Source organism: Netta rufina (assembly GCF_964035555.1).
Source record: "Netta rufina genome assembly, chromosome: 26".
NCBI lineage: Eukaryota > Metazoa > Chordata > Aves > Anseriformes > Anatidae > Netta > Netta rufina.
In genome coordinates, this window is record NC_140150.1 from 3,995,666 (window position 1) to 4,063,421 (window position 67,756).

A 67,756-nucleotide genomic window follows, 5' to 3' on the forward strand; every position below is an offset into this window, starting at 1 on the left:
ATGTTTTGCCCACACCATACAGAGACCAGACCCTGGGTTGTATCAGAGGCACGGTCCATCAGCTCGCGGCCGTGCAGCTGAGGAGAGCTGGGCTTTCCCTGGCATCGCAGTCACAGCGTGATTCACAACCCCTCCGCGGTCCTCATCCTGCCTCTAAGTTTCGGAAGAAACCTGCTTTTGTGGGACCCAACCAGCTCTGCAGCTGTATTAATTTGCAAATGACATTTCGGTGGATGCAGTCACTGCCGACTACCAAAATAGCAGCTTATTTACTCCCCGCGTGCTTTGCTGACAAACAAGTTCTCAAGTCCCACGGAGCAGATACAGCTCCCAGAGCAAGAGCAGCTCCACGCTAACGCAGATAAATTGTCAGCTAAACTCCAAGTGCAGACTTCAGCGCTGATAAAGAAACCCCAGCAGGATTTCTGCGTTCCAGATGGCATCTTGATGCACTGCCAGATCCACGGAAGCCTTCATTTAGCACACTAACTGCATTTCTTTAAGCCATCACGCCGAATAAAAGGAAATTACAATGCTCATTTAAGGCAGATTTTAGAGCCAGCAGAACAGGTGAACGCGACTTTAGCAAACTGCTGTAGCTCCCAGTAATTACGTAGGTTTGCTCATTATATTCAACGAGCAAGTGTGGGATTCCTGAGGACTCCGTGCAGCTCCCAATATGTTTTTCCTTGTTTAGCTCAGCAGTTTTGTACCCCGATGCTGTTCCAGAAATAAATACAGGGCTGGGGTGATTCTAGAGGTGCCTGCAAAAGATGCAGCATGGTGAAAGATGGCTTGTGCTACAAGACAGAACCCATAACACCTCGTGTTATTCCAGAAGTAGCTCTAAGCAGCACTCTTCCTCAAGGCATAAACGAAGCAGGCAGCAAGTTGGGAGTTCTCACCCTAAAACACTGCTCGAAAGAGGTGTGACCAACCCCGGGCCCTTCAACTCATTCCAGACATTCCCGTGCCGTGAGGAGCGCAGCCACCAGGACGTCACCAGGAGGATGTTCATCAGCAGTGGCTCCGGCCAAAATCCTCCCACCCAGCCTGATCAGCGTCACGTCCCAGGAAGTTTTTATTTCTCGTGGTGAAAATGCCCACTTATCCCAACCAATTCCCTGGCCTAAAAGCGTGGAGTGACAGATCCTGGTTTACACGAAGCGAGGGCCTTCTTTAAAAGCAGCTATGACAGGTAATGCCACCTTCCTACACTCTCACCTATCCTGAGCTCCTCAAAATCGTTTTATTCTCAGTTCATTGCAAAACAAGAGAGTAAATGATTCACTGTGCGAACGTCCAACACCAGGCAGCAAAACACAGAAGTGTTTGGGCTCTCCTAATTAAAGAAGGATCAGGTGTTCGGCACCCTCAGGTCACTTCTGCTCACAAGGTGACACCTCGGATTTATTTCAGTGCAGAAACTTGGAAGTGCTTCAGGAAAAAAAAAAAAAAGGAAAAACCTTCAAAACCATGCAGTAATCATGGTTGAACAGTTGTGCTAACCAGTAAGGAAAGCAAATCTATGGTATTTGTTGTCACTTGGAGCAATAAAATGTTACCATCCCCGCTCACACCAAGCCAAGACCCAACGTGAATCACGAGGAATTGCACATTTTGGGTCAGTTTAAAAGCTCCAGCAGTACAGGAGCCCTTACACTCATGCAGTTCCTGGTTCAGACCTTACAGCCTGCTCCCAAATTACCACCACCTCTGTAACACCAATTCTGACGAAGCATTTAACGTTCTCAAAGCGAAATATACAGGCACGAGTTGGGCTTTGGCACAGTTTCATGACATCTCCCATCAGCTCCTTCAAATAAAAGCACAGCGCAGCGTTATCTTGCAAATATCTTTATTACAATTTACAGATTAGTTCTGAATAGTTTTGTTATGTACAGAAATATAACTTTAGGTATAAAAAACCCAACAAACTCGACACAAATCAATTAAAATCTGTATAAAGCCAATGCTGAAGGTTTTCTAACTTTCTCTAAATTATACAAAAATAAAATCTGATAATTACAGTTTTGATTTAAAGTTCAACAAGTATTATTTTTTTATGTTTCACTCCAAATGCACACGTACACATCCTGTAAGACACCTTTAAAGTATGGTATAGGGAAGATGGTGACAAAAAATAATGAGCTTGCTCATGAATTTAGTGTTAGAATAACTTCCTACCACCACTGGATACTCTGAAAGTATAAGGTTTGAGAGGAGGGAAAAAAAACAAACAAAAAACTTACCCGAGCAGGCACGTTTCTCTGAGAACCAGCAGTTTTAGAACAGAGTGCTTCATACACTGCAGGTTGAAAAAAATAATCTCAGATATCAGAAGGACTTTTGGAAGGAACAGTTTTCAGCCTAGCTTGTAGATAATTTGTCAGTTCTGTTCATTTCCAGCTGTAGCCTTTCCCAAGCCTCTGCACAAAGCTGCTCGGTGTTTGCAGGTGTTAATTCACATCACCCTGGAGGTTTTTATGAACACCCCTACACCAAGTTCGCCAGAGTAATGGAAGCAGCAGCAAGCTTTACAAGACCAAATAAACTAGGAGTGTCATGGAAAAAAGCTCTCGTATATTTTACCAGGAGCAAGGAACAGCATTTTTCCTTATCAGTCACGCTAGGACCATATGTCAACAAGTTTTCTCCAATTCTAACACATTAATCATCCCGCGTGCTTTTCCCTAAACAAAACAGCAGAACACCTGTTATCAAATACGATACAGGAAAATCAACTCCTAAAAACTGAAAGCTAATCCATAAGATTCAAGGGCAGGATTTACGATTTCACAACTAAAATAATCTTTTTTAGAAAAGAATGTGTTGGTTTTTTTTATTCCACAGGGATTAAAATAACATTGTTGCACGGCTTTCAATTAGCCAATCCATAAGGCTGCCCAAGTTTCAGCTGTATTTTATGTGACAACTCTGGTATAAATCATAGTTAACTCTCTTAATTTCGTAATTAACACTTCTAGCACGTGGCAGAGAAAGGTAATTTTTAAATCCAAAGAATAAAAACTTTTTCCATAAAGAGTAAACCCCACAGCTCTGAAATTTAAGACAATTAAAATCGCCAGAAGCACAGCAAGATGAAGCAAAAAATTCTGTAAAGCTCTGTGAAGCTCTTTTCTCCATGTATCCTTAACTCCTTTTGAATTCAAATTTGAATAATGAGACGACAAATCTCAAGTGTTTCTAGGTCTCCTCCTTACAAAAACGGAGGTACTCCTAGTCAGCTGAATGAACAAAATAGCAAATCATTTCCCCACACTATTTTTTGCAAACAGATACAAATTCTTTAGATCTGACTGGTATTTATTCCATTGCATGACCTCATTCCTGCTTGGGTTACAGCCATACATCATCTCCCAGGTCCACATGCATATCCAAACTGTGCTGCTCTTTTATTTTGACTGAAACAATTAAACATTTTAAGTTACGAACACAAATAAGGAGTGTTTTCCTTCCACCGAGGACCTCAACTTTCAGATGCCACACGTGAAATGTTATTTTGGTACCAAACGAACAAAAGTGCGGACGCAGAGAGGTATTAATACTGGCTTCTGGTAAAGAACACAGCACTCTGTAGTCTTAGATTTCCAGAAAGATAATTCTCCTTACACGCACCAATAAAAGAAATACAAAGCACACTCCACTTCAATCGGGAAGCAGAAGCAATTAGGGTGAAGTTGCTCTGAGATTACCTAAAGACCTAGGGCCTGGTTCCACACGTGCAGCTATCAATTCTGACCATCAGCCACAGCTCTGATATGTACCTTGAAGCTTCAATTATTGATCAGGACGAGGCCTTTCACTGCCCTGAAAGCAAAGCAGCTTGGTGCACGAGCAGCCAACACCCTTTGGAACAGTACTGGGCAAAGGTATTACTTAAATAAAGACAAACCAAAGGGCTTAGAGTGCACCAGAGTTCCCCTGAATCCCCCAGTGTGCTAGACTGAAATATTTAGACGTGAAAGCGTTACATCAACACTCAAACGATTAGACTACACGCAAAACTGGGACCTTAAAAAGGAAGCAAAAAAAAAAAGCCTCTGCTTCACGCAGTAAAGTTAACATGAGCTAACAAAATCGGAGACTTTTGTGTAGGTTAGAGAAAATGGAGAACCACAAACAAATAGCACATGCCTTTAGAAACTTTAAATCAAAACTGCAATAGCTAGGTTCTGAGCTCCATAAATATTTCCTTCAAAATATGTTTGCTTTTTCAAAGTGCAAAATTCCAACTGAATAGCCACCACTTCTCAACGTACGGCAGACAAGGCATTTTTGGAATGGATTTAACCTAAAGCAGTCCGTTTCTCAAATGGTACTGAAGAGGAATGCAATTACACCGCCCTCACCCTTGCTGATACTCGAAAGGTTCTGTTTGGATGTCAAAAACGGGATACACACAGGTATATTCGTTGGCTGAATATTAAACTGGGAAAAAGCGTTAGAATCCCACTTTTCTCCCCATTTCAAAAAAAAAAAGCACACGCAGCTGCCACTTCTTGAAGATCTTTGTGAGTGCTCTGGGTCACACCCAACTACCAGGTCCTTTTAAGGTGCTAGAAGGGCTCAACCCCCTTGGAGCAGGTTTCTCGGAGTCTATTCAGGACTCTCTGTCTATGCTCTGTGGTGAAGCAGTACCCTATGGCTTCTTCTGTTTCTTGGATACGTTTCTGGAACCTGCAGCCATCTCGGGCAAGCTCTTCCCAGGGTCCTTTCCGATCCTCCTCGCTGCTGACGTAATACTCGGTAACTTTTTCAAGGAAGGTTACCTGGAAAAGACAAGTCGTTAGCCAAATACACAAAAGGAGCGTAAACCTCACCTGCACATACAATTATTTAAAAATAAAAGTTGTCTGAAATAGCAGCAAACCCTCAGGTGGGCTACCAGCTCATGCTAGGCCTGCACCAGCTAGGCAGGAGCATATTTCACCTCTCAGGTTTAAAAGCAACCTCACGTGCAGCTGCTGACTTCTCCCTCCACCCAAAGCAGTCCCTGAACAGGGGCTGACAGCAGAGCACCCAACGCTCCCTGGGAGGTAACAGCCCCCCCAGCACCATTTTAACCTCTCACAGACGCAGTTTCAGCACGTTACTCCGGAGGATGTACCAGAACACTCATTTCAGAGCGGATGGTACCAACCAGTTTCTGATTAGTGCATCATATAAAAAGCCAGAGCCATTGTTCTGTGGAATGAGTAATCATGTGAGTCAACCTGAGTGCCTGATAAGGGATCTTACTACGCTGCATTTAAGGAACCAACACTCATCTCCGTGTGACTGGAACAAACTCATCTGCTCAGCGCTGGTATCAGTTGTAAGCTCACGGAAGGAAATGAAGTCAGTCGGGGCACTTCAAACTGAAGGCCAATTTTTTCCACTCTTCATTGAAAAGTGAAAAAACCTCACAGGGTCAGGGTCTAAAGTCAACAGCACTTAGCTGATTGCTAAATAAAGATACAAATCTCTTATCAAGAAATAAGTGAAAGAGAAACTAGTTCAGATGCCTGCAGAATTAGGCGTTGCTTTTTATTTAGCTATATAAAAGGCTTAAAACCAAAGGTCAAACTAGCTGTCGGAGTCCCTTGACTCTCAGGCTAGGACCCATTCTTGAAGGCAAGGCAACTGCTGTAGTTCTAGCAGCACACTCTAATTTGCAGCAGGAAGAGCAGGAAGGAATCTGTGGAGGTAGCAAACCCGTGCTGCTCTATTGCTGCACTTTATTCACAGAAACCCACACTTTCACACCCCGTTCGTGTCAGCATAATGAGAAGCGTAGGAGGAGATGGCTTTGTGTGGTACTGCCACCTTCTACCCCTCACAGAAAGCACGAAGGTGAGAGGCAGAGGAGGGGTGTCCTACAGGAATACCCACCAGAAGACACAGACCCCAAGGGACCGTGCTGAAAGCGAGCCCCAGAGGTCACCCAGCTGCAGTGCAGCCACCCCAAATTACTTGGAGCGGTCTGGGAAGCGTGGGCATCAGCCCCCACGTGCCCTGGGAACACATCTGATGTGTACGAACACATCCCACAAGCGACACGAACACTCCCAGGCTTTAGGGCTGTACAAACACGAACGCTGCTGCTGTTTGCATGATGCCACAGAGGAAACAGCCCAGTGCAGGGCAAAGGGCTGCGAGGTTTCCTGGGCAGGCACTGGTCACTGCTCAGCGACCTCTACCCCCCTTTTGCTGGCAGGCCTAACGAGGTACCTGCCCTCAGGCACCCGGCGCTGTTACATCAGCCTGTCCCTCAGCGAGTTTCCACCTTTCAGCCTTTTTACATCAGTCTGAGATACCCTTGGGCACAATTACTGGGTTTTGTACACGCACTGAAGTAAATATTGCATCTAGATCACCGGTCTTTCCCCATGTTGCTACATCACACAGACTCAGTAAATTAGTCTAAAAAAATTATTACCGCAGTCAAGAAGTGCTGTTAAGTGTACACATCTGCCACGCAACGAGATTTTAGGGCATGACAGCAGGAACTTACAGCCGGGCTCACCAGTGCGACAGCATTTCAGACACGTGCTGTCAGGTACAAAGGTCCTCTTGCAAAAGCTGTTCTCCATTTAGGTGGCAAAGCAGAGGTTTGTCCTGCGTTAACCACCTAAGTTTGTCACTGCCAGCTGCCCCAGCAAGAGCAGGTATGAAGTGAAATCCAAACCAGGCTCTCGAGGAGGCAAAATCTGTGCTGTAAGAACGGCACAGAAAGCAGGACACACCTTGTCTTTGTTGCTGTCTTGTTACACCAGGGCATTATCCCAGGACTTGGTATCACAGGCTGTTACTGACACAAAGGTATGAAGTGTCAGGCGAGACTCAGAGGAACGCCTCGTGTCTGAAAGGCAGCCGTGTCCATCTGTAGCACCACAAAACCTTGTAGAGGGCAAATTTATTCACCTGAATCCTAGCACCTCTAGCTTACACTCAAAAGCCGATAAAAAAGGATGTCATGGACCTAAAGACTGCTGAATTATAACTCTTAAACGGAATTAGGAGCATTAAAGCACTTCTTCTGAAAGTTTTAACAGCTTACAGCATGTGCTAACCCACAACTGAAGAGTCTCTCCTTCTCCCAAAGACTTTTGCTGCCTAGAACTCAAACAGCAGGCTTGCCACACTCCTAGGTACTTACCACACTTCAGTCTCAGTTACACTGTGCACACACAAGCCCTGAAATACTTTATCAACGTGATTCACAACAGAAAAGGCTGCTTTCCATGGGCAAAACTTAGATCGCAGGTCTCAGCTGCTCGCCTGATGATGGAAGACACGTTAGAACGCAAACACAAATGAAAACTATGTTTTAAAAAGAAACTTAACTTCCAGCCTAGAAACAAAGCGTAAAGAAATTCTGTGCCCAGTGTGACTGAATGACAAAGCCTCCCATCATGTATGAGGCACGCTGATTGCAGTCAAATAATTAGAGCATAAGCTCACAGGGTAGCATCTGCCACCGCCACGGCTGGAATCCTGGTGCAAATGACCTCCCCCACCCACATACCACTTAGCAGATCCCAAACAAAAACAAAATAATACCTTTTTCCGCGTGGTACTTCTACATTTCTCACCCAAAAGAATGCCATGCTGCACCAAGTCTGGGACCCCACAGTTATGTTTTTCCAGCTGTACCCGACAGACAGTTAAGTGACTACGCTCCGAAGTGCCCAAACTCGGCCCCTCTGTTCCTTTTGAGCCAGGCTTCCCTTTCTTCTCCGCTGTTTGGAAGGGTGCCTTGAAATTTAAAGGATTATAAGGATCGTCTGAGGTACAGAATGAGTTCCAAAGTTTCAAGTTTTCTGCCTCATCCGCGCTGCTGCACTCCCACTCGTCGTGCTCTTCCGAACTAAGGTGAGGAGAGCCTGAGGATGAGTCTGCCCATGAAGAATCCTCCTCCTCCTCCTCCTCGTCCTCCTCCTCTTCCACATCAGACCCTCCGTGCATGTCCTTCCCTGGGCTGCTGGAAGACGTCTGGATGGTGGCCGTGAAGTTCTGCGGGTTGTAAGGATCCAGGCTGAAGAAGGACTTCCAGAGGTGCAACCTTTCCCCGCTCTGGCTCCCGGCGTCTGAATCCGACAGCAGCCCTTCGCTGTCAAACCCATCATCACCATCATCATCCTCATCGTCATCCCAGTCCTCATCATCCTCCTCCTCATCATCCCCTGCGCTCTCCTCCCCGCTGGAGGTCCCCCCGAGGATATAATCTATCAACTTATTAGCGCAAGCCGGCCTGGCCGCGACCCGAATCTTTGTCTCGATTTCCTCGCCGCCCAAACCTTCCCCTTGGAGCTCCCCTTTCGGGCCGGGGGCACCTTTGGGCGCCTGCTGCTCCTCGTTTTTCCAGGGCTCCCCGGCTGCCCCCCGCTGCTGCTGCTCCTCCTCCAGGCTGTGGTAGCCGTGGTCGGGCTCGGGCACGCCGAGGAGGCGCTGCTGGAGGAGCCCGAGGCGCTCGCAGCGGAGCAGCCCCAGCTCGGCCAAGCCCCCGCCGCCCCTCCAGGCCTCCCCCAAGGGCTCAGCGCTCAGCGGCCGGCCCCAGGGGCTCTTGGAGGAGCCCAAAACGAAGGAAAAAAGCTCCCCGCTCCGCAACCCCCCCCACACCACCACCTCCTCCTCCTCCTCCGTGTCCCTTCTCCTCAGCCCGGCGGAGCAAAGGGAGAGGCTCCGGCGGCGGAGGAGCCGCGGTGGCCGGGCACAAGGCGCTGCTGAGGGCCGTGCCGGGCCGCAGGCGGTGCAGGAGGGAGGGCAGCGGCGAGAGGAGCTGTGAGGCGAGGCGCAGCCACGAGAAGGACGGGCTGGGCTGAGGCGGCCCCGGGGCGGCGGGGGCCGCGCTGCTGGGCACCGCCAGTTTGGGCCAAAACGGGGCGAAACCCAGCAGGGAAGCGGCTCGGGCTCGCCCCGGGATGGGGCTGCCCCGCTCTCGGCCGCTCGGCTCCATGAAGGAGGAAGGGGGAGGCTCCTCAGAGCGGCCCGGGGGCGGCGGAGGGCGGCTCCCCGCTGGGGCCCGGCGCCATCCCGGGCCGGGCCGGGGCCGGGGAGGCGGCGGCGGCCGCTACAAAATGGCGGCGGGGGCGCGAGCGGCGCGGCTCCGCGCTTCCCCCCCCCCCGCCGGGGGCGGAGGGCAGGAGCTGTCCGTCAAGGAGCGGCGCCGCAGGTGATTGGGTGGAGGCGAGGTCCCGCCCCCTGCCGTTGGGGGAGGGGTTAGGGGGAGGCACCGCCCGCCCGCTCCGCGCGGGGATTGCGTCAGCCGCTGGGCGGCACAGCGCCCCCTGGGGGAGGGAGGGGGGAGGGCAGGGAGGGGAGGGACAGAGGGGGACGGGGGACAGAGGGGGACACAGAGTGACACGGGGGGACATGGGGGGACACGGGGAAACAGGGACATGGACACATGGCTATGGGGACATGGGACATGGGGACATGGGGACACAGGCACGGACACAAGGGAACATGGGACACACTTGGCCATGGGGACACATGGAGATGGGGACATGGGACACAATGGCACAGGGACAAGAATGTGGGGACAGACACGGACACAGACACATGGCTATGGGGACACGGGCATGGGAATGTGGGATATGGGGACACAGACACAGGGGCACATGGACAGGGGGACACAGACACAAGGATATGGGGACATAGGGACATAAGACACAGGGACATGGAGACACACACAAGGACATGGGGACACAGGGACAGGCAGACACAGGGACACAGGACATGGATGCACAGACACAGCTATGGGGACACAGACATGGGGACGTGGGGCACAAGGACACGGGGACAGGAACATGGGGACACAGACACAGGACATGGAGACATGGCTAGAGACATGTGGACATGGCTACAGGGACAGGGGGACACGGATTTGGGGACATGGGACACAAGGACACATGGACAGGGACACGGGAACACAAACGCATGGGGACACAGCGACACAGACACAGGGCCATGGACATGAGGACACAGGGAGATGGCGACAGGGACAGAGACGTGGACACTGGCAATGGGGACACATGGGACACGGCAACAGGGACATGGACATGGCAGCACAGGGACCTGGGGACACAGGGACACGGAAATGCGCACATGAGGGGTCCTGTGGCCCAGTTGGCAGCAGCCAGGCCGGGTGTGGGGTGCGGGGAGCTGCCCCCGCCTGCTGCGAGGCCTGGGTGAGGAGCTGAGGTGGGGAGGCACCGACACCTTAATTAGGTTTAATTGGTGACTGATAGCCCCGTGCTGGGTTTGCCACGGGCACGCTTAGTCAGTCTGCGGGGTAATTATGGGAATAAAAATGATTCTGTGCTTGGCAGAAAGAGCTGGGCCGGTGCCACGGTGCGAGGGGTGGGATGGCAGCCCCGTCCCTGTCCCTGTCCCCATCCCCGTCCCCATCCAGCCCTGCAGGACCGCAGGGGGACGAGAGGCTCCCCCTGGTCCCCTGCACTTCATCGCCTTCATTTTAACACCATTTTCCACGGCCAGGAGGGTCCCAGCCATGGTGAGGTGCTGGCTGCAGGAGCCCTTATCCAAACCCCATATCCGTCTGTCCGTCCCCCCCCAGCACGCCCTCTCCCACTCGATACAGTATTTAAAACTTTTAATATAAAGGTAAGTTCATTATTCTCGATCCTGAGAAACATTTCGTCCGTTTACGGAGCTCTCGCTGTAAACAAAGCACCACAGGCACCAAGCCCACGACGCCCTGGAGCAGGCGTCCCGGGCTGCGGGGCCGGGCGAGGGGCCGAGGAGGTGGCTCCGTGCTCCCCGGGGGGCTGGCGGGGTCATCACCCCAATGGGACCCCCCCCCCATGGCACACCGCTCTCCTTTGGGAGCAAATCCCCCGGGATGGGAATGGCCCCGATGCCAGCAGGCAGCTCCTCGAGGAGATAAGGGGGGTAAGAAATGTCCCTGGGGGGTCACAAATGTCCCTGGGGGGACATCCGAGTCCAACCTTGACGATGCCACCGCCGCCACTGCCTCCTCCTCTCTGCCCCGGTGCCCGGCCGCGCGCTACTCGTTATTAAAAAAAAATTAAAATACAGATATCCCAAAGGAAGAAATAACCCCCCCACGAAGTGCCCCGACACTCCTCCCTTCCCACCCCCCCCGCGTTGCTCCCTTGACACAAGGTAAACTTAAAAAAGAAGACGGCTACAGCAGCTCCCGGCCACGCGAGCGCCCGGTCCCCACGGGCACGTCCCCGGGGGTGCCGGTGACACCGGTGCCAGGTCCCGGAGCTCAGAGGGTGCCGTGGCCGCGGGAGCCCAGGGCGAACCAGCCCATCTTCTCCTGCGCCAGGTCGAGGTCCCGCAGGCGGATGCCGACCTCCCCGAGGAGGATGTTCTCCCAAAAGCCTTCCTCGCTCAGCACGCTCAGCCGCAGCTCCCGCTGCTGCAGGTCCCCCCGGGGGACCCCGTCGTAGACCAGCTGGAGGAGGTTGGGGACACAAAGCAGGGCAGAACCTCAGCCACCGTCCCCGAAAGCCCCCCCAAGACCTTATCCCCGTCCCCCGTACCATCTCGTTGTAGGTGGGGTTGCAGGTTTTTCGGGCCACTTTGGTTTTCCTCTTGGTGGTTTTTTGGGGGTCGGGCAGCAGGTAGGTCTTGACGTAGGGGTCGGGGTCATTGCCGTCCTGGAGGGGCTGCTGCCGGGCACAGCACGGGGCGCGCCGTGAGCCCGGCCCCGCCAACAGACCCTGCCCCAGCGCCGCCGGGACGCCGCGCACCTACCAGCCCCCGGATGTGCATCACCATGATGAAGAGCTTGTTGTTCTTGTAGGAGATGGAGAGCTTCACCTCGCCGCCCACCTTCCCCAGGGGACGAGCCCACGTGGCGTCTGGAGAGGAGAAGGGACACGGGAGGAACGTGGGGGGGACACGGGAAGGACACAGGGGGGGTGTATGGTGCACCCCAGCCCACCTACCTGCTGGTTTTGGTGCCGGGCTGGTGCCAGCTGCCTTCTCATCCCTCGGCAGTGGGTGGAAGAAGGTGTAGATGAGGTCGCACTGCGGGGCAAAGAGGGGCCGGTACCGGTGACCACGTCCCCCAGCACCCAGGGTGCGCACACGGATGCTTTACGCACCGCATTCGCCCCCTTCCCTCCCAAATTCCTCTCCCCAGCACCCCCATCCCCACCTCCTGGGGTCCCCCTGCCCCTCACCTCGGCCACCTCGGGGGCGGCGTGGATGAGGTGCCAGATGTAGCCGTTGAGTTCCTCCTTCCTCCGCTCGGCCACCGCCTCTCCCCGCGACCGGCCGATGACGAACCTGCTGGGGAAGCTGCCGCGCGGCCACAGACCCTCAGCGACCCCGAGGGGGGCATCGGGAGCCCCCCCCCTCCCCGGGTGTAGGGTCTGAGGGGATACCTGGGCAGCAGCGAGGAGGGGAAGAGGAGGCGCAGCTTGTTGTGCAGCTCCTGGAACTCCTCGAAGGTGCGCTGCACGAACACCACCTCGCTCGGGCTCTCCCGCTGCACCTTCACCACGTAGGTCTGCGGGGAGAAGGGGCTGCGAGGTGGGATGGAGACACCAGGACGCCCCGTGCCCACGGGGTTTAGGGGCTCGGGGATGGGGAACGCTCCTCCGCCCGTCGCCTCGGGCTGTCCCCACTCACGTAGCCCTTGCTGGGGTTGAAGACCCTCTCATGGCGGCAGAGGAAGACGTCGCGGATCCGGCCGGCCGTCTTGATGGTGTGGGTGCGGGGGGCGAAGGAGAGCGTGGGGCGGGCGTCGGAGCCCGTGAACTTCATCTGCGCCAGGTTGTGGATGAAGAAGTTGAGCTTGGTGGCCACGCTGCCCAGGCTGGACTCGATCAACCTGCAACGAGGCCGCGGGCAGGATGGAGAGGCTGGGTCACGGAGCCCACGGGGGCCGTGCCTCCTTCCCGGGGGTCTCGCCATCACCCCCCCCCCCACACCCCGTCACCCACCCGTGTCCCGTACCTGGTGAAGTAGGTGGTGGCGTCGGCATCGGTGTCCTGCGGCCTCAGGGCATCGTAGACGTACTTGAGGTCCTCCAGGTCGGAGAGCTCGGGGATGCCGCAGGACAGCATCTGGGCAGCGAGGCGGGGGTGAGGGCGGGCGGGGGGACGGGGACGCGGCCCCTCCGAGCCACCCCATCCCCGTTTTGAGGGGCAGCGAGCAGGCCCCAGGCTCTCACCAGCCCCAGCAGGTTGAGGAAGAGGTGGGTGTGCTTGCGGATCAGGTTGTAAGCCTGGCAGCACAGGTCGACGAAGTCGTGGAAGCGGCTGGAGGGCTTGTCCCCGCCGTTGATGACGTACGCCATGTCCGAGGTGAAGACGAACGGGGCCCGGTCCCTGCGCCGGGGGAAAAAGGGGCAGAAAGTGAGCACGGGGGGGCATGAGGAGAGGGGCCGCACCCCCAAAACCCGGGCGGACCCCACAGCCGAAGAAGCATCGCGGCCCCACGTGCGCAATCCCAGCGAGGGGGGGGGGGGGGGGCGCTTCCCACACCTCTTGATGTTGCCGAACATCTGCGCGTGGCCCAGGAACCTGCCGAAATCGATGTGGAACATGTGGCCGGTGGTCTTGAGCATGATGTTGTCGTTGTGCCGGTCGCAGATCCCCAGCACGTAGGTGGCCACGCAGCAGCCGGCGCAGGAGTAGATGAAGTTCTCCACAGCCTGGAGAGGGGATGGAGAAAGGCCCGGTGGCCCCAAGGTAGGTTTTGGTGGCCCCCACGCTGGAAAGTGACGTGTCTTGTCCCCAAGGAGGGGGACACGAGGAGCGGGGACCCTGCCGGGCTCCTCCTCACCTTCTCGTACTCGTCCTCCTCGGGGTTGTGTTTCTGCAGCCAGTCTGCCAGCGGCCGGTCCTTGAAGGAGCCCGTCACGCCGTGCTCCACCTGGATTTTGCGGAGGGTCTCGGCGTTGGGGATCATCTCCACCATGCCTGGCGGCCGGGACAGCAGCGTGAGACCCGTCCTTCCCCCACAGAGGGGGGGGCACCGAGACCCCAGACCCATTTTGCCACCACCAACCCCGCTGCCCACATTCCACAGAGTTCCTACAAACGCCTGTAGGAACCAAACACGGTCCTACAGATGGGCTGTAGGATCAAACCCCATGGCTGCTGGCTCACAGCGACCCACGGTGGTTTCTCCCTGGGGAGCCCCAGGACCCCCCCGTGCCATTTCCAACCCCACAGCGTCACAACCCAGGGACCGATGCCCCTGGGGGATGCCCCAACACCCCGATACCTCGTCCTCGGCCCGTGGAGAAGCAGCGGAAGATGACCATGCGCATGTCCAGCCCCTCCTGCACCCAAATCTTGTTCATGATGCGGATCATCTGCAGCGTCAGCATGTCCTGCCGCAGGTCGTCGCCGCACTGCGAGCAAGGGGGAGCGTCAGGGGCTGGCTGCCCATGGTTTTGGGGTCGCGGTGCCCCCGCTTCGGCCACCCGACAAAAGGACGAGCTCACCTTGAAGATGACCCGGATATTTTCCCCCAGGGGGTCGACGTTCTGGAAGGAGAGCTTCAGGGGGACGGCGTTGGAGTTGAAATAGGAGCAGTCCTGCCGCCGGGGAAGGGAAGCAAAAACCCCATCAGAGCCGGCCGGGCCCTGCTTGGTGACGGCACCCCCGGCACCAGCACTCACCCGGGGCACGATCCCCTTCACCAGCAGGCTGGGGCTGAGCGGCAGCCGGCACGACCCGTTGGCCTTGAAGAACTGCTTCACCTCCTCCAGCCCCTCGCGGAGGATGCCCTGCGGGGGGGACACGAGGGGGCTGAGACCCCGCCGGACCCCGTAAACCCCCCGACCACCCCATAACTCACCTGGCGAGCAGACGGCGTGGCGTCTCGCACTTGCTGGGCCAGCCTGGCCAAGGTGTTGACCAGCAGGCACTGCCGGTCGAATTCCTCCCGCAGCCCCTTCCCGCAGCAGCACAGCAGAGCCGCCAGCAGGTACTGGTAGCGGATGCTGAACTGGGAATCCTTCAGGCCGTCCTTCAGCAGCCTGCCCGCGGCGCAGAAGCAGGGGGTCAGGCTCGCCACGGGTACCCCCCCAGATTCCTTCAGCCCCCCCCTGAACTCACCAGAAGAAGTAGTGGGTGATTTTCAGGTCGCAGATGGCCCGCTTCATGAGGAAGCGCACCAACGGGCTGTCCAGGTAGCACTCGTACTTTAGGGCCTGGATGAGGGGGAGAGGGGATGCTTTTGGGGTACAGCAGGACCAGCGCACGCCCCCTGCTGTGTTCTGGTCGTAGTGTGTGCCCCTCACTGCATCCCCACCCCGGCATGTGTAGTGCAGTGCATCCCCATCCCGGTACACACCCCATACAGCATCCCCATCCCGGTACACATCCCATACAACATCCCCATCTGGGACTCATCCAAAATAGCATCTCTGTCCCAGCACACACCCCACACAGCATCCCCCTCCCGGCACACACCTGCACCAGCTGGGGCAGGTAGTCCAGCAGCTCCGTGTCGGAGATGGAGTCGATCCACTGCACGGCCGTCCTCCTCACCTCCTGATCGGGGAACCTGCGGCCAGGGACAGCGTGTCCCCACGGGACCCCGCTCCCCCCACACCAAACTCCCAACCGCGCGCAGCGCCCCGTGCCCGTCTGACGGCGACTCACGTGGCGTGCAGGAGCCCCAGGGCGTCCTGGTGGCTCATGCAGCTCCACTGGCCCAGCAGGGCGTAGATGTCGGGCAGGCAGGCCCACTCCCAGCTGGGCGCGCTGGCCAGCAGCATGGGCAGCGCGCCGGGCGCCGCGTGGCAGTAGTAGCGCTTCTCCCACAGCCGCTTGCGGTCGGCGTCCGTCAACCTGCACGGGGATGGCACGGGGTTGGGGATAGGGTGCCCTGCCACCCCCGGCACGCACGGGGTTGGGGAGGCACTGATAAAGCCCTCGGGAGGAGGGGAAGGGGAGCAGGATGCTGCTGGCATCCTCTGTGAGATGGTGATCCAGGAGCGCCCATGCGTGGGGTGAGCGAGCACCCATGGGGTCCCCCCAAGTCACCCCGTTGGGGGTTTTATGAACAGGATTGGCCCTGCTGCTGGGTCTCGGTGGGGAGGGCACGTCCAGCACCAGTGCTGAGCTCCGGGGAGCCGGGCACAGCTGCCGACACCCGATCCTCCCCGTTTAGAGCCAGCAGGGGCCGGGCAGCTGTCTCCCTGCTGGGGGGACACCGCCGGAGAAGCCACACTCAGCCCCCATCCCTGGCTGCTTTCCTGGCAGGATCAGGCCCCCCAAACGCCCCCTGTGCATGCCAGTGCTGGGGGGAGCTCAGCAAAACCCCCCCACCCCGAGCAGGATGATGCTGAGCCCCCCCCCGCTCACCAGTAGAGCGATTTCTTCTGCATGGCCTCCCGCAGCCTGCGCTGATCCTCCTCGCCCAGGCTGCCGAATTCGTACCTGGGGCTGACCTCGGCCGCCAGCGGGCTCGTGAACTTCACGTCGAAGGCAGAGGTGGGGAAATCGATCTGGGATGGAGGCGGGAGGGTGAGCGGGGGCTCGGTTCCCCCCCCCCCAAACCCCCCGGCACCGTGCCATCGGCACCCACCTGCAGGATGACGCTGTCGGGCTGGTTGAAATTAGGGGCGCTCGACCTGGCCCTGGAGTTGTCCTGGGTCGCCGGCCACAAGCCCAAAAGCTTTCGCCCGCAGGTCAGGACCCTGGAGGAGTTAAAAAAAAAAAATAAATAAATAAGGTGGAGGGGGGGGGAGGCTGAGGGTGCCGCTTTGGGGGGGTAATGGGGGGGTGGCGCTGCACCCAAGGGTGCCCCACGCACTGCCTGAAGTTGAAGAGCGGGGTGGTGACCCAGCCCAGTGCCTCGGGGACCCGCCGCTGCTTGTTGGTGTCCGAGGAGCTCCCCGGGGGGGGCACGGGCACGGCGAAGAGCGTGACGCTGAGCAGCGTCTCCCGCGGCAGCCGGTTCACCTGGACGGGGAAGCAGATCCTGCAAGAGAGCAGGCGGAGGCTCAGTGCTGCCAGCGGCCCCCCCACTGCCTCAAGATGCCAAAAAAGAGCCCAAAACCCCCCCCACACTGCTGGCAGCGGGGGTGCCACGTGCCCCCGGCGCAGCACCGAGGCCCCACGTCATGGGCAAGCCCCCCCGGGGTCGGGGCCGGCCGGCTGCTTCTGCGCCCTGGGAAGGTGACCGAGGGATTGGGGGGGTCCCCCCCACACTGACCTCGTCCCGGCTGCTCCCTGGGGGTCCCTGGGGGTCCCCGGGGTTGAGGCTCCTCTCCGGGGCACCAGCTACATCCTGCCCGTGGGGTGGGCAGGAGGCAGGGAGGGGGGCGGCACGGCCCCGCTCGTGTCCTTCGGGGGCACAGGCACCTTCTAAAATTATCCCCGGCCCGTCCCCCCCCCCTCCTTCCCCGGGACCCGGTGGATGCCAGGGCTCGGCACGGCCTCCCCGCCTGCTGCCGGGGCTATTTTGGGAGCAGATCCCCTTTCCTGGGTGCAAACAAGCGGCGTGGCTGGCGCCGGGGAGGGGTGGGGGGCAGCGCTATTCCTGGGGATGACACAAGAGCTTCCGAAACCCGAAATACAGAGGGCACAGCGAGAAAGAGGAGGAGGAGGAGGAGGAGGAGGAGGAAGAAGCAGCGTGGACCACCCGTGCCCACCCTGCGGCCGGGGGGGGGCTGCCTTACTGCTGGTCCCATATGATGAGGTGGAAGAGGTACTTGTAGACGTGCGCCTTCCTGGTGTGCAGCGGGCTGCACAGCTCCTTGCCGCCGTGCGTGAGGGAGCAGGAGAGGTAGAAATCTTCGTAGCTGCAAGGGGGGCAGAAGGGCCGTGAGCGGGGGGGGGGGAGCCTTGCGGGTTGCTCGGGCTTCACCCCACCCCACGAAGGGGCAAACCCCATAGCAGCGGGGTGAGGAGGAGGAAGGCGATGCCCGGGGGTGCAATGAAGGCTCGGAGCCCTCCCCGCTGCCAGCCGTGCCCCAAGGCAGCCCCTGCACGGCTTTGAGCAGGGGAAGGGGGGTGCAAAGCCAGCACCCCCCCACCCTCCCGTCCCCATCCCCGTCCCCATATGCCACGGCGCATACCGGCACACGGGGGACTGCCGGGGAGGGTTTTTTTTTTTTTTGGGGGGGGGTCCTGCCATGTGGCAGGTGCCGAGCGACAATCCGGGGAGGGCTGCGGGGCGCAGGAGGTCAGGGGGATGCCGGCATTTCCCAGGCTACGGGCTTTGTTCGGAGCCAGTCAGCAGGGGGAATGCATTAAGGACGGGACAAAAGCGAGGGGTCCCCGGCGGGGTGGCTGCTGCCGCCGCCGCTGCCTCGCACGCCCTCCCCGCGGTGGGCTCCCGCCGCCCGCCGGGACCCCCGCCGTCCCCCCCCAGCATGGTGGCACCTAACAAAGGAGCCCCCGCGGCACCGGGGCCATCTGTCACCTCATGGAGCTCTCGGGAGGGATGCAGCAGCCCCGAGGCTTTGCGGGGTTGGGGTGGCAACCCCGTGCGCCCCCCACCCCGTGCGCCCCCAGGCTCGCGGTCCTGCATTTTGGGGAGGTTTTGGGGTGGGTTTGCTGTTACGTGGGGTATTTGGGACGCACTTTTTACAGCGGTTTAGGGGAGGGATGCCCTGCTAAAGGGTCACCGACACGGCGCCGAGCCCGTGGTGGGTTTATCTCCACCCCTACCTGGCAGCCCAGGTGATGGGGATGCGGTGGGTGGCGTAGACGGTGAAGGAGAGCGGGCAGGAGAGCAGGCAGGCCTCCTGCACCACGCCGTGCTCCCGGCTCCCCGGTGTGGCCGTCTGGAAATCGGCGTTGAAGGTGCTGCAGTAGAGCCCCACCAGGTCGAGGATGGCGGCCGTCAGGCTCTCCACGATCCTCTCTGCAGGGGAGGCAGGACAGGGCTGACGCGGGGCTGCCCCGCACCCTTGGGGTCCCCCGGGGATGTTGGGGGGACCCCGGGCACGTCCCCTCCTCTGGGGCGCAGGGGGGGATTTGAGGCTTCCCGATTTGTTGGGTTCATGGGGAGGAACAACGGGCACGGCCTCAAAAGCCTCGTTTCTTAAAAAAAAAAATGGTCTCAAACACATTTTTTTTTTGGCCGTAACACTCGAGGAGGAGGAGGAGGGGTTTGGGGATGAAAAGCACCGGGAACCCCAGCCCAGAAGGGGAGGAGGAGAATTGAAATACCTCGATTTTCCCTCTTGGCCAGGACATTTGGATCCTGTTGAGGAAAAAAAAAAAAAAGAAAAGAAAAGAAAAGAAAGAAAGAAAGAGAGAAAGGAAGGAAGGAACCACGAGGGCAATGGCAGGAGGAGCCCCGCGCGTGGCCGCGGCTGGGAGCAGCTCCGTGGGCCCGGCTGCTGCCACGGGCAGGGCAAGCAGCTGCCTGCGCCCAGCTATTGAGGAATTTTCCACGTGGTGCAGCGGGAAGGAAGGGAGGATGGTTTGGATGTGTTGTTTATTTTCTTTTTTTTTTTCCCCTCCCTTTGCGCCCCCCCTGCCCTTACCTTCTGGATTTTGGGCTGCATGCGGGAAGGGCAGGGGGGCATCTGGTTGAGGGCAGCCGTGATCTCCTGGGACTCGACGGCGGCCAGGGCATTGCAGATGGCCATGACCGACTGGATCACTCGCTCTGCCTTCAGAGGGAAGTCTCCCTGCGGGCAGGGGGAGGCTGAGCAGAGCCCCGGGCTCAGAGCCAGGGCAAAGCTCTGCCCTCGGGGAGCCGGCAGCAAGCGGGGCAGGGGATGGGGAGCGGCGTCTGCACCCTCTTGTGCCCCAAGAAAACACCAAGGAGGGGAATAAATGCTGTCCTGAGCCTCCACGGCAGCTCCCCAGCCCACCACGCAGCTGCCATGTGAAGGTTTTCCCTCCTTTCCCCTCCTCTGATGCAGACTTGGAGCCCCATCGTGATCATAAAAAAGTCTGCAGCAAATGTCTGCTGCGCTCCCCGGGAATACGGGAGCCCTTTTTTTTAGGGTGATGCTGTCCCCTCGGGTACAGGCAGCCCCTTGGGGTGCGGGGACGGGATGGGACAAGGTGGATCTGTGCAGGAACACGTGGAGATGCTCGGAGGAATGGAGAGGTCGGGGCTCCCCGGGGAGGAGAGGCTGCTTGGAGCCTCCAGCAGGAAAATCCGGCACCGTGGGCACGCGCCGGAGCCAGGCTGTGCCAAAACCAGCCTCCTTCCAGGGAGGGGACGGGAAGGGCAGGGCTGTCCCGGTGCCACCCAGTGCTCCCCCAAAGCCCCGCAGCCCCCTAAAGGCTCACCTCGGCCGCCAGGAAAGCATCCACCTCGTTGTGGAAGGTGTCGAAGAGGAGACTCAGCGCCTGCCTGCGGATGCGGAGAGCGGAGCTCAGCACCGACGGGGAGGGCGCCTGGCGCAGGGGGCTGCGCTCACCCCGCGCCCCCTTTACCTGCTGATGGTCTGCTTGATGGGCCTCTCCTGCAGGTGGATGTAGTGGTTGAGGGTGGAGGGGCTCTGGTCGTCGTTGGCCTGCAGGAGGAGAGAGGTGGAGGTGGGTGCCGCCCCTACAAACCCTCCTGCCCCTCTCCCCGCCGTGGGTCCCCTCTAAGCGGCTGGATACGGGGCTGGGGGCTCGAGCCCTGGAGGTTACACCCAGCTGAGAGCTGGCTTTGCCAAACCCTAAGCATCTCCCAGCCAAAGCATCTCCCCAGGGCAGGGTCCTGGGGCAGGCGGGGAGGGCGCTCCCCCCGCGGGCACCCACCGTGCGGGCCAGGTCGCTGCGCACAGCCTTCCTCCTCATCAGCTGCAGGCGGATGTCGATGTCAAATTTCCTGCAGTGCTGGATGTACTCGTGGCTCCCCAGCGCGTGCTTGCTGCAGGGGCACAGACAACGGGCTCAGCACGAGGCCCCTCTCCACCAGGTCCAGGCTGGGGGCTAAAATCCCCCCCCCTAAAGCAGCCCCGTGCTAAATCCCTGCGGCCAGGCCCAGTGCTGGCTGGGGTTTGGCTGTGCTTTTGCCTGCAAAACATTTCGCTGGGGTGCAAGTGCTTGCAAAGCCCGAAGAATAAATTTTTGGTTTTCCTCCTTCCCCTGCATCCTTCACAAAAGGCCCTGCTGGTGCAAAAAGGAGCGGGCACGGAGGAGCCCGGCAGCAGCAGGGGGAAAACCCGGCACCGGGGGGCTTCTGCAGTAGGGGAAAGCCCCCGACCAGAGCCTGCGGGGCTCACCACACTGCCCCAATTTCCTTGCCAGCTTGGGAAGAGAATGAGCCAATTCAGCCGGGCACGGTGCCGCGGTGAGGGCGGCCCATCTGCAGGCTCAATGGCAGGATGCAGGGGGGCCGCCAGGGGCACCCCCAGGGCTGCTGGGGACGGGGATGTGGAGCCGGATGGGTGCGTGGCTGCTGGTGCTGGGTCCTGCCCTGCTGCACGCAGGAAGCCTGGCCCTTGGGCAGCACCGGGCCCTTATTGCCATGGGGCTGGTGTCCTGCGCACCCCGCCTCGGGCTGCAAATGTCCCCTGGGGTGCCCTGCTCTGTACCCTGGGGTGCCCTGCTCCATCCCCTGGGGTGCCCTGCCCCATCCAGCCTTCCCCCTGCACCTCGCACGTGCCAAGTGGTGGAAAGCAGCGGCAGCTCGGGCTGCTTAGGAGAGCTCGAGCGCCCGAGCGGCTCAGCACGGAGGCTTTTGGCACTTCCAGCACCTCCTCCGCTGGGGGAAGACGTGGAGAGAAAAGACGGGCGACAAAAGGGCTTTATTTCCCAGGGCTTTCTCAAAGGTCCTTTGAGGGCCCCGGGAGATACGGGAGCTGCTCGCTGGGGACAGGCTGTCCCTTTCCCAAACGGAGAAGTTAGGCAAAACCGAGGGGATTTGCCCCAAATCGCGCGGGAATCCTGCACAGAACCCAGGACGGGCGTGCAGCCCTGACTGGCGGCCTGAGCCAGCCTCCATCCTCGAAAGCCCTGGCTCCCTCTCCAAAAAGCCACGCCGAGGAGCTGCACCACAACGCGGCTCTGGGCTGGGGCCGGTCCCGTTTTTCCAACGGGGGCTGTTTCTCGTTAAGGCTCGTTCCGGCAAACATCTTTTTGCTGACACCGGCAGCGTTTGCAGGAGGAAAGAAAGCAACGAGTGAAGCCCAGCGGGTACCCAGGGGACGGGGGGGGGCTCCCCGCAGCCCCCCAGCAGAGGGACAGATGGATGGAACTGCTGCTGTACCCGGGGCTGGGGGAGCAGCCCCGCTGCGCCCATGCACGCACGTCCTGGGCTCAGCCCCGGGGCTGTGCAGGCTCATCCCGAGCCGAGCAATTCCCAGTTGCTCCCTTAGGGCCTGAAACTGGAGCTAGTGGCAAAGCTCCCACGATTTCGAGCAGCAGGGCCAGGCCGTGGGGCCGCTCTCCAGGCAGGGCTGGCGGCGGGGAGGTGCCGGGAGGGACGGCGTGTGCCCCTGCGTGCGTGGCTGCCGCTGCCTCCACGCGGCGCCTTGCTCGGGACGGAGCTTTTCCCTGGCCAGCAGAGCCAAAATCACAGCCTTGGTGGGAGCAGCAAGCCCCCAAACAAGGGCTCTGCACGGATTTAAGGAAGGGAAACCTGTCCCCTTTCTCCCCGCTTTGCAGATCGGGACGTTTCTGAGGCTCTGAACCGTCCCCGGTCCCCGCTACCCCCCCTGGAAATGGCTTTTTCCAGCTCCCGCAATTTAAAAAACAGCCCCGGGGGAAGCTGGGCTGCTGCCGGAGCTCGGTGACACGGCCGTTATTAATGCTCTCCCAAAGAGCTTTTTTGGCAGCTCCCGGGAGGGAAGGATGCTCCCGGCACGCTGCTTTTGGCGAGAGCCCCGCGGGGGCTGGGGAGGCGGGGAGGGACCCGGGCCCCCCATCGCATCCATCGCGCCTGCGCGTGAGCGGCGCAGTCCCTGCGTCCCCCCCACACCCCCCCGGCACTCACTTTTGCAAGAATTCCTCCAAGCCGCAGAGCTTGAGCACGAAATCCTCGACGTCGACGGCGTGCAGCTCATCGTGCGTGTAGCACAGCGTCTGGTAGATCAGCAGGTCCACGGTGGACGAGCCTGCGGGGACAGCGAGCGGCGGTGAGCCCCACGTGCAACGGGAGAACTCCCCAAAAATCCCTCCCCCAGGCATCATTCGGGGCTGATCCTGCCTCGCAGCCCCCCCCCCCCCGAGGGACACTCACAGTCGCAGGTGAAGGTGAGGGGCTCCCGCAGGCTGTCGCACACCACCGTCACCTTCAGGCTGACGCCGTGCCCCAAGTGCTCGGGGCTGAGGCTGACGGAGCTCCACACGAAGCCGCTCAGGGAATAATCCTGGGTGCTGGGGCCGGACCGCAGCCTGCGGGCAGGGGCAGGATGAGAGCCGCTGCCTGCCTTCGTGTCCTCCCCCCTCCAAACGCCTCCGCCCGGGGGCATTTCGCCGCCTGCCCTCGCCGGGGCGCGGAGCCTGACGCCCCCCAAGCAGGGGTTTGGGGGCGCTCCGAGGGGCGCAGGGACGGCTCGGGCACGGTGGTACTCACACGTCCAGCATGTGGCAGAAAGCAGCCACCTCCTCGTCCCGCTCCTCCGACACCTCGAAGAGCTCGTAGCCGTTGGCTAAAGAGTGTGGCCGGGGGGCAACCTGCGGGGGGCAACCGTCAGCGGCACCCCGGGGGCTCCCCGTGTTCCCCCTGCACCCCGCCTCGCTCCTCCGTGACCGAGCAGGGGATCATTGCCTCGTGATCGTTGCATCTGAGGATGCTGAGGGATGGAGGGAGCGTCCCCAAGCCCCCAGGGTGCCGCGGCAGAGCCCTGCCCGCGCCTGGTGCCAGGCTCCCCCCCGCGCACACGGGGGTCCCCGAGCCTCCGCGGCTCCTCTGCGGCAAACAATGGCCCCACTGTCAGGGCAATTAACCCAGCCAGCAGCCAACGGGAGAGAGAGAAAGGCAGAGACCACGGCAGCCACTAAAGACAATTTTAACGCCCTTTTATAATTGGGTTCTGGCAGCGAGAAAGCCGAGGGCGCCTCACACCGCCCCCGCCAGCAGTGCCCGGCTGCTGCGCTCGCCCACCGAGGGAGGAGGGGGACCAGGAGGGGCTGCGAGAGCAGGACACGAGCCCGCTGCAGCCCCCCTGAAGCCCCAAATAGTCATGTGCTGGGCTGCTGGGGGCGCGGAGGGGCTGGGAGCAAGGCGAGGAGGTTGGACACGGCAAAGCCACGGGGCGCGAGAGCCAGCGGGCACCCACAGCTCCCTCCACACCCCACCTTCACCGCCCCAATTCCAGCTCCCCCCAGCGCTTTGCCTCCATCCCTCCTGCCCTCAAAAGCGGGGAGTAAAATCCTCTTACCGGGTCAACGGAGATCCTACGGTTCTTGTTGGGGGCCAGATTCTTCCTGTTGCCGAAGCGGGAGACGTAGGTGCGCGGGGGCACCTGGGGGGGCATGGTCTTGCTCCTTGCCACCGGCTTGCCGCTCGACTCCTTCTCGAAGATGCTCCTGCCTTCCTTCCAGCCCCGGGAGGCTTCCCGCAGCACCTGCGACTCGTAGGTGGACTTCAGGTTGAGGCAGGTGATGGCGTCGTTGATGCCCTCGTAGTCGGCGAGGCCGTAGGGGTCCTCCTCGGAGATGCACCGGGCGAGCAGCTTGCCGTGCGCCCGCTCCTGCGAGAACATGTTGATGTCCCTGGGCTGGGGGGCTTTGGAGGACGGCGGGGACCCCTTCCCCGGGCGCCGGCTGCCCTCGGGGGGGCTCCAGATGGAGTGCCGGGGGGGCAGCGGGGGCGGCGAGAGCTTTTTGGGGGAGCCTTCCCCGCCGTCGGGGGGCGAGGTGCCGTTGAGGGGCTCCCCGAGGAAGTCCCCCCCGGAGCCGTCGAAGATGTACAGGTAGTCCCCGGCCAGCGGAGCCTTCAGCCAGGGCTGGCTATCCGGCCGGGGGGGCGGCCCGGGAGGGGGCCGGGGGGTCGGGGACCCCTCGTGCACCGTCGGGGGGTTGTAGCTGAGCGTGGGGTCGGAGCCGGAGAGGCCCCGTGCCGCTTTGATGCCGGCGCAGCCGTTGGGTTCGGCGGGGTCGTCCCAGGAGATGAGGGGCCGCTCGCCCCGCTGCTTGGCGCGGCTCTCCTCCTTGTCCTTGTCCTTGTCCTGCCGCAGGCGCGACAGCGCGTCGTACTCCATCTGCAGGGCCTCGGCCAGCGCCAGCTCCTTGCGGCTGATGCCCACCGACTCGAGGGATTTCCAGTGCTCCCCATCGCCACGCGTGGCGGACATCTCCGCGCGCCGCCACCGACCCTCTTCTTCCTCCCGCGCTCACAGGGCTTCAGGAGAAGGGCATGCTGCACCGCCGGCCACCTGGGCGGAGGGGAATGGAGAGGGTTAACGGCTCTGCGAGCTCGTCAAGGGCTGGCCCTAACGAGCCTCGCCCTGGGCGTGCACCCAGGGGTCATTTGGGAGCCCCGCTTCGCTTCGCTTGGGAGGGTTGGGGCCGGCAGCGCCCTGAGGTCCGGCCCTTCCTCTCCACGATGAAATGAAGGAAACTGTTCCCCAGCCCCGGGAGCGATGGCTTAAAGAAAGATTTTGCAGCCTCTGGGTAGGCTCTCGGGGCTGCTCGGCCCCCAGCAGCAGCTGCTGGGGCTATTGCTGGATTTCCCCCGAGGACAAAATAAGACACCGAGGGAGGGCGGCGGGGCCAGCGCCGGCATCTGGGGCTGACTCAACCCGCAACCCCAGTGCCCCGCGTTGGCTTCGTGGGGCCCGGCAAGCTGCTGTCGTGTGCCTCGGGCAGGGTTTTGAGCCCCCCTGGTGGTCCTGGGGGCTTTGGTGCGAGGAGAAAAGCAGGGCCCCTGCCGGCAGCGCTCGGCCATCAGAAAGGAAAAGTGGAGGGAGAAAAGCAAGGGAGGAAGGAAGGGCGTCTGCGGCCCCTCCTGCCTCGCCTCCCCCGGGGGAGAGGATATTGGGGGAGAGGATTTTCGCTTTGCATCAGCGCAGGCAGCGAGGCGGAACCCCCCCAGCCTGCCCCCAGGGGGTTACCCAGCCCTGAGCCGCCCCCCAGCTGCTCCCTGCTCACCCCAAAGCCCGCACGGGGCCCTGGGCAGCCCGGAGCAACCACTGCCCACCAGCTCCCACCAGCCCAGGATGCTTCAGAGAATAAAAATCCAAGCTGAAACCCTCCCCGAGGGACCCGACAGGTCCCTCCGAGCCCCTCTCCAAGCCCCCTCTGCCCCAGGGAGGGGCTCGGAGCTGGCTGCCATCCCTCAGCAGGGATGCTTTGAGCCCCTGGCCTCGCACAGCCTCCAAACCCGGCTAGTTTGCAGAACTGAGTTGCAAGCAGCGAGGAGGAAAAGCTTGACTCGAAACCACCTTCCTGGCCCCTGACCAAGGCACACAAACCGCGGTGACCGCGGAGCCGCCGCTCCCTCCCCGCCGTCCGCGCGCCCGGGACCGCTGCCGGGGCTCGCTCAGCGCCGCCAGGCCGGCCCGGAGCTCTCCAAGGAAGGCAATTTCCCCTCCTCTTCTCTTCCTAGCAAAATAAATAGCCAAGTGGATGTTAAACAGAAAAGTGGAGCGAGCCCAAAGCCTCCGGAGACGCTCGGCACTTGACGTCTCTGGAGCTGAGAGGCGGCTGAGGGTTTTCTCGCTCCGGCCAGGGCGCACGAGCCTCCGCGAGGGGAGGATGTGGGGTGCGAGCTGCGAGCCAGAGCCCTCCTCGCCCCGACCCCACGCACCCTGCAAGGCTGGGGACACCCTGGTGCCCTGCTTCGAGGTGCAACCACCTCCAGCACCCAGCAGAGCACCCCCGTGGATTGCACCCGCGGCAGCCCCGGAGACCCAAAGGGACCCCCCCGAGCTACGCGGCCCCGAACCTGATGGCTGCTGCTCAGCCCAGCCCTGGCTTTGCCTGCTGCAGGCACGCTTTCTCCCCAAAATTGCAGTTCTGAAGGAAAGGGCCTGACCCTTTCCGTGCGCAGGTGTCGGTGCCACCGTGCAGGCAAAGGAGGGGGGTGTTGCTGGCAGCCACGGGCTTTTCCCGGAAAAACAGAAATCCCAAAAGCTGGCAATCCCGGGCTGCTGGCAGCCGAACAAAGCAAACGTGCTTTTAACCCAAAAGCAATAAAATAGACCTGAGCTTTTCGTGGCTGACAAAGCTACAAATCCATTCTCGTCTCCAGGAACGGCATCTGCTGGGGTTTGACGCGGAGAAAAGCAGCCCCGAAGCGGCCGGCCCCATCCTGCCCATACGAAAAACCCCAAAGAGCTGCTGCACCAGGGCTGAGCCTGGCTCCGCTGTGGGGTTTGGTAAAGGGGCTGGTTGTGTTCCCACTGAACACCCCCTCTGCCCTCCAGCCTGGTAGAAAAAGGGCACGGGGGGGGCTGAGAGCTGCGGGTCTGGGGCAGTCGGGGATCTCCAAAGGCAGGCACCGAATTCGGGAGGCGCAGACGAGCGGCTCTTTTATTTTTTTTTTTTTCCCCTCTTTAAAACATCCCTGCTGCTCATGCCGGGGCAATCTTCTGACTTTAAATTTCCTGGCACGTGCGCCGGTCACGTCAGCCTCGGGAGAGGCGCTCGGCGTCCCACCTTGCAGGGAACCGCTTCGAGCCCCGGCGCGGCTCCTGCGGCCTCAGCACCGCGCTCGGCGGGGGCAGCCCAGCAGGGAAAAGCCCTTGTGCGCTGCAAACCCGCCCCGGCTTGTGGCTTAACATCGTTTTCTTCCCACTTTCCACCAGCAAAGCCCCAAAAAGGGAGGCTGCAGCCTTGTGGGGAGCCGCACGCGGACACCACATCCCCGGTGCCCCAGCAGGAGCCGCGGAGCTGCCACACGGGGGGCTGCCGGCAGCAAACTGGGGGGGACCCCAAAACGCAGCAAAGCTCCCCACCCTCCTCTCCGGGACCATCCTCGGGTGCTGAGCACCAAGGAGGAACAAAACCAAGGCGAAATGCAGCCTCGCATTCCCCGTGCAGCGAGGATGCGCCCACCCCGTGCGCCCAGCACCCCGCACACCCTTATAGGATCCCCTCGGGGAGGTGCAGAGGGGTTTGGGGGCAGCTCTCCCACCTGCACACCCAGAGACCCCGCAGGGTTTATTTTTCCATCACCCAAATAACCCCATCCACCCACGGCCACCCAGCCGGGCAGAGAAATAGGAACAAACCCTCCCGAAACGCCCGGGGTTTTTCCCCCACCACCTCTTCGTTTCTCAGCCGGTTTGTAGGGCACGGCCGGGCAAACCTGCTTAGCTCTGGGGCCGCTGGATGCTCGGGTGCTTTGGGGTGGCTTTTGGGGTGCACGGCCCCCCCCCAAGGCTCTCCTTGTCCCCGGAGCCAGCAGCAGCAGGATGGGGAGGGACAAGGCGCAAAGAGCCAAGCGTTGGGGTGGGAAGAGGGTGAGGGGGACCTGGGGGGGACTGGGGGTGCAGGGGGCACCCGTGGGGTTTGGGGGGAGCTCGGTGCCCCCACGCAGCCGCCCCCCAGCACCTGCTCGGCATGGGGAGGGCCAGGGGGAGCCGAGCAGAAAATCACACTGCGGGATCCCAGGCACGGGGACGGGAAGCCAGGGCAAAGAAGGGGCAAGCACCGAGCTCTGCCCGTCCCCCTCTCCCTTCCCCCTCGCCGGCAGCTGCGTGGGGAGCAGATCGAGAGCTCTGCAGCATCTGGGGAGACATCAAACAGCTGAAGGCGAGGAAGGAAAGCACCTCCCCGGCGGTGGGAGCCGGGGGAAGGAGGTTCTGCCTAATCGGGGGGAGACGATTCCCACCCGTTTATAACCCCGTGGAGGGAGGAGCAGCCCGGAGAAGGATGAAGCCCCCTCGAGGAGGAGGATAAAGCCGGAGGAGGATGCTCGGGGGTGCCTCAGGGACACGGCTCCTGGTGGTGTCCCCAGCCCCGTGAATTGGGAATTGGGGGTTTTTGGGGCCTTGGCATCGCTCTCCCAGCAGTGCAGTGCCCAAGGGAGGCTCGTTGGGTCGGTCCCCAGGTTGTGCTTTGCTAGGGCCAAAGCTCCGGATTTTCTTCCTGGCTTGGAGCTGGAGCTCCAGGAAGGGCATCTGCTCGTAAAGGTCATTACAAACCGAAACCAAAACCTCAAGTATTTCACTCCTGGAGCTCAGCACCACCAAAACACCACACCTCAACCCAAAACCCAGCGGAAGGAGCACTCGGACATCTCCTCTTGCAGCAAAATCGACGCGATTCCCCCCAAACCGATCCCCGTGGGCGCTTCCAAGCCCCTCCAATTTCTTACCCCAGCAGGGATCGGAACTGCGGGAGCCGCTCCCCTTCCACCAAACCCCAACAAATCCCCAGCAGAGCTTTCGAGGAAGAAGTCGTCCTCCCTCCGAGACGGAGCCAGCCCCTAGCCCACCACCCCAAAGACCCCACACTTCCCCCAGCATCGAGCATTTTGTTACGGGCACCGAGGCAGCCCCGTGCCACGCACACGGAGCCCAGCAAACGCCTCGCAAGCGCCCAGCGCCGCTGGCTCCCAACCTGTTCCTCGCAGCTCCTTCCTCCCGAGGCCGCTCGCGCCTCCTATTAATAGGATCCAGCCCTCTCCGAGCCCTCTGGAGGAGGCAGGATGTGAAGCTGTCCCCTGCCAAACGCTCTTCGAGCAGCTTTCGACGCATTTCCACCCTCGGGAGGAAATCCTGCCTGGGGAAGGTGGGTCAGACACGGGACGGGTAAGCCCCCGACGATGTGGGGCAGCCGAAGGAGCCCCCCCAAAGCCCCTCGGGGCACGAGGGGCTGAGCCCAACGCTGGGGACACGCAGCGAGGTGTGAGAGCCACGCAGGGCGCACAGGGGGTGCTGCACCTCACCCAGCACCTGTAGGGCCAGCAGCACAGCGAGGGGGACGCGGGGGCTGCTCGTGGTCGGGCTCCCCGGGGCGCTCGGTTCCTATGTAAATCTCAGCTTCCTGCGCTTGGCACCGCGAGGGGGGTGCCCAGCCCACACGGGGGGGGCTCGCTGCTGTCCAGCACGGCTCAGGATAACCCCACAGAGCCCGGCAGCGTGAAGCACGGCCCCACAATTCTGCCTTTTCTTTGGCCGACCCCGCTGCACCAGGGGGGCCCGGCAAGCGGCGGCTGCCCCTAACCCCAAATCCTGCGGCGGGGTCACTGCCGCCCCCATCCATCCGCCTGTCCCCACTGCCTCGGGGGCTCGCCCCCACCCAGGAGGTGGGCGCACGGAGGACACGCAGCATCTGTGGTGCACCCAAGTCCCCCCGGTGCCCCCCAAATCGGGGGCGCACAGGGCACGGCCACCCCAAAACCCAGCCCACGATGGGAAGTGGCTCCTCGTGCGCCTCAGCTCGGCGGATTTGCATCTCGTGGGAGTCGGGCGAGACTGCAGCCAGGCACCAGGAGGGCCGGGCATGCAGGGCTCCTTCCCGGCACCCCAAAACGCTGGGGGTTGGCCGGGCGGCGGCTGCTGCAGCTTCTCCCACGCCGCCCAAAATCCGCGGGGCGCAGCCGAGCACCGCGCGCACCCTGCAGCAGGGCGGCCTCGTGGCTCATCACCCCCCCTGCCCGGCCCTGCCTGTCTCCTGCCCTCATTTTTTAATTAATTAATTTATTTTTTTATTATTTATAAGGCCGTGCTCCCGAGGCGAGCTGGGGCAGCACCGTGCCGGGGCGGTGAGCCCGGGGAGAAACCGAGCACCCCGTTTCGGAGCAGATTCCCCTCGCCCTGCTTGCGCTTTTCCTCTCGGTGTGGGAGGAAACGATCGATTTTTTTATTTATTTTTATATATATATTTTCGGTTTGTGCTGGTTTCACCCCGGCCCGGATCCCGTGAACAACCAAACCACGTTCGTGCCTGGCTTGGCAGCTGCGCTTGAGCCAACGCGGCTCCCCTCGCTCTGGGGTAAAAGCTCACGGATTTGGGTTTTTTTTTGGCTAAATGCTTGTGGGAGTGTTTCGGCATCCCGAGGAGCAGCACACCGAGCCCTGGGCGGGATGAGCTGGCCCTTCCTGGCCGCACAAGTGCAGGATTGTCCCCATCCCTGTCCCCATCAATGTCCCCATCCCTGTCCCCATCAATGTCCCCATCCCCGTCCCCATCCCGGTGGGGGACACTTTGACATCCCGGGCAGCCTGGTGCTGGTCCCCCCCCCCCCCAACCACTTCTCTCCCTGGCAACTTTGCAACGTGCTGGGGGCCCTTCCACCGCTCTGCACCCCCCCCCTCCCCCAAATCCCCCAAATCTCCCCCCTCCCGGCTCATTTTAAAGCCACGACCCCCCCCGCGCCCCCCACCCCGTTCAGCTGCGACCCCCCCCAAGCTGCCAAAATCCCCGCACTGGAAGCTCAGGGGCAGCACCCAGCACCCTGGATGGGGGGGGGGAAGATGCGTGCACCCCACAGCACCCAGACACCCCCACAGCACGGCGGGGGGGGGCGCAAAAAACCTACAAAAAGGGGGGCGAAAACCCGGAACGAGCCGCAAATTGCACCCAAGCGGCCTCCTCCCGCGGCCCCCCCCAGGTTTTTCCTGCACCCCCCCGGTGCTCCCCGTTTCCCCCCGGGTCCCTTCGTTACCTGCTCGGAGCCGTGGCGGTGCCGTGGGGGGGGTGAGGGGGGGTCCCGGTGGATTTTTGGGGGGGGGGGGGGGGGGTCCCGGTGGTGGTTGCGGGAGGAGGGAGCGCGGCGGCGTCTGCGGACAATGGAGGGGGCGCAGCGCGGAGCGGGGCCATCTCCCGGCCACCCGCAGCATTGCACGGGGCTGTGTCCCCCCCCCCCGGGGTTGGGGGGGGGAGAAAAAAATATTTAATTAATAATAAAGAAGGAAAAAAGGCCGCCCCGGCAGCCCCGGCAGCGCACACGCGGCTGCTGAGGGTTCCCAAGGGGGTGTCGTTGGTGTAAGGGGGGTTTGGGAAGGATGCTGACCCCCCCCCCCAAAAAAAAAAAAAAATATTAAAAAAATAAATAAATGCAGCCCCCCAGGCCCAGAAGTGCACCCAGATGCTGGTGGTTCTCCCAGGGGGTGTCAGCGTGCCAGGGAGTTTGGGAAGGATGCTGCCCCCCCCCCCCAAAAAAAATAAATCCCCCCCAAAATGCAGCCCCATCAGCCTGTGGGGGTGTCAGGGATGCAGGGAGGTGGGGAAGGATGCTGTATCCCCCCCCAAAAAAAGCACAAATCCCCCCCCCCAAATGCAACCCCGCCAGCCTATGGGGGTGTCAGGGATGCAGGGAGGTGGGGAAGGATGCTGCCCTCCCCCCCCAAAAATAAAATAAAATAAAATAAAATAAAAGGGGGAGGACGCGGGGCACCCCACAGCCCCTAATGGGGTGGGGGCTCCTCGCCAAGCTGGGGGGGGGCCGCTCACCCACCAGGTTAATTAGCTTTGGGGGGGGGGAGCCCCAGCACCCCAATCCCAGGCTGGTTTGGGTGCTACCAGCACCCGTGGGTGGGCTCGAAGAGGCTGGGGGGGGTGCAAACACCGGGGGGTGGTAAGGTCATATAGGGCCGGAGGGGGTTGGGATAGCAGAGCCCGGATAGCTCAGTCGGTAGAGCATCAGACTTTTAATCTGAGGGTCCAGGGTTCAAGTCCCTGTTCGGGCGGCATCAGTTTTTATCTTTTTCCCCGTTTATTTGTTTATTTCTTTTAATTATTATTATTTTTTTTCCCGATTTTTTTCTACCTCTCTTATTTTTTCTTTTTTTTTTTTTTTTTCTTTTTCTTTTTTTCCTCTCCCTCTCCCGGCTGTGATCCCCCTCCAAAAGCCTTGATAAGGCCGGGGGGATGCTGCGTCTCCCCTCCTCGGCATCCTGGCCGAGCCCCTGGGCAGCAAAACCAAAAATATTGAGAAAAAAAAAGAGAAAAAAAAAAAAGCGAGAAAAAAAAAGCGGAAAAAAAAAAGAAAAAAAAAAAAGAGAAAAAAAGAGAAAAAAAAGGAAAAAAAAAAAAAAAAGAGAAAAAAAAAAGAGAAAAGAAAAAAAAGAGAAAAAGAAGAGAAAAAAAAAGAGAAGAAAAAAAAGAAGAGAAAAAAAGAGAAAAAAAAAAGAGGAAAAAAAAAAGAGAGAAAAAAAAAAAGAGAAAAAAAAAAAGAGAGAGAAAAAATAAAAAAGAGAGAAAAAAAAAAAAGAGAGAAAAAAAAAAAAAAAGGGTGAAGGAGGGAGGGAGACGAGGCCAAAAAGCGGCACCGCCCGAACAGGGACTTGAACCCTGGACCCTCAGATTAAAAGTCTGATGCTCTACCGACTGAGCTATCCGGGCTCTGAGTTCCGAAGCCCGGGGCCGCCCTTATCAGCGTGCTGGCCCGCTCGGGGGCTGCACTCAGGGGACCGGGGGGGGCTGCAGGGGCCTGGGGGGGTCCGTGGGGGGCTCGGAGCAGCCGGGGAGGGGCAGGGGGCGGCGGCGAGGCGGGGAGGGGAGGGGAGGCCCCGGGCCCCTCATGGCGCCGCGCTGCCCTCAGCACGGTCCTCCACGGCTGGAGGGGGGGGGGGGGGTCCACTCTAGGCCACGCTTCCGGCGCGCTCTATGGTACGGCCCCGCCGGGCCGGAAGTGGCCGCGCCGCCATGTTGGCTGCGAGGGGAAGCGGCGGGCGGCCGCGGCGCTAAGATGGAGGCGAGGAGCCCGCGGGGGGCCTAGGGGGAAACCCCCACCCCTGAGGGGGGCGGCCGGGGGCCCATGGGGATGCTCTAGGGTGAGCTGTGAGCCGCCGGGGGAGCGGGATTGGGGTTGGGAGCGGGATTGGCGTTGGGATTAGGGTTGGGATTATGGTTGGGATTGGGATTAGGATTAGGATTGGGATTGGGATTGGGAGCGCGTTTGGGGTTGGGATTTGGGGCTCCGGGACCAGGTCATGGGCAGCGGAGCCGTGGCCGTGCGGCACCTGACGGGTGCTGCGCCTTGGAGGGGGCTTAGCGGAAAGGGGGGGGTAAAGCTTGGGATTTGTGGGTGAAAATCAAGTTTCTGACCCAAAATCGGAGCTGCCCCTTTGCAATCTTGTTCCTGTGGTAATATTCAGTGCGTTGTGGGGATCTACAACGGTTCTTGGGGTGTGCTGAGGGCTCTGCCTTCACGAGGTGGCCCCGAGCGCTGTGTCGGTGCCCCTCACAGACCCCCAAAACTTTTTATTCAAAAAATCAGCCTTATTCTGCACAATTCCGGACCCCTGGTGCTTAAACCACCTGCCCCGGCAGCACAAGGAGTTGTGCCAAGTGTGTCTGTGCCAGGCCCTCCCATGGCAGCCCTGGCCCTGGTTGCTCTGCTGCCAAATTTAATATTTTTTGAGCAGGACGACGTGGCCCTACCACAAAATGAAGCTCTTTAGAGCTGCCTGTGCCGTGTCTCATCTCTCACCCCACGATTTACCCTTAAACACTGCTTTTCCAGGGCGAAGCGCCGCCAGGGGCTGTCCCAGCGTGGTGCTGCTGAGAGCTGTGGTAACAAGGAATTAATTTCAGAGAGGCATTAATAACCCAGAGATCAGGTGTGTAAAGCCCTGCAGTTATTGCACACGAGGGGCTGTAAAAGGTGATCCTTTTTTTTTTTTTCCTGCCACGTGCTGGCTGTGGGCAGTGCAGAGCTGCTGAGGTTTTGCAGTGCTCACATCAGAAGTGAAGAATTTAAATTTAATCGAGTCCTGGGTAGGATCAGGTTGAGGGAAGAGCTGTTTTGGAGAAAGAATAGCAAGCAGGATCAAAAGGGGACTTGAAACACAGACGGCTGTTGTGATTTGGATTTTCACCCGCCCTGGTACTCGTTCATGTCACGTCTCCAGCAGGTGGGTTGGGCCCAGGCACTGCGCTGCCCAACAGGAGACTGCGAGGTAAATGAGGTGAATAAGGTAAATGTGGTGCCTGGAGGAGGTCAGAATTTGGGTACAGAGCGCCTGGGTCTTCAGGGATGAGCTCTGGGCTGTGTGTGGCAGTCCGGCTTCCAGGAGAGCGCTGACGTGTTCAGCAACTCTTCTAGGAGCAGGGCAAAAACCCCCCAGATGTTCAGCTGCAGTCAAATGTCAGACGGCTGGTTCTGCTGAAAATGTGGTTAAAATAAGGGCTTTTCTCGCTTTTCACTACTGCTAAGATTACTGGCTTCAGTTTCACTCCTCCTGAAGTGCCTGGCTTAAAAATTAATGTCAGCTTTGTGGTAGGATGGCTAACACGCTCTGGTTAGCCCTCACCTGGTGAAGAAGCAGCTTTTTTAACGCTCTGACTTGCTTCCTCTCTGTGCTTAAATGGTGATGTTGTTTTGCCATCCCCTTATGAAAGCAGCCCAAGGAAAAGCCTGATTTAAGACATTAAAATAGAGATAAATGGAAACAACAGCACGAGCGTGGGGCTGGAGCTGCTGCCGGATTCCAGCCATCGCCAGCAACAGCCACTGTCAGCACGGCTGATTTAGGGAGATTTGCAGAGCCCTTGGCCAGCATTCCTTTTTAATTGAAACAATCAGTTTTGTTTTCCTCCCGCTTAACTGGTTTTGCAATAAAAGGGCCTTGCATAACATTTGTACTCTGAGAAGTGCTAACATCTGTCACAGGTTGGCTGCTGTCGGCGCCTCGTTGGCAGAGCTGGAGGTAGCAGCACGCAGTGCAGGGCAGATGCAGCGTGTCAGCAACAAAACCCGGGGCAGGAGAAATTCAGGCTTGTTACATCTGCTGCATGAGCTCTGGGTTTGATTCCAGAACAGTTTCCAAAAAAGAGTTCTTTAAAATAAGTGTTTTGGCTAGTTGTTAAAAGCCGGAGCTCTGCCTTTAGTGATGCGTCGCGGGGCTTCTCCGTGGGGAAATCGGGTTTTTCTCAGGAAGCTTTTCCTAATTAAATGCCAAGTCAGCCTCCAGACAACGAATTGGAGCACTTGACTAAGAGCAGGACAGTGAAAATTGAAGCCAAGCAGGCTGTAAAACACAAAACCTGTTCAAATCCCCGAATCCATGCCCCAGCTCTCCCTCCTCCTGCTGCGGCCCCCAGGTAGCCCCCAGCCCTGGGACCAGCTCACGGAGACAAATCCCTCCGAGGTGGCCCTTGAGGGGCATCTTGCTGCTCTCCCAGAGGGAATTTTGATGCACTCAGGTGAGAATTAGGGCCTGGAGAAGGGCTGAAGATGTGAGCGAGGCTCACGGGGAGGAGTCGTGGTGCTGAGAAAGGTGAGCAGAGCTGGCAGACACAAAGCTCCCAGGGCCTCGCACTGATAGGGCCAAACCTAATTAACTGTGACTCACTTGTCAGATCGGTGCTTGTCTAAAGCTTCCCCTGTGGGGCTTCTCTCTCCACGATACTGTACACGAGACTGCAAGCTTGTTCTCTGGAGCAATTACAGTGTTTGAAAGCAGGAAGGATGCTGCTGGCTGGGGACAGCCCTTCAGAGCAGAGTGCAAGTAAGGTGTTGGTGAGGCTGCGGGGACACCGAGCAGGATAACGCCTGCTGTATGCTCCTTGCTGCTGCCCCCACTTTGCACAGAAGCTGCAGAGCGCGTCAGTCTGGCATGAAAGACACAGAAGTGAGCCGAATTAGAAATATATTCTCAGCTTTACAGATGTGGCTGCCAAGAAATGCCCACGCACACAGCTTGCAGCAGCTTCTGGGGCCGTTAGCTGCGATCTTCTCTCTCAACCCTGCCTTCCCCAAGCACCAAATGTGGGTTAAAGGAGTTCTGATCTCTTTCAGGAACTTTTACTCACAGGACGGGCAGGCTGTGCTCATCCCTGTGGCCTGCATGCCCATATAAAGCATTTGAGGGGAAAAATCCTTGCTTGGTGACTCTTCTGTGATTCATGGGTTCTTCCAAGCCATCAGGCTGCTCTGGAGTGGTTTTGTTACACAGCTCCAGAGCCACTTAGAGGAGCAACGCTGAGCCCTCTGCTGCTTCCTTCAGTTGGCTGCAGATTAATTTGAAAGCTTCCAGCATTGTAGGGTAAGCGTTTGGCATGAAATTAGTGGGACAATACAGTTCCTGGGGAAGCTGGGTAGGACTGCAGCAGGGAGCTGGGCAGTTCTCTAGGAACTGGCAGCATTTCTCCTCCTGGCCAGCCTGAGCAGGGCATCGGGGAGGTTTTCTGTCCGGGCAAGGCAACCAGGGGCTGCCTCTGTGAATCTTGTGGGTGTTTGCAGCCTGGACATGTCCCAGGACTTGCTAGGTAGCCTAATTAGAAGTTAAAAAGGAGTCTGATGTTCCAAGGCGGTGCTGAGGCTCTAACCTGCTAAAACATCCCCTTTGTAGGGGCTGGAGGCGAGGCGCCAGCTCACCTGCCTCCACTAAAAGCAGCACCAGAGCACTTCGAGTGTTTTTTCTGCCTTACCCTGGGGCAGCAGAACCCCTTCCAGGAAGGCAGGGTGGGGGGAACTCCGCGCTTTGCCTGCCCTTCACACCTCCTGCAGCCGCCCCTGATGCATTTAGCAGCCAGCTGCGGCCAGCAGAGGGGCAGGGGCTGGCTCTGAGCTGCTCCTAGCACAGGGACTCGCAGGAGCAGAGGCACAGAGGGGACGTGGAGTGGAGAAGCTCACGGTGGGTAAGTTCAGCTGTGGCTCCCACAGAGTTCGTGGCAGGGGTAAGTCACCAGCTTGCAAGGAACTGAAGACGGCAGCGACTTCAGCTCTTAAGTCAGTTATTTCTCGGTGTACCTAGATCTGCTTGCTGTCAGCGTGGTTTACCAAGCTTGAATTTGACACGCGTTTATCAGCGTTAAGAATTTAGAGATGCCTGATCTTCAGGAAGGATTTTATCCCCAACAGTGCTTATTTCGGGGAAATGCAATGGTGTAAGAAATACCAGAAGCCTCTTAGTAAATTAGTGCCTGTTCCTTAATGAACGGGGCAATGGGAGGGGTAGGGTGTGAATGTGTGACACTGGCCATCAACTTGAACGTGTTTTGAAACTAACTTTTGTCAACCGAAGTATTTGCACTGCCTGTTAGATAAGTGTCCAGCTTGTTTTGTCTCAACAGGAGATGTTTTTACATTCCTCAGGCACAAGCCTGCTTGTTTTGCTCGTGTTCACTTCTGAATGTAGCTGAGCATCCGACTCAGTCTTCCCTAAGGAATGTAGGAAGACTCATCTCCTGTCTCTCAGGAGTCTCATGGCAGCAAACTTAAGATATTTCTTTGAAAGAAACGAATTTTTTTGGCTTCAGACTTTTAAATTAAATTATTGCAAGGGTTACAAGTTGGCACCTCTGCCAGAATCCACAGACTAAACTTTCCTAAAGCTGCAGCCGCGTGGGCGAGCTCAGGAGCCAGGCTTTGCTTTGTAGTTCATCTCCCACTAGCCTTAAATGTACCCGTGTGAGCAAGAGTCAGTCGCAGGACTTCCTTCATGGTGCCTGTAAAAAATGCGAGTAGATTAGTGTCAAAAGGCAGAATTTATTGTGCCCTGTGCCAGGGAAGCAGAACGGCTTTGCCTCAGCGATAAATCCGCGTGCTGTAGGGTGGAGGCGACGCTGTGTGAAATAAGAGGTCAGGACTTGGGTTCCTTCTCCAGCAGGTTCAGTTTACTCTGTCCCCACGTGCAGCTAATTAACGCTGCCCTTTCTCTGTCAGGATGAAGGTTTTGAACCTACTTGGTGTGGGGCAGATGGGGCTGGATGGTGTCGAGAACGTGAGTCATGGCAGATCTCATTGCAGATCGCTCTGCGTACGAAGCTGCCGGCCTGGGGTGGATGCTGAAACTGATAGGGCTGCGAATTCAAATCGCTGCAGGACTTCCCCTTTTGTTCCTTTCCAGGAAAGGATCGTTTCACCCGCCCAGCCAGCGGTGCTGGTGGAATTGTTCACTTGTGGCCTGCATCTCCTCGCTCTGGATGGAGGCCGCAGCAGCTTTCGCGGGTTTTCATCTCTTAAAAAGCAGGCGGGGAACGTGCTAATCATTGCCATCAGCCCTGGCTGCTCAGGGCTGTGCTCTTCTGGGAGGATTTCCCTTGGGGTTGCTGTGACTCAGCTTCTGTTTCCCCTCCCTCTGACTCAAAGATTTCAAGGTACTACACTCACTGACAGCGTGGCAGAGACTGGTGCTTCCCTTGAGCCTGCAGGTCCAGGTTCCTCGCCAATTCCTTAGAGGGGCAGAGCAGAAGCAGCCCCAGTCCCTGCAGCTCTGTCCCAGTTTGCTGTATGCAGCCAGGAACAGGGCACAGCAGGTCTGTGGTAGGAGAGCAGGTGAGGGGGCACAGCAACGTTTAGGATACGCAGGCAGGGCTATTTTTGAACCGCTGATTTCCTGAAACTTCGAAGAAGTGGAAGTGATTAAACCCCAAGAGCAGGTTTCGCAGCTTAACTGGGACGTGAAACTTCTCGTTTATAGGTCTGTGCCACAAACAGCTCATCACTGCCACCATGACATCTTCAAGCTCTGCCCAGCATCCAGCAGCTGAGGATGCCTGCAGAATCACTCTTGGACAAGCTAACCAGGTAATTATCTCCCCTACTTACCTTCATTGCTTTCCCCTCACTTAAAGCTCCCACTTCTTCCATCAAATCAAAGCTTTTTAATGTTGTTTAAGTAAGAAGAATTTAGCCTGATGGAGTAGGGCTTTTATCCTGAAGATTTCTGTTGCTTTGACTACCAGATCAGAGATTTAGGAGTATTTTAAAGGGCAGAAAAACAGACAAAGCAGTTAACGTGGGCTGTACAAGCAATGGCATGATGCATGCTTTCATGCAGGACCTGCACTTAGAAAAATCCTCCATAGAACATTTCTCCTAGTGCTAGATTATGTGACAGTGGTGTTGGAGCACCATAATGTGCTGTGTTGAACTTTGCTCAGGCAGCAAGGCATCCCCAGGCCTTTTTTGGAGTTGCTTAGGTAAGTGGCAAGCACAGCACCCATCCTTATTGCCTATTCTTAGAGCAGCCCTGGAACAAAAAGGTAGCTGTAGCTTCAAGCCAAGGCCAACGGGCAAGTGCATGGTTTGGGGGAGCCTGGCTCTGCCCCGGTATGTTGGCAGAGCAAATAAGTATTTGTAGTGTAAACAGCAGCTAGAGAAAGCTGGTCTAAAGCGAGATGTTTCTCCAAGACTGGCATCCCACCTGCCAGAGCCACTTCACTGGAAAAAAAAACGGTCTCTACAATATGAAAGGAGGGGGCAGGAATGAAAATGAGCTGAGAGGAAGTCAGAAGATCTTCCCATTTGAGGCTTAATTTAGGAGTTTTGAAACATAGCCAAGTCCTGGGCAGAATTCATATGTATGAATATTTATTCCAATCAGTGCTCAAAAAACTACATAAATAGGCTGGGGTATTATTACCAAAATATTGATTGTCAACACTCAGTTTCCAGACTAACGCTTTGATTTTGGCTGTGCTGTGATTAATGAGGGCCCCTTCTAAACGGATCAAGCGAACTGGGTTATTTCTTTAATAAGAAAGATATGAAGAGTTATTTCAAAACCTATTTGAGACTGGTCATTAGAGAAATGAATGAATGCAAATACATAATTTCATCTTATTGAAAACTAAGTGCTGATACGCGCAATTACTTGTGTTGTGCTCAGCTTTTTCCTGGTGAAGAAGCTGTCTTAGAAAGGCTTGTGGCTGGACACGAGTTGCTCTGAGCTTGAAAATGCATCCAACAGTTACAGTCATGAGAACACAGACCAGATACACTCACAGCAGAAATGAAGTTGTACAGTGTTTAAACAGTGGAACAAATGCTTTGCCAATATCACCTCCGATAGCTGAGGGACAAATTAATTTGTGTGATGAGCACCCAAACCCCTCCTCTCCTTACCTTCTGCAGGAAAATGGTAGTGCAGCTAGAGCTGGCTGTTGAGGAAATAAATGCAGGGCTGTAAGCAGACTGTTGGCATTAGGAAAGGTGTTGGAGTTGCATTTATAAAGGTAGAAAGGAGGGGTGTGTATAAAGCCCACCTCACACTGATCGCTGAAGTCCTTTACTAGCAGAAATTACATGCCTCGAGAGCTTAGGTCTTGTCAAAGTGTAGGGGAAACAGCAACGAACATCGTGTGCTGAGGGTTGGACGTTCTGCCCAGTGCCGGATTGAAACATCTCTCTGTATTAGCATCTGGGAGACAAAGGGGAGCAGAGCAAGAGGTTCAGTGTGGGAAACGCACACATTAGCATACAATATTGTACACAATTACGTGGCATTCAGCTTCCAGGCAGAACAGTGAGGGCTTTCTGACATTTTGTAGGAACACAAGGCGTGGATCCAGGGGGTGATGCTCTCCTAAGAATTGTTAAAATTCTTGTGGAGTAGATGAAGTAGTGGTGCGGGGGAAGGAGCTATTTAAAACTTGCTGTTTTGCATAGCATCATCTGTCTCCTCTGCTACTCAAAGTGGCTGGGGTGTGTGGGTGAAACCTAAAGAGGTGGTGGTGCAGTTGCATTGTTCCTAGGATTCTTTGAATTTCGTGTAGTAAAGGTTTTGGTTGATGATTGAGGGCCACAGAAAATACACATCCTGATCCTTGGTGTTAATTAACCGTCCTTGCTCCTGAATGTATGACTCAGTGCTTTGGTTAGTCACTGCCCAGGCCTCCGTACCATGGGTCTGAGTTTCCGGTCTTTCCTCACATGATGAATGACATCAAAGTTAATTGGACAATGGGAGTGATTAAAGCCTTTGGAGCAGTCTGCCCAAATTCCAGAGTGTTTTTTTTTTTTTTTTTTTTGTCTTGCACTTGAGTCAGAGTGATTGTGCTGATTTCCAGTCCTTCTAACTTTTTTTTTTTTTTTTAAGCATTTGTCCATGCAGATGACTTGTAAAAGAGTACCAGCCCTCAGCAGATCAGCCTAAGGCAAGCGGTGTTTCCCATGATCTCCAATTCATCCCACAGTTGTTATCTCTGGGCTTGGTGTGACAAACTTCCACAGGTTTAGCAACTTGGGCTTGTGAGCTGTGGCAGGCAGGCATGCCAGGGCAACGTGCTTTCTCTCAGGGCACTGCTTCTTGTCCATCTAACAAAAATCCTTGCTTCGTGTTTTAGGTGCGACCCAAACTGCCACTTCTGAAGATTCTGCAGGCTGCAGGTGCCCAAGGAGAAACCTTCACGCTGAAAGAGGTGGGCTCAGTTTCCAGGCACTGAAACTCTGCCTGTCCCTGGTCGTTTGGCAGATGGCCCTTGGTGGGGAAGGGCTGGGGCTGGCTCTTGATTCTTCTCTGCTTGGAAGCCCTACCTGCAAAACAGGGGTACCGCACCCGGAGGGCTGCTGCGATTTGATTGATCGTTAATTGTCCTGAGAGCCTTTGAAGGAATTGGGAATGGAGTGTGAAATAAAATCAAAAACCTCTTTAAAAAGAGGAAAGATGGGATAGATAGTCACATACCTGAGAGGGCGTAGGATTCAATTGTCTTGCTGTCTGCTCAGTGCATGAAAGCCTTAAAAATTGGATTCTAGTTGATATTTTTCTTTTAAGTTTTCTTTGAAATAGCTTGTCAGCTAAACCTGAGAGACCCTGTGAATTCATTTATTTTAAGATTAAAATGCAATATATGTACAAGATTAAAAAAATGACACCGACTGTGATTTACAAGAGTAGCCTGTCTGCAAAGAATTAAATGCAGTGGTTTTTCATTATGAATGTGTCAAATATTCCTGCAGAGCCCTGTGACTTATTTTAAACACTTATGCATTTAAATAACTTATTTAGCTTCTAAAAAGTTTTGGAAAAACAAATTGAATGGTTTAAATGGGGGGAGTTGAGTATTAAATGCATGTTGCTCGTATGGATTAACATTTTAACTCCACTAAGTCAGTTTTTCTGCAGTGAATGGCATCCTGTTAGCATAATTTGGGTGGCATTTGCTGTCATTCAGGAGGTCACTTTGGTGGGTAATGGGGGATGGATCCTTGCCTATATTGTGCTTAACTTCTTTCACCTTTTTTTCTTCTTGTCCTGTGGATTCTTCACTGTAACTGGTAGTGTCTGGTAGCTCTCACAGGATGTTTTCTCTCCATGCTTTGTGATACTGATGCTCACGTTTTTGCATCTTGCAAGCTGTCTCCTCAAGAATGACACTGCGATTGTGGCCATCCTTTAGTAACAGCTTATACAGCTTTGAGCTGGTGATACCTTCTGCCTCCTCCCCGTGCCATTTCATTCTCTTTACTCTGAGCTGTTATATTGTTCCCGCTCCCATTTCAAAGAGTGGACCTTGAATGATTTGCTACCATTCTTTCAGGGTTTTCTGTTCCAGGGACAGTTCTTTGTAAAGTTGATGTGAACCTTACAGGCTCCATCCGGAGCTGTCACTCTGGGAGATGTCCCAGATAACATGATGTGTTTTTTTAGTGTGGGATAGCAGAGTGACTCCTGTTCATCCATTTTCAGCTCAGTTTTCTCTCCTGTCAAGGGTTAGTAATTATAAACCTTACAGCAATGTGTTAAAGCATAATTCTCCCTTAGTTGTGAGGCACTGATGGATGCCAGAAATGCAGAATTAGCAGGTACTGTTTGACTGACACTATGTAAGGAGGCAAGTAGCATAAACTAAAGCAAATTTCCAGGGCCTTTGGTGGTTTGGTTTCAGCTGCAGATGTGGCTCATGGTATGTTCTGTGTCCACAGGTTATGCATCACCTAGGACAGTATATAATGGTGAAGCAGCTTTATGACAAAAGACAGCAACACATGGTGTACTGTGGAGGAGATCAGCTGGGAGAACTGCTGGGGCTGGAGAGCTTCTCTGTAAAAGATCCAAGGTAAGAAAATGTGGCTGTTAACATGATGTCTCACAGAGATTGCTGAGTCAGGAGACCCTTGGTGTCACTGTTCCCACTTACAGTCACATAAGCCTCTATGAATGCCAGTGACTTTTGGCTAGTTGATTTGACAAGTTCAAGTTCAGCTCCTTTGTTTTGAAGAGCCAGTTCTGAATGGTCCAGACAGCTGCTTGAAGTGACATCTCTTCCCCCCTTTTATTTCTGTGTATTCTTAGACAGTTGGTTTCAGACTCCTGCTAAAGGCTGCACCCCTCACTTTCTGAGCTAGACTTCTCTGTAGCAAGCATTTAGCTAAAGAGTGGCAAAAATTGCCCTGCAGATTCCAGCATTTCCTTGCATAATAAACTATCTCCTTCTTTTTCAACAGCCCAGTCTATGAAATGTTGAAACGGAACCTGACTTCTGCTGCAATGACAGGTAGGTTTGTCACGGTATGGACAGCTATATTCAATATAGTGTTGATGTAACTTGGGTAAGTAATGATATTCAGAAAAGACGTGTTTCTGAAGTTGGAACAAGCTGCTAATGAAGGCTTTGACAAGACAATCTCTTTGAGTATGTGTCTTTTTTTTGTGTGTGCACCATCAGTAGCTGTGGTATGAAATCAGTTAGCTGGTTGAGTAATACAGCTGCCTGCAACCAGTGGCCAAGCCTCAGAATGGCAGACAGACTAAATATTGCGGATGTACAAATCAACGTGGCTGAAGTGTCTCATCCAAATGGTTATTGATTTCTCAGTCTTCTTGCAGTTTCATAGCATTCTGTGACTTCTCTCTTACCTCATTTTATGCTTTCATAGTCTTGAGAGTGAATGTAAAGAGTGCTGGAAACCTAACATAGTTCTGCAATCCAAAGAGGTCTAGACTTTAATGAAACACTTGAACCTTTAAAGGTTGCTATTAGTTTTTCAGCTCATGAGAGAAATTATCTACATCAAAAGTCCTTCAGTCATAAGTTAAAATCTGTTCTTAACTTAATGTCAGCTGATGGCTCCCTTGCAGCCAGTTCCCACTGTACAGCTGGTCATCTTCATGTGAAAATAAACATCTCTTAAAAGCACAAATGTGCAAATCATGAGTGAACTATACCAGGGGATTTGTGCAGCCTCGTGTCATTCTTCCCGGGGTCTCCAGGCAGATAATATGGGCTTAGTTCTTCCTAAGTGCTTAGCCTGTTTGTGCAGACAGACATAAACACTAGTTCAAATTTAGAAACTGAGAAAACATGGCCCTAAACTGTTCATGTGTCTGCTTTAAGCCATATATTAGTGCCTCTGAGGTTCCCCTCCTTTCCCTGTTTATACAAAAGAACCTTCCTAAGCAGACTGTTGTCTAAACACGTAGCTGCAGATTTACTGTGTGAGTGCAGTTCCCCTTGCTGGTGGTACCCTGGCCTTTTCCCTGTAGGCAGTGTAGGTGGAGAGCAACGGATCTCAGCAGAATGCTCTCCTCTGCTGCCCTGTTCCCTTCCACTTGGTGTGTGCTTGTGGCCCTGCACGTGTGGCTGGGTGTGTGTGTGTGCTCCAGTTGTGGTGTCACTATTCCTAATCGTGCCAAAGGAAGTACTGTTCCTTTAGTGAGATGGCCATTGAGTTTTTCTACCATGTGTGCCTGTGTGTGTGTGACCATGAAACGAAACAGGTTTGGCAGACCAGGCCTTTGGCAAATATGTAGGAAGGATGACTCTTGGTGTTGTTTTTCCTTTGTTGCAATATATCAGTAGCTGAAGGTGCTGCAGGGCATAGAGGCCATTCTGTCTCATGTTGTGCAATAGCCACTTGTGTTCATTAGCCAAACCAGTGCTTATCAGAACATCACTTTGCAGATTATCCTGCCCACTTCAAGTACCCTTGTAGAAAGAAAAGTGACTGCAGTACATCTTGATAACGAAGATTAAGCTCTTACATAATGCTTTTTATCAGATGGTGTCCTTACATGGCAAACTTTCACTCTTAGTATGAATCACATGAGGAGGTTTTAGGAATACCTACTTCTCCTTAAGGGCATTTTACTTTCAGTTCCTGATAATATGTGGGCTTCAAAGAAAGCCTTCCAGTAAGTGGAGTGTATTTTCTTAGTGTTTAAGACTACTACATGTCACTTGTGAATTGTTAGAAGGGCAGTTCTTCAGCTCTTCTAATGCCACTGCAGAGACAAAGCAGTGATGGATGAGCCAATTGGCTTCTGCTTTCCTTCAGGTATCAAATAATTAGTGACTACAGAAGCTGTATGCTGAGGGAAGGGAACAAAAGAAAGCTGAACTGATGCGTGGAAGGCAAAAAATGTGGGATAGAACCATGTCATTTTGTGGTCCTGTGCTCATCACTTTATGGTCCACTTTTCTGCCTACAGGGATAGTTTTCAGTGCTTTTGTATCAGTGCCGTGATTCATGATGTGAATCAGATTCTTCGTGTCTCCTTGGCATTCTGCAGGGAATTTTTAAACTGAAATGGGAGAAAGCAGGAGCCATCCTTGCATCTTTTGTTTTCTAGCAAGTCATCCTATTCAGAGAGTGAATTCCTAAATACAGCTCTTCTAGTAGAAGATTTTGTTGATTGTTCTAACTGTTTAGGTTGGCCTTTTAATTAAATTGTGGGGCCAGCATAATTGTCTGGATCAAATTGTAGTATGGCTACATACTCAGTTACCCAGGAAAGAGCCTGCTGTGCATGGAATTCTTAGTCTAGTTCCTGTTCTGGATGCCCACACCCTTCAGAAGGATGCCTCTCTAAGCAAGTACCAAAAGCAGTAGTATTCTCAGGTATTTGTAAGAACCTTCCTTTTTCTGTTCACCTTCTTTTCACCTTCTTCAGTGTAGATCTGGTCCAGCCTTGAAGTTCCCACCCTCTGCTGTTGCTCTGGGTTTCTGCTTCCGTGCAGGCCTTCTGTGTGAAGGACCTAGAGCTCACAGCCTGAGGACAGGCCGTAGGAGACAGAATAGTTTTTCACATTGGCAAGAAGGTTCTTACAAGCTGTAGTTCCATCAAGCTGCATTTGTGGGGAGGCACAGCTGTATTCCATAGGGTTTTGCTTCCATATGTGTCTAGCAAAGCCCTAGGAATACTAGAGTGGTGCCTCTTCAGGAAATGGTCAGCTCTCTAAGAAAGCAAGGGCTCTGTTTCCTTAAAGGGTTACTTAGAGGTCTGCCAAGCCTGGCTCGTTGGTTGCTTGCTGAAGACCCTCTGTGTTGTGAGAATGGTTATTACCAGGGAAGGTTTTTTCTTTTGTTTTACCTGCTATCTAGATGCTGCACAGAATCTCGCAAAGGAACAGAGCGTCGATAAGCCAAGCCAAGACCAGCTGAAGGTAAACCCACTGCCTGGTGGTTTCTTTTGTTGTACAGAGTGCCCCTTCTCTGTACCTGTGCATGGTGGACTGCCAGAACTTTGTGCTGCTTGGCTGCCAGGTCCTCACCTTCCTGAAAGTTCTTGGAGTCCACAGAGCAGGGACAGAGTGACCCTTCTCTGTTCTCATCATAACAGAGTACCAGTCTCTGAGCGCGTTTCTCTGGGGTGTAGCACTTCTAGTCCTCAGTTCCTCCAGCGTGCTCTGTCTTTTCACGTCTTTCCCCCTCTCTCTCATCCCCTCTCTGAGTAGGAATTGCCAAATAGTTAAAGTTTCTAAAAAGTGTGAATAGGTTTTGTGTTTAATAGGATTGTTTTTGAAGCTTTCAGGCAGAATCTGAAACCTAGGAAAAATCTTTGTGTATTCTAACTTGTCTCAGGTATATTTTGGGGTTAAGGTAATTGGTCTGGGAGGTGTCTGTTCACATTGAAGGGGGCCAGAGAGTCACGAAGATCACAGTATTTCTTCATTTAAGATGGCAGCTTTTGGATTTTTGCCAATCTTAAGGTTTTTCCTGGGTTGCAAGTATATTGTTTGTGCTGATTACAGATGCATTAGCCTTCCTAAAGAGTTAACAGTGTGTATAGCTGTTGTTCAGAAACTCCTGTTTCTCTTCATGCCTTTTTGGTGTTGTACTGCAGCTGGTGACTCGGAATGGAAGTGCTACATCCCCTTGTCCCTATAAGCTCTGGTGGACTAACATCTGTTTTTTCCTTCCTTCACGCAGTTTAGCCCGCAAGAAGGTTCTGACACTGTCATCAGAGAAGGTGAAAGCAATACATCTGCTGTGTCTACCTCAGAGCACAAATGTGAGAATTATGGAGGTGAGTGCCAGCTTTTCTGTGGTGACAGTGTGTGCAAGCACTTCTCCTTCCCCAGTGTGACACGTTGAGCTTTGCATCAGGCAGCTGCTGGAGGAGGGTGTTGGGAGACTAATAAAAACCTGTGAAATGCAATCTTTAAAACTCATCATTTTATGGCAAAGATTGAGAGAACTGCAAATGTCTGTCGAAGGTATTTTATGATAGACTTGTTTTCTAGCTTGGATATTTGGTCTCATAAACAAACAAACACTGAATAAAATGGCAGGTTAAGCCCCAAAAGCGCATCTATCACTAAACAATGCCATCAACAATCTTACAGACCTTGCTGAAGGGTATTTTAAATGCCGAAATTATACTCGTATCTATTTATCTTCCCAAGGGACTCTCTCCTCTGATTACATAGAACACAGCCTGAGCTGTCTGCAGTCATTACCTGCAAACCAATCAGGAATCTGAATAACAATGGGATTTTTTTTTTCCTGCCCACTTTAAGTATCATACAGCTCCTTCATATTTAGACATTTCCTTTGTTTTAATGTCTGGGGATTTCTTGCTGGTTCACTCAAGGATTTCTGATGTTACAGAAACAATTTTCCTGGTTTTCCACCTTCTACTCTCAGATTATTCTCATATCAAGGAAACTAATTTGTAAACCTAAATCATCTTTGCAAGCGTGCGTATTTCTGGATAAAATGGGAGCAGTAAATATTTTCTTGGCTGCATGTACAGAGGAGGCAGAAACAGTCCTTGTCGGTGCCTTTGAAGCTCTCAGAACTGAGGAGAGATGGATTCAAGGTTATCTCGAAGCTCAAACCTCTGAGTTAAGGATCGTAGACTAAACTGCACTGGCTAAAAAGGAGGAGGCTGAAGCAGGGGGCTATGAAGAATAGATTTTTACCTTTCTGATTTGTATTTTGAGCTGGTTTGGGAATTCAGGAGCTCCCATCATTTGAAATCTGAACCAAATTCAAACCAGTCTTTTCTATATATTAATCATTCAGGAATTTTCTCTGTGTTGACTTGGATAGAGTTCTGAAAGAAGAGTTCATGTTTGTGTATTGAGCCTTAAAATTAAGGTAATGCTAAAGAGAAACGTGTACAGTTACAGAGACACTGGGAGCTTGGGGATGCTTCTGTGACCTCTCATGGCTGTGTGGTGACTATTTTGGCAGGTTTGCTTGGGTAGATACACTGGCACAGATGTGCAGCAGATCTGACATCTCAGTACGCTTACACAAACCTCAAAGCTGTTAGCTTTATCTCTGGCTTTCAGATAGAGCACGGAAGATTTCTCAAATCAGATGGGGCCAAACTTTTCTCTGCTAGTCTCTTAAATGATGTAGGTGTGGCATGACTTAGATTCTACTTGGCTCTTACAGACAAAGACTTAATAGAAAACCTCTCTAAAAGCAAGAAGCCTAAACTGGACCTAGTGTTTGAGGAATGGGATGTAGCTGGTCTTCCATGGTGGTTTTTAGGCAACCTCAGAAGCAATTACAAGTCCAGAAGTAATGGATCAACAGATATTCAGACTAACCAGGTGTGTAGACATTTTAAAGAGGTGAACTGTATTCTCTTCCTCTCCTCTTTCGTGTTCCAAGTAAATAATAAATTCTTGTTCCTTCTCTTCCCTTCCCACATTCCTTCAGGACTTTCAGCCTCTCCTTTCTGTGTTCCTGTCCCAGCCTTTCACATCAGGTGGTTGGTTACCTTTAGTGTTGTTAAATAAACTAGGCAATCTGTTATCCACTGGAGGTCCTTCTGCACTCCAGAGCACTGGTGGTATTGCAGGAGCTGCCCCTCTTCTGGGTCGAAAGTTGTTACGCAGTGCAGATGATGGTAGCGTGGTGGCCAGCTGTATGGCCAGCTAGCAAGGGGAACGAGCACAGTGCTGCTGCCAAAAAAAAGGGGTGGTTTATTTGAGAGTAGTGATCTGTCCCTTTTTCTCCTAGGGGTGACTGGAGAAGCTGACCAGGGCTGAGAAGGCTGTTAGTGAGGAAAAAGGGCGAGGTGTTCACTGGCTGTGGCTGCAGTGCTGGTACTCCTGCTGCTGATACCCTGAGCTCTAAGTGGTCTCTCTCGTTTCTTCTCCAACAGGACATAGACACTGCCATTGTTTCAGATACTACTGATGACTTGTGGTTCCTCAACGAAAGTCCGACAGATCAGACCAGTGCTGCAGTCAAAGTGGAAACAGCTGACTGCGAGGAAGTGAAAGAAGATGACAAAAAGGTACCTTTCGAAACAGCCACAGTACACGTGTTCCACTGGTTGGCCTCGTTTAAGCAATTGCATGCAAAAAAAATCCTTTTTCTCATGAAAAGCCCTTGCTTTTCGTCTGTCTTCTGGTGTTACATTGACTTGAAAGGAGCTAGATTTGTAATCATCCAGAGTTTAAATTGTGTTTAGAAAAGGCTGTCACCATTCTGTACGTGATGTGATAGCTTTCCCTTGTAGTTAGTCTGGGTTTTGGTTCAAATGTGCATTTTCAAGGCACACAATTGATTTAAAACTACTTCAAATCTTAGCACCAACTCTACTACATTTGTGGCAAGTATCTGAAATCTTCCTTTTTTAAAAAAAAATTAGAAAATCTCAGCTTACGTTGTGCTAATGTTTTGTATAAGATAAGCTTCTTGCCTGAATCTGCTAGCTGAGGTGGTAGTAACACTAGTCACAAGAAAAACTAATCAGATTTATGTTTAAATGATTGAATTCATGTTTTCTTCCACGGAATTTAGTAGGAACACTCAGGTGTATATGCTTGCATTTGTATGACTTTTGTGTACATCAGAGAGAGAGATAAATCGATCACAGGAAAATACAACTGTAAAGCAGCTCAGCAACAGTTATCAACAATGTTCTGGAATAGATACAGTACATAAAACGGCTTTCCATTCACTTCTCTAAATGGATTAATTCTCATGGTGATTATGGTGTTATTTTAGTTTTGCTCTACTGTGCCAGGCACATTGTAAACACAGATCCTTGCTGCAATTCTGACAGCATATCTGCTTTTCCCAGGTGACTGAGGATGCATGTTTGCATGACTTTGAGGATTCTCAGTGCTTAAGTGATGACACGGACACAGAAGCTGCAGCCTCTGAGGTAGGCATCCTTTGGGTCAGCGTTCCTTGCCTGGAGTATGCTGCAGTCCTAGCTGTAGTTAGAAAAACTCATCTTGCAGCTCCTGGTTGTGGTAAGAGAATCTGGTTCTTGTATGCGTTTCAAAGGCCAAGAAAAGCACAAAATCAAACAAAAAGTATTTCTGTAACCTCTGGGAAGGAATGTAGAGAAGTTGGCTTGACCTTACCTGGTTTGTTTTGGACAGGGCTGAGTTAAACTCTAAATTGGGTGGGCATTAAGCAGTGGCAGCCCATGACTGCCCACCCAGTCCAAAGACACAAAATGCCTCCACTGGCCACAGAGCAGTCCTGGAACTTAGGTGGCTTTGGCACTTTTGGGGGCAATGTGAGAGGATTTATTTGGATTCTGTCTAGGAGTGTTTTATAACCGAAGTGGCCAAATATAAAGTGATCATACTCAAAAAACTTGTCAGTGCAAATATCTGTGTCAGAATCAGCATTCCACTGAGCCCTGGACATCCAGGCAGGCTAGGAAGCTGTCAGTTCCTTCATTGTGGTCTTTGCCATGAGGAGAGAATCCACACCCCACCTCACCCCTTTTTTTTTTTTTTCTTTCTCAAACAATTTGTATGGCCAAATCAGGAGGAGAGTCTTTTGAGTCTTGTTTTAAGACAGCAAACGTGTCATGATAATTTTTGTAGCCGGTGACACCAACATTTTCCAGCATTATTTTCTGGTCTGCGTATGCTCAATGAATTGGGATGTTCCTAGCACTGGGCAGCTGAAACATAGCTCTGATCTTGGGCAGCTCTTGCACTTGTTTTGTGGGATAAACAAATACGCAGCTATAGGTTTTGCAGGTTCATCAGGTGCTAAATGATTAATGAGTCTGGGAGATATATTCCTAACTGATTGCAGGAGCTCTACCCTTGAATTTAGGGTGAGATACTGAAGATTCAATAAACTGCACAGCTTGAGAACGTTGTATTCTTGCAGAGTGGTGGAGGCTGGGAGAAGGGCAGTAAAATGTTCCTTTAGGCTTTCTGAGGTGTTGAAAATCAAAGTAGCATCCGTGCATTTGCAAGCCTTGGTTATAGTGTCCTCTTTTGTTGAAGCTCCTTTTCTGCTTTTCCTATGCTGGGGAAAAGAATTGTATGGAATATCACACTAACTTGCTGCTGTTTTTGTCTGCCTCGATCGTTCTTCAGGACTGCTGGCAATGCACCAAATGCAAGAAATTTAACTCTCCAGGCAAACGGTACTGTTACCGCTGCTGGGCCCTACGGAAGGACTGGTACTCAGATTGTCCCAAACTGGCTCATTCTCTTTCTCTGTCCAACATTGATGCTATGCAAAACAAAAACGAGGATGAAGGGATAGATGTCCCAGACTGCCGAAGGACTATTTCTGCTCCAGTTGGCCAACCTAAAGACATGTACGTGGTAGAGAACAAATTACGTGTAGATCCCTGCAGCTCTATTGAGTCTTTGGATTTGGCACGAGAATGTGAAAGCAGAGAGTCCCTGTTGCAGTTCACCGAACGTAAAACGGAGGAAGAAATACAGTCTTTAGAGAGCATAAAAAAATTACTGAATCCTTGCTTCTTATGCCATCACAGACCACGGGATGGGAATATTGTCCATGGAAGGACTGCTCACCTTGTGGCCTGTTTCAAGTGTGCAAAGATGTTGAAGAAAAAGAGATCACCTTGTCCAGTGTGCAGGAAAGAGATTGAGATGGTGATCAGAATCTTTATGGGATAGCTGTACCAGTTCAGGCCTTCTCTATCAAAAGATAGCACGCGGATCCTCTTGCACTCTACACAAGCCCTAACTTCAGAGATCATCAGGTGAACACCAAAGAGAATTAAGATTCCAAACTGCCCATGAATCATCTGCATCAAATGAAGTAGCATCTTTTTTTTTTTTTTTTTTTTGTCCAAATGAAACCCTGTAGGGAGCACGCAATAACCAGCATGTTGGTATCGATACCCTAGTTTTTAACCACTTACTATGATTCTCTGTTCTGACAACTGGTCCTTGTAGGAAGCAAGTTTTGGAGAGAGTTATGACTTTGGCTGTTGGAGTGTTCTCCAGGAAGTCAAACCCTGTGCAATGCTTTTTAAGGGAGGAGTCTGGAGCTGACAAATAATATATGCAGAGTGGGTGGGGTGGGAAGGAGGGGAGGGGAGGGGAGGGGAGGGGAGGGGAGGTGAAGAGGGTTCTAATTTAGAGAAGCCATTTCTCCAAGGATCAGTTTTCTTGAAGGCGATGGGAAGCAAATAATCATGTATCTAATAAGATGTTTTTTGTTTTTGTTTTGTGTGTGTTTGTTAACTGAGGTCCTTTTGTTTCCAGACTTGAAATGAGCACTCTCAATCTATAGCTATCTCAGGTTACATACCAGTTGGGAGTCAAGTAAGATGTTATACTGTGCTGTGTTGTTGGATTTTTTTTCACTTGTATTGATTCTTTTTTTTTCATTTCAGTACAGTTCTATGTCAGCTGTTGTTGCTTTGTTGAAGCCTGTCCAGTGTTAGCTCAGAATCTGGCGTGCCAGCTGGGTTAAATGATAATAGCTCTTTATCACAGCGCCCATTGCAGCTTCCCCAGCTGCAGCTTCCACCATTGCTGCATTTCATCAGGCCAGTCTAGAAGATGCTCTGTGTGATGTGGCTTTACAGACAGGGTATGGGCCTTTGAGGGGAGAAAAAATCCTGCAACGCACTGTCTATGGACTGTGCTTGGTGTTAAGATTTGAATGCTCTACAACGATTTCCTTTCCCAGTGATTTAATGTCTCAGATCCATTTCAGCGTTTATGTTGTTCTCCGAAGTTGTCTATGGTTAGTGTACTTGTTGTTAAAGCTCACGTAGAACTTCAAAAAGGGTTATATGTTTTTAAGCTATGAGCTCATGCACTAGAAGTGTACTCAGCTCCTCCTCAGCCCACTGACTTTGCGAGGGTTTCTGCTCAGAGTATTCCCCCAGGGAGAGGAGCTGTGTTCTTCACGTGTGGAAGGCAGGTGGATGTAGCCCTAAATCGGGTGAATTGTAGGAGTATTAAGCCTTGGGGCTCCCAGAGAATTTCCTGCAGCCACCTCGGATGCCCTGAGATCCCTGGCTAACCAGGCAGCCCTCCTCCACACTTCTTCCAGCTTTCCCTTCTGGATTCTGGACGGCGCCGAGGAGTTTGTGGAGCCAGTGGGAGAAGACAGCGCTGTGGGAGCATGCATTAAGCATTATTTCTGTTAGTTTTCTAGGTCATTATTTATTTTAAACATCAGGTTAGTGAATAGTCTTGCCATCCATTTAGTCTGGAGTTCACGACTGAGGGCCAGAGAGGTGAGGGAAGGCAGTTTTTGGCATGTTCTCCAGGGCTTTGGAGAGCCTGCGTCTGGCAGCAAGAGTGCCTTCACCTCTCTTCAGTATAGAGGTGTGTGAATTCAGTACATTGTGTAGGATATAGCTCGTTTTGTCATCATCTGTACAGTTCCCTTTCTGATCTAGGGAGTGCTCCACTCCTGACTAAAGATAAGAAAGAAACAAAAAAAAAAGAAAAAAGAAAAAAAAAAAAAAGGAAACAAACAAACAAACAAAAGACAGGGAAAAAAAAATAGTGCTTAGACCTTGGTGCTTCTCGTGGCTCTTCCCGCCTTGTTTCCTACACTCCTTCTGCTGGTCCAGCCCTCACAGGTCAGGTGTGCAATGAAAGCCCCGAAACCTGCCTGGCAGAAAGTCCCAGCAGTCTCCCATGTCCAAGTTGTTGTTCCTGTGCAAAGATACTGGAGTAGGTGCTATCTGCAGTCACTGCCTATCACTGCCAAAAGTCAGGTCGCTCGTGTGTTTTGCGTCGTGTTGTGATTATTTCTACACCAGCTGTTATTTAGGTTGTTGTTGTTGGCTGTTAATTTACAGTTGTCTTGTAAAAGTCGGGGGATAACCTTCTGTTTGCTGCACTATCCGTACGTAGGTGGGAGTGGATCCGTGTGGAAAAGATTTACTTTTTGCTCCCCTAACTGAAGGGCTCTTAAATTGCAGGTGATGCACTTTAATCATGCGAAGCTCAGTGGTGTTATCTCCTCGGGTCACAGAAGGGAGTTCCTGCCAGGTAGTTGCTTCCACTTTCAGGTAGTTGCTTCCCTTTTAGGAGCGTGGGCTCAGGCAGCGTGCATTGTGGCACTTCTGGATACTGTGAATCTCCCCTCACCCCAGTCGCTTCTAAAAACAAAAACATTTTGCTCAAAGCAGTCGTACTGAATTGTTCAGATCTGGCTGCACTGAAAAGCTTGGGATTTGTGTTGACCAAAAAAATGTACGGAGAGTTTAGGCTGCTGTAAGGGGTTGAATATTCGTACCAAAATCCTACTGAGATCTGTATGCAGCTTCCATTGTTAAATGAAAATTGCTGTTGTGATAAAATCCAAATCCGCAGGATGCGTTTTGGGGTAACGACCTTCTTATCTGTGACTTCTTGTTGAGTAGAACCACGGTGTTTACAACATGCATTTGACAAGTTCTTTATTCTTTTGAACTGAAATAGCAGTCGTCATGTCTCACAATGTTACAGTTGATCATGCTTTTATAGAAGAATAAGCTATTGCAGCACAAGCACGTTGTGGTGAGATGTAACTGCCCACCTTGTGGCTATGCTCTGGGGCGGGGGGGGGGGGGTGGTGAGGGAAAGGGAGGGAAGAACATTTTATTGCTTTAAGTATAAGGCTAAAAGAAGTAATTCAGCAGGAGCTGCTGTTTGTTTTTTTTTTATTTTTATTTTTTTGACACTTTTGAGGAAGTGCAGGCTTGAGGTGTGAGTTGAAGAAGTAGCTCAAAGCACTTGGTCGCAATATTTAATGCCGGGAGCTGTCGGCCCGGCAGTGCTACTGGTTTCCTCTTCTACAGATGCGACAGCTGATGTGGACTCTGTTCAGAACTGCATTTTGTTGGAGCTCGGCATCTCCCTGAGATGGGCATGAACTCAAGTTCTCTGACTGCAGCCTTGCTGTCTCATCACTCCTGGCAGTTTGTCTCTCGGTGAGGTTTTACTATGAAGTGCAATATGGCAGAAGTGGTCCTCGGGCAGGCATTAGCAGGCATTGCTGCGTGTCTGCTGGAAGCGTGGAGCACAGCTGTCCTGTGACTGTCAGATTAGAAAGGTCTCCATTTCCCTGCTCCTTTCTCCAGTGACGTTGGTTGCTGCTCCTCAGGAACCTGCTGAAGTCTCCCCAGTGTGAGTGCGCCCAAAGGCTGGACTTCATCCACAGATACCTCCGCTTTTCACTCAGCACCGTTTAGCCCTAGAGCCACCAAACTTCTTACTTGGATGTTGAAACAGAGCATGGGAACCATAAGCCTCTCAGCTGTACACTGCCGCTCAGTACGTTACAGTGCTCTTGCAAAACACTGCACATCATTTGCCTTCATCCCGTTTTGGCAGCCAGAGGTACCCACACAACACTCACTGCATTCGCTCCTGCAAGTCTTTCCAGTTTAAGTGCCTCTTTGCAGTTACTTCCAGTGACTATTATTTGCTGAGGCACCCAGTATATCAGCCTTTGCTTCCGCTGTCTGTTCAAGCACCTGTGCCCATCCTCTGCTGAGCTGTATCACAGAGCCAAATTTAGCCTCGCCAAAGCTGCTACGTGAATTTGAGAGCCTTTGGAGCAGCCCCCAGAGTGCTTCTTTCTTCTGAATGCTGGGTAAACACCAGCAAAATTGAAGACTGTTGCGAACTTTCTGCCTCTGTGCGTTATTTATTACGGCGCATGGCTGTGATGGAACCCGTGGTGCAGCTCGCCAGGGTCCTCCATCCAGCAGTGATTGTATGTGCTACTGAGAAGCTGTCCTTGCAGGACAAAAGTGGCTGTTGACAAATGGAAATGGCCTGAAAACCGAGCTTCAAAACCCACCAGGGTAGCTTGCAGTTGCCTGCTCACTCTTTGCCTGTTCTGAGCTTCACCTTCCCCTCCTGGAAGAAGAGAAATGTTCTCATTAGAGGCCTTCAGTGGAGGCTGGCTGCTTCGGAAGACAGCACGATTTAATGGCTGAAGAAAGGACGCAGAGCCAGGGCTCTGGTCTCCGTTCTGTCTTTACTCTTGCTGTGATGCATGAGGTGAGGAAGAAACTCCCCGAGTCCTGTGCATGCTCTGTTCAGCTGAACACCTGCAGGTCCTGTTGCAATCCTTGAAGAGGAGGCGCTGCGAGGCTGATCCTTCAAGGTCAAGGACACCCACAGGTAGTGTGAGGCTGATAAACATTGCGTGCTTGGAACAGCTCCAGAAACAGGTTGCCTCCAGGCAGCAGCTCTCCTGCTCTGAACATCCTTCGTTGGTTATCTGTCCAAAGTGGCTGGAATTTTCCTTCGCTGCTTAGCAAATCAGTGAGACCATGCCTGTAACCGCCTGGTGGTGTCTGGCCAGCGAAATCAGAATGGTCAGCAGCCCCAGGCTGGGTTACACACCTCAGCAACTTGCTTGCACTTGTTTATGATGAATACAGGCAGCTGTTACGATTGCAGTCCTGTTTTTCTGTGCTATTACCCTGGTAATGTGCATTTGCTGCCCACACACACGCACGGACACCCCGTGCCTGCCTCTTGGAGCAGGTGTAGGGATCCGTAGCTGCTGAACTCTGCAGTTAGCTTCAGTCCCTTACTCCTAGAAGACAGCTGCCTTTGATGATCAGTCCATGAAGATACCTAAGGTATGAACAAACATCTTTTACCTCTGGCCAAGCTAACAAAGACTTGCTCTTCTGGAAGGAATCTTTTCCTGCCCTGTCTCAGCACCCTTCCCCTGCAGCCCGCCGTTCCCGAGCCTGAATCTGGATCCAAACACCCACCTGCACAGCAACCCAATAACCAGTCTCCGGGTGTTTGCACTATTTAAAAAGGCACGTACATGTATCACGGACCTGATAACCTGTTTTTGTGTCCACAGCATAAGTCTAATTAAATCGATCGCGTTCTATGGCAATGTTGGGTTTATTTTTTCATTTGTACTGCGTTTCGGGGACAACTTTAAGTAAAGGCCTGTTACCAGTTACGTAGCCTCTGCTCTTTGTGTGCTTGCCTTCCCAGAGCCCTCCCGTCCCTCCCAGGATGAAGGGAAGTTACAGTGCAAGTATTTGCCACTCCTGCTGAGGTTTGCAGATGCAGCATGAGAACAGCCCAGGTTTCATCTGTGCCAGCCTCAACACCTACTTTCTGTCTTCAACCTGGAGCAGCTCCCCAGCCCCATTGCCACCACTTGCAGCTGCTCCAGCTTCCCAGAGGGTCACCCACCCCATCGCTTGCTTGTGTTAGTGCCAGGAGGTTGCTCAGCACCTCTATGATAGTTTTTAAGCTGTTCACAGTGAGCATGGGGTGAAGGCAGCCCTGGTGAAGGCAGCACGCCCCTGCTGCTCCCCAGCCAAGCCAGCTCGCTAGAGGGCACCCGCTGGCTGCTGATGCGGGGAGCTGGCTGCTGGCAGCCTCCTCACAGCTCTCCCTTCTTGCCTCTGGGCTGTAGGTACTGAATCTTTTAAGGCTGGCATAACCAGGCTGAGCTGGGATTCAGCTTTCCTCGTTCTCCTGGTTTCTGGAGCTGCTCGGGGAGCAGCAGGCTGCGCGTAATCAGGAGGAAGACGGATGAGCTGCGCTGGGAAGCGGCACCGCGAACGCCCAGCGGTGATGGATCGCTGCTCGCTTGCCAAGGAGGAGCTGCTGCTCCATAACAAGCAGCGTCCTGATGGTGGGAAACCAAAACAACCCCACCTGTGGCAGCAGGAGAACCAGGGCTGCTCCCCACATCCCTGCCACCAGGCAGGAGGCAGCGCTGGCCCTGGTTGTGCCCCTGTGGCTGCGTTTCTCCGAGCAGCTTCAGGCAGGGCTGGTGTCCAGCTTCACCTGCGGGCAGGCAGCTGGTTTGCACCCAGCAGCCGTTTCCAGCTCTGTCCTGCAGAAGCCACAAGAGCAGTAATTAGACTCGCTGCTAACCTCTGCCTACGCTCCAGCCTGCGGGGAAGTTTCTGGCTCTGCCTTCGCAGCGTTTTGTCAGCGTAACCTTCCCCTGCACCCTGCCAGCAAAACCAGCCGGTCTCAGCGTGCTCCAAAGAGCAGGAGCTGCATCAAGCAGGTCACACGGAGCAGGAGGTTAAAGCACTGCTGAAGCAGTTCCCTTCCTGCTGCATTTCCAAATGGAAAAGGTGATGTGGTGCTGCCTTGGGCACTCGGGGCAGCAGAAGCCCCCCTTGAGAAGGAGCGATCACAGCTCTGCTTTCTTGGCCTTACACCGCTGGATCCAACTCCCAGTCCCCTCCCAGTTTGTGCCAGTAGGGCTGTGGGGACAGGCAGGAGCCCAGCTGGGGAAGCTGAGGGCAGGTACAAGGTGCTTTGCCTAACCAGGACGCGATCCTTGCCTGTGCAGGAGCTGTTTATGGATAAACCCGACAGATTGCTCTGGGTGCCTTTCCCCACGGTGTTTTACTTTGTTTTTCAGCTTCCCCTGACTTCCCACTCCTCCAGCTGTCCCTGCAGCCTCCTTTAGGTTTTTTGGTGGAACGCTGAGCCCAGGAGCTGGAGGCAGGGGGAGAGCCGTGGCTTTGCTGCGCTCCGTCCCTGCTCCCAGTGGGGCTCTGTGGGCACCCAGCCGTTCCCTGGGCTCCAACACCCCCACATCCCTTTTGTTTCTGCAAAGCCAGAGCGGCCTCGCTGTGATTTTCCTTTGTAGCCCCCTTTAAGGACGCTAGGCAAGAGCAGAGTCTGGCTCTGGGGTGGCGTAAAGCCGGGACAAGATGCGTTTTGGGGTGTTCCCCGTGGCTCCCTGCAGACGGACATGCCCGAGGTGCAGACACAGAGCCTGTCCCAGTTGCCCAGTGCCACATCCCAGTGTCAAACTGGGGCAGAGCTGGAGCTCCATGCCCGAGGATTTGCCCTCCCCCTGTGCAGCTCTGGAGCTGTCCCCGTACCGCAGCACCCCTGGCGTTCCCACAGTAAATCAGCACAGCCACTCACTGGGGGGGGATTTTGGGGGGTGCTGCAACCAGCACACAGACACCTGCATATTGCTGCGAGCTCAGGAGCAGCTTTACAAGCAGCAGGCGTTGTTGCTGTGTCTGGAACCCGTGTTCCCTTTAAAATCAATAGCACAAAGGACGCGGGAGCGGGGTGGTTCGCCTGCTGCGGCCCTCCTCGTGTTGCCGATTGTAACCCGGCTGACACAGCCCCTCCAGCTCCCTCGGCATAAAGCAACGCTGCCTTCAGCGTGACAGAGCGCTTCTACCTCCGACCCTCGCTCGGAGAGCTGCGTTTTCTGCTCGTACCTGGGAAGAAAAGGCGCCGCAGTCAGGCCTTTACACCACAAACAAGCAAATGAGCAACACAACCAGCGCCACAACGACGGAATTCAAGGAGAAGGCAGCGCTTCGGCTTAAAACACAACCCCACAAGCATCGTGCATTCATTTTGTGGGTTAAACGGTGGAAACATTCCGGAAATATTCACCCGTGCCTGGATTCTGCAGGTGCTTGGGGGTCCCCCAGCCCCCAGCAGGTGCCCTGGGTTCTGTCCTGCAGCTGCAACGTCCCCGTTTGGGTTTGGGGCCCCCCCTGCCTTTGCTGGCAGGGGGATATTTTATTTATCTCCTCGTGATTTTACCAGGATTTAAGGTTCTGCGGGTGCCACTTTTCTCTCTCTTCTCCCCCCCTTTCCCTTAACCTTGTTTGCGCGATGCTGCGCCCGGATTAAATATTTACGGTTTTCTCCGTCCTGGTGAGCCTCCCAGTTCCCTTCCACTCTCGATTAAAGATTTACAAGGTGGGCATCGACGCTTCTGCAGGGCCAAGAAGCAGCCCCCCTCGGCAGCTTTTTAAGTGCTTCGTTAGCCGTAGTCCAGCAGAGCTCACAGAAATCAGGTCCCCAACACCAGCAGGCGCAAACCTGCCCGGCACAGCCCGGGTGCTGGGAGCTGAGCGCTTGCAACCCCCAAATGACTTCCACGCTTGCAATCTGCACACCCCCAGCTCCCCAGGACCCCCCCCAGGGGTGGCAGAGCTGCTATTTTTAGGAAAATTTACAAGCTAGAGGACAACAGGCACCAGGGCAGAGCCGGTCCTGGCACGGAGCCCTCCTGCAGCTCCACTAGGACAGGGCAGCTCACCGCAAGGCTGGCAGGAGCAGGGTCAGTTTCTCCCCCCTCCGCTCTAATATTTATAATTACCCAGCTTTTTGAGATCAATATTTTATCGGGAAGGTTGCTGGGGTAATTCACGCTTGGAGCGTCTTCCCTCCACGTGAGCAAAGCCCGGGCTATTAGCAATAATTAACTTTTTGCGACTTACCTTCTTAGCGGAGCAATAAATCTTTAGTGTTAGCTGGGAAATTTAATAATGGAAATCGAGGCGGTGACCTCAAAACTTACAGGCAAGGTTGGCAGGGGGGAGGCAGACGGGGCTGGGCCATAGGAGCAAGGTGATGGGAGCACAGCGAGGAGATGCAGGTGCCCGTAGGGATGCGGTGATGCCCTGGATGGGGGGCGCAGGATCCGCACCCCACCACCAGCACCACCAGCACCACCAGCACCACCAGTACCACCAGTACCACCAGTACCAGGCACCTTTTTTGCAGAGGAGGAGAAACCACCAGGATTTCCAGGCCAGCTGCTGACACCGCCAGCTCCTGGCTCTCCCCCGGCTGCCGATGCGCTCGGAATTTTATTTCCAAGCAGGGAAGGAAGAAGACGAGCGCAACCCCCCACGCTTTCCCCCGCCACCCTGGGGTTTTTGGGAGGCATCCACGGCTCGGTGCCGCCAGCCTCTCCCCCCAAAGCAGATGTTTCCCCCGCTTGTCAGCAGCCGAGTGGCTGTCAGAGCCCTGCATTATTTATCCGCTCGGTAACATTTGCTGGGATTTAGTGTTTAATAACTGTCACTCCAATATATCTTTTCTTAATCCCCTCAGATCCGTCGCTGTGGCAATTTTAAATATTTATCAGCGCAGTTTGTGTGTTCACTGTTAAGGTTGCAATTTTCTTGTAATTAAAGATTTACAAGACGCTGCTCAAGATGTAGAAAAGATCGGTAAAGATCAAAGCCGTTTGGCATTCCCGCTGCAAACCGGCGGCTCCCCGGGGTTTTCCAAGGGACCCCGATGCCCGAGGGATGGGGCAGCCCCCCCCCAGCACCCCCAGGCACCCCCAGGCCGTTTTTGCTGTTATTTTTCCCCATTGCTGCTTGCAAGAGGAGCCCTTTTATTGCAAAACCGAGGGCTTTCACCCCGATTCATGGTGGCTTCCCCTTTCCAAACCCTTTTACTCCTCGGGGCCTCATCCAGCGGGGGCAGATGGAGCTGTGGGCACGCGGTGCAGATGCTCAATGAAGCTTCTGCACCCCCCCGAGGGACTCACACCCTCCCACTGCCTCTGCTCACCCCCCAACATCCCTGCTAGTGCCTGCTCCCCCCAGCTGGGCTCCGGCTCCTTGGTTCCCATGAATATTCATTTCTCATCAGCGCCAGCCCTGCCTGCCTCTCCTTCCCATTTACCCACACACAAACCCAAATCGCTTTCCCCCTCTCCCCCACCTCGTGAGGATTCGATGTGGTTCCAGGACGACTCCGCAGCAGTGAGGCACCGGCCGTGCCCTCTCTCCCTGCTCAAGCAGGACACGGGTGGAGGATTAGGGTTTGGTGCCCACGAGGGTTTTTTTTGGATACCCACAGCCCACGCGCAGCTCGTGCCAGCAGAGCCCTGCCTCACCAGCACCCGCAGCATCCGTGGTCTGTTGGCATCGTGTGGCAAAGCCATCGTGCCCCTGTCCCCGTGTCCTCCAGGGACCTCCTGCAGCAGAGGAGGAATTTGAGCCATGGCCCCGAGCACCCTGGTGAACCGGGCTCCCCAAAACGCTGAGTGCAAGCAGGCTGGGGACAGCTCGCCAAGGCTGCAGGGATCTGAAATTAGGCAAAGCAGCTAATTGCAATGCAGCCCCCCGAGGAGGTCAGCGCGTTCCTGCCCTCAGACTGCTCAAAGCTGACTTCACGCTGCCTCCGCTGCCCCGCTGCTCTCCATCAGCCTGATTTCCACCTCGATTGCCCACTTGAGCGCAGCTGAACGCGTTTACCCAGTGGGCGGCTTGGGCAGAGAGGCTGCAAAAGGCCAAGGGAAAGGACCAAGCTGCAAAATTTCTCCTCCATGGCAATGGCCTTGGCTGCTTCTGCCTTCCTCTGGTTCCTCCTGTGAGTAAAGGCCAGGGAAGTGCTGGCCCTGTGCCCCAGGTGTGTGCTTGGAAGGAGAAGGGGACCAGGAACCTGTGAGCCACCACAAGTCCCCGAGCGGCTCCGTGCCTCGGTTTCCCCACCTGCAGAGCAGCGATGAAGCGGGGAGGGGGAGAAGTGCTGGAGCAGTCAGAGGGAGAGCTGCCTGCCGCGGAGATTGACAGGGAGATTTTCCTGCAGGTTTCGAAAGCAGCACCTGCTTCATCCTAATGGCATCATGCATATGGATAACGCCGCTGACATTTCCCAGGGAGGTTGGGTGTTTTAATTTAAATCATTCTTGAGGAAGTGCTGGAGGAGAGGCCTGCTTTGATTCTCTAACGAACTAATAACAACGTGCCCTCGGTGCTCCCCTGGAGCCTGAAAAGCTTCGGTGTGGGCAGGGCTGAGGGCAGGGAGGCTGCCCAGCAATGGGTACCGAGAGTGGGGTCATCCGCAGGTACCAGGGCTGTGCAAAAGAAGGACACAATAATGGAGCCACTCCAGAAACGGGTTTTATTAGGTGCTTAAAATAGAGTCTGGCACGCAATGTTCTCGGTTGGCTTTGTCAGGAGAAGCTCGGTTGCATATGAGATCCACGATGCTGTTTGCACGGAGAAAGAGGAGGAGGAGGAGGAGGCACGGAGGGCAAAAGAAGCAGAAATGAGGAGTTGTACTGCTATCCTCAAAGTGAAGGTAATAGAAGAAAAAAAAATAATTAGAAATTAAACCTGATGAGCAGCTAAGGCTCTGTGGTTTATGGGGAAAAAATCAGTGCCCAGGGGGAGACCTGGTGGGCCACGTTGGAGGAGAAGCATTTCCCAACCAAGCCTTTCCCATCCCAGAGGGATAAAGGACCAAGAGGTGATGGAGGCCATCCCCTTTTGCCTCCCCCTGCCCCATCAGCCCCCCAGCAGCAGCCAGGAGGGACACTGGGTGCTGGTGGCACTCTCCTGGGCTGGAGACATTTGGGATTCTCTTCACTAGAGCATCTCTTCGAGAGCTGCATCCCTGCGTGATGCTTGGAAATGGAGGCTGCGGCCCCCCGCTACTGGTAAAGCTGCTCCAGCAGTTAATTACTTCTGTGCTTAAAATAAAAGAAGACATCTTGTTCTTAATTGGAATTTCTCCACCTTCCAGCCCTGGACCTTGCCATGACTTTGGGTAGTAAATTAAAGAGCCCTCGAGTTGAGAGCCCCCTGGCTCGTACGCTGCTTTCCGCTTGCAGGACTCCTCCTCCAAGCAGAGGAGGATCTCTAAGTCCCAATTACGACCCCTATAAAATTTTGCAAAGCCACAATTTGCCTGCAGAAGTTCATTTCTGGCCTGATGCCCCCAGCCCAGGGCTGGAAATTGCGAGATGTGGAGGGGAAATGTGTTGTGGGGCTGGTACCAGAGACTTGTGTCTCCCTGGAGTCCTCCAGCAGGGGCTGCAGCAGTGAGGTGCTGCCCCAAACTGCTCCAGCTCTGCATCCCCACAGGGGCTTTGGCACGAGGGACAAAGGTTTCTGAAGCATCTCATCCAGCACAGCACCCAGGAGAAGCTGCTTGGTGCTTTAATAATAAATATTAACAACATTGAACAGTGCATGAGGCACCTATGGTGCTCTCCAGCTGGAGTCCAAAACGCCAGTGGTAGAGGGAATGGTTTGAGGGCAGCTCCTGTTTTGGGGAGAGGGATTTTGGTGTCCCCCCATGGGCTGGGGGTGCAGTGGGGGTGTCTCAGCCTGTCCACACCATGTGGTGCTTCTGGGGTCACTCCAGTTTCAAAGGAAACAAAATTAATTGCACATATCTCGCATTTTAATCTCTGGTTTGCAGGCATCGCGTTGAGATCGGAGCAGCCGATCCTGGCAGCGGCTGAACCTTCACCCCCGTCCCAGCATGGCAGCAGCAGCCACAATAACCATGATCAAAGAGGCTTTTTCTCTACACCTACAAAATTACAGCCTGCGAGGGCTCGGTGCTGGCTTTGTCTGGGAGCCGGCGATGTTTCTGCGGGGACCACGAACGAGATCGCTGCGCGCGGCAGAGGGGCAGGCGAGCAGGATGAAATCAGAGATGTGCTTACACCGGGGAAATTTCTCAGCAACTATTTCCATGGGCTGTAGCTCCAATTTAGCTGAACTGTAGGGAATATATTCTGCTTTAGTCCCCCCACTGTAAAGAAGGCCGAGGAGAGAGGCTATTTCAGGCCCTGAGCCCGCAAACACCGAGCGCTGCGCACCGCTGGCGGGGCTGGGGCTCGGCAGCCGAGCATTCAAAGCAGACGATGCCTCTAATTCAGCAAAGTATTTAAGCATGCACTTAAGTTTCAGCATGTGCTTGGGGCCCCTGGAGATCTCGCTGGGTCCTAAACACATGCTGAAGTGCTTCAGTGAATGCCGAAGGGGGGCCGGGGAGAGCCGTTACCCTCCGAAATAATTACCCGGCGAAGGCGCCGGAGCCGCGTGTGCCTGGCTGAGCGCGGAGCTCGTGCAGCAGGGAGCTATCTCGCCTTGGCTGGGAGATGAATGAGGACTTCACGCAGCTTTTTCCTCCGTCAGGACCTTGTGGTGCCTTCAAGGCCCCCTGCACACAACAATCGCACTGGCTGTGCCCAAGGGTGCACCACATCTGTGCCAAGACGTAACCTCTCGGGGCACCCGCACCCTATGCTCCCCCTTGCCCCCCCAGCTCTGTCTGGGTTGTTTTTTCTTGGGATTTCCCATGGAAGGACCCGCAAGTGAGGTGTTGGCTGGGCTCTGGGTGCACCCCTCCCTCCTGGGCTGCACCAGGGTCTCTTGGGGCTGTGTGTGTTGGTAAAGGCACGTTTTGTGTAGGACTGTGGTTAAACCAACCCCAAATCCTCACTTACAATGTGCAGGGACAAGGCGTAAGCCCAGGAAAAAGAATGGCTGTGGTCTTAACCCACAACAGGAACATCGCTGGCAGGATTGGTGCCCATCGAGAGGGATGGAAGGGCCCCGTGAGCCTGGCTGGTTTGCAGTCACCACATCCCTCAGCTCGGCACAACCAGGCACGGGCAGGGGCCTGGAGCTGCCCATTGGTCCGCTCCATTTTTAATTTTAATTGCTTACCAGAGAAAAAAGCAGCAGCAGCACAGGAGAGCAGATCCCACATCCCCACCTCCCGCGGGGGTGCTCTCAGATGGGGGCTGGCCTGGCCTGCACGGGGCCCCTCCACCTCTCCTACATCTGAAGTGAGGTTTGCTAATCTGAAGCCTTCTAGATGCACACCAGTGTGCAAAGGATTATTATTATTTTTTTTTAAACAAAAGCAGAAAAATCAAGGACTTCCTCCCCACCCTATTTTTTCCCCTCTTTTTTCTTTTTGTAACATTATCCGCAGAAGTTCTGATATTTATAAGATAACAAAAGATTATCCACACTTGCTGGAAATGGGGTTGACTCCTGGCAGAAACCAGCCAGCCTCCCAGGGATGCCAATTAAGCAACACGTCACCACCAGCACTTCTGTTTCTTTTGCCCGAGTCACCTCCTTGTCCTCCACTTTCCTCTGGTCGATGGCAGCAAACAAATGACAGGGCTGCAGGAAGGAGCTGGGGATGGGTTTGTGGCTGATTATCTGAGTGCCCCCCCCAAAAAAACAAGAAACAAACAAACAAAAAAAAGAACATATATCCCAAAGGGAAAGGCCTTTTTTTTTTTTTTTTTTTTTTGTATTTCCAAAACAGGGACTGTCCAGCGAAGGAGCTGACCCCGCTGGGGTGCCGCAGGGTGCTGGAGTGTGTGGGGAAGGGGTGATCTGCTGCTCACCCCTATGGCTCTTCAACCACTTGGGGCATTGTCCCCTCGGGGCCGGACCCTGCCGAGAACATCCCAGCTGTCCCAAGACGGGATGTCTGCTGGATCCAGACCCTACACGTGGATCCAGACCCTGCAGGAGCTCTGCAAGCCCCGTGGCCAGCTCTGCTCCTGTCCATCTACCACGCCGCTTTGTCTCTTGGTCAAGTCCACGGAATCCCTCCTTGTCTCATTTATTTTGTTCCGTTTCACGTTTTTTTGTTGTTGTTTTTTTTTTTTTTTTTTTTGGTAAAAAATAGTTTCTCCCTCCCCACCCCATTTTACCCCACGGTCAGCCCCCAGCAGCGCGGGGCCTTCAGGAGTCCAGGGGCGCCGCTTGCACCTCCACGGCCAGGAGCTGCCCGCCACGAGACCCCCGAGCCCAGTGCGGGGCGAGGTGGGGATAAACCACGCGCACGGCCACCGCGTCCTGTAGGAGCTCCCCGGCCCTCCTGGGCTCGTCCCCGAGGCCGCAGCGAGCCACCAGGCCGGCGGCCAGCAGCAGGACGCAGAGGACCAGCAGGGTCAGGAGGCTCTGCCTGTCCCCCAGGGGCCCGTAGCGGCGGGTGGCCTCTTTAGTCCTGGCGTTCACGCAAGCCACCTTGGCCTGCAAGTCTACAAAGGCCACGTGGAGGCAAGCCCAGTACTCCGTGTCCTGGTGGAGCCGGGTGATGTTGTAGGCGTGGGTCCCCGTCGGGATGCGGGCCACGTTGGTCGTGTCCGAGTCGGAGCCGAGCGAGAAGCTGGACCAGGTGAGGTTGGAGGAGACGGTGTTGAGATGCGGCTTCCAGGCTACCAGGATGTGGTAGGCCTGCACGTCCAGCACCGCCAGCTCCAGGCTGGCCTCGCTGAGCGGGAAGGAGCTGTTGACCGTCACGCTGACGCTCCTGGTGTCCGCCCCGAGCAGGTTGTGAGCCACGCAGGTGTACAGCCCGGCCTCCCGGGCCGA

General features: G+C 54.7%; 4 protein-coding genes across 11 annotated transcripts in view; 1 reads left to right on the forward strand and 3 right to left on the reverse strand.

The window, feature by feature from the left end:
- Positions 1-1,847: 1,847 nt before the first annotated feature.
- Positions 1,848-9,103, reverse strand: PPP1R15B (protein phosphatase 1 regulatory subunit 15B). Its single transcript, XM_084301918.1, is given in 3 exon segments — positions 1,848-4,793; positions 7,567-8,583; positions 8,585-9,103. Coding segments are annotated over 3 exon segments (1,608 nt in total). The 5' UTR covers positions 8,963-9,103; the 3' UTR covers positions 1,848-4,580.
- Positions 9,104-11,136: 2,033 nt separating this feature from the next.
- PIK3C2B (phosphatidylinositol-4-phosphate 3-kinase catalytic subunit type 2 beta) lies at positions 11,137-31,483 on the reverse strand. 7 transcript variants are annotated; one of them, XM_084301840.1, is made up of 33 exons: positions 31,435-31,483; positions 24,257-25,252; positions 23,449-23,549; positions 23,113-23,267; positions 22,867-22,987; positions 20,688-20,799; positions 20,376-20,455; positions 20,229-20,292; positions 19,469-19,615; positions 19,149-19,182; positions 18,645-18,840; positions 17,651-17,773; positions 16,783-16,950; positions 16,555-16,666; positions 16,332-16,474; positions 15,627-15,815; positions 15,435-15,528; positions 15,078-15,172; positions 14,818-14,998; positions 14,639-14,746; positions 14,462-14,554; positions 14,239-14,368; positions 13,795-13,931; positions 13,494-13,663; positions 13,181-13,337; positions 12,964-13,073; positions 12,637-12,838; positions 12,390-12,514; positions 12,186-12,303; positions 11,949-12,030; positions 11,755-11,861; positions 11,541-11,669; positions 11,137-11,452 (listed from the first exon to the last, which is right to left on the reverse strand). In XM_084301840.1, exons 2-33 carry the CDS (start codon positions 25,169-25,171, stop codon positions 11,264-11,266), a joined length of 4,887 nt encoding a protein of 1,628 aa, XP_084157966.1. In that variant the 5' UTR covers positions 25,172-25,252; positions 31,435-31,483; the 3' UTR covers positions 11,137-11,263. The 7 variants fall into 7 exon arrangements, 6 of the variants coding, with proteins under 6 accessions (XP_084157966.1, XP_084157961.1, XP_084157965.1 ...); XM_084301835.1 differs by having other exon boundaries at positions 18,645-19,182; positions 20,376-20,799; XM_084301839.1 differs by having other exon boundaries at positions 20,229-20,799.
- Positions 31,484-33,415: 1,932 nt separating this feature from the next.
- Positions 33,416-57,819, forward strand: MDM4 (MDM4 regulator of p53). Of its 2 annotated transcripts, XM_084302016.1 has the most exons (13): positions 33,416-33,544; positions 39,140-39,246; positions 41,787-41,861; positions 43,369-43,502; positions 43,891-43,940; positions 46,768-46,829; positions 47,596-47,692; positions 49,072-49,232; positions 49,790-49,924; positions 50,717-50,800; positions 51,987-52,627; positions 55,679-55,810; positions 55,961-57,819. In XM_084302016.1, the coding sequence occupies exons 2-11, from the start codon at positions 39,172-39,174 to the stop codon at positions 52,539-52,541; spliced, it is 1,428 nt and encodes a 475-aa protein (XP_084158142.1). In that variant the 5' UTR covers positions 33,416-33,544; positions 39,140-39,171; the 3' UTR covers positions 52,542-52,627; positions 55,679-55,810; positions 55,961-57,819. The 2 variants fall into 2 exon arrangements, with proteins under 2 accessions (XP_084158142.1, XP_084158141.1); XM_084302015.1 differs by having other exon boundaries at positions 55,679-57,819.
- A 9,304-nt stretch (positions 57,820-67,123) lies between these two features.
- Positions 67,124-67,756, reverse strand: part of LRRN2 (leucine rich repeat neuronal 2) — a gene marked incomplete at both ends in the record, with an annotated part of 2,145 nt that continues 1,512 nt past the window's right edge. The window contains one exon of the mRNA XM_084301902.1: positions 67,124-67,756. This exon is cut by the window's right edge and continues 1,512 nt beyond it. Coding sequence (XP_084158028.1) covers positions 67,124-67,756 — 633 coding nt within the window.

What these genes read in the sequence shown, in the direction of transcription:
- PIK3C2B (XM_084301835.1), bottom strand. Translation starts at nt 25,171, where the DNA reads ATGTCCGCCACGCGTGGCGATGGGGAGCACTGGAAATCCCTCGAGTCG. An exon ending in CCGACAGCGTCATCCTGCAG is followed by an intron (nt 16,475 to 16,554) that starts GTGGGTGCCGAT and finishes CCTCCATCCCAG; the next exon opens with ATCGATTTCCCCACCTCTGC. An exon ending in CAGAAGAAATCGCTCTACTG is followed by an intron (nt 15,816 to 16,331) that starts GTGAGCGGGGGG and finishes ATCCCCGTGCAG; the next exon opens with GTTGACGGACGCCGACCGCA.
- MDM4 (XM_084302015.1), top strand. Translation starts at nt 39,172, where the DNA reads ATGACATCTTCAAGCTCTGCCCAGCATCCAGCAGCTGAGGATGCCTGC. An exon ending in TTCTCTGTAAAAGATCCAAG is followed by an intron (nt 43,503 to 43,890) that starts GTAAGAAAATGT and finishes CTTTTTCAACAG; the next exon opens with CCCAGTCTATGAAATGTTGA. An exon ending in CAGATATTCAGACTAACCAG is followed by an intron (nt 49,233 to 49,789) that starts GTGTGTAGACAT and finishes CTTCTCCAACAG; the next exon opens with GACATAGACACTGCCATTGT.